Here is a 72,089-nt window from a genome sequence, read left to right on the forward strand (position 1 = left end):
GTCCAAGGACGCGGAGGGTGGGTAAAACCTTTCCAGTTAGGAGACTCAATCTGCGCTTCGGGTTCTGTAGAATGAAGGCTTTCACGACCGGGTGACATGGCTGTTGATATATTTTCCGGGATGTGAGGTCGCGGTCCAAGAACTTTTCTGCTCCTTACGTTTCGTCCAGAACTGCGCTGGACTTCCTCAGAGGCGCTGCTCCGCTGAGTCTTGTGCCTCTGAGGAAGTCTCTTGTACGCAAGTTGGAAAAAGAGAAACGAGTTTTCTTTGTGTGCTGGTGAATAAATTTGAAAAATATATTACTTTTAGAGAATGTTCTGAATAAACGGAGTAAAAGTTATTTCTGATAGTACAATTGTAGCACACTCGAAAATGTGTGGCGTTTCTAAATGGTTCTAAGCATTATTGGACTTAACATCTGACGGCATCAGTCCCCTAGACTTAGAACTACTTAAACCTAACTAACCTATGGGCATCACACGCATCCATGCCCGAGCCAGGATTCGAACCTGCGGCCGTAGCAGTAGCACGAATCCGGACTGAAGCGCCTAGAACCGCTCGGCCACAGCCACCGGCCTGGCGTTTCTAGTATCGTACTGAATGAATTACTTTCATTGGTAGAATTTCATTCATCATTTCACGAACGTGTCGTAAAAATATTTTAAAGGTTCTTTTTTCTAATACAAAAATCCCCTGACATAGTCAACGTTCCAGCACAGTACTCCTGACTGTGGCTCTAAATTTAGTATCTGACTGCATCTGAAGAGCAGCTCACTCCTCCAATCAAGTTCTACCGCTCTGGGAGTATTACAGATCCAAGTAGTACACTGCGACAAAACTGAGAGTAAGCTGATACCGCATCTTCACTCACTGAAAAAGAAAGCTGTTTACCACCCATTGGATGTAAGACAAATGCATTTTCTCGTATAATCACTTGGTGAAGAAACAAATGTCTGCAGAAAACAACGTGAAGGATATTCATGTCCAAAAGCACTTGCTGCGCGCCTTGTATTATTTAACTCCTGACTTTTAAGAAGATGAGATATACTAGGAAAAAGTTGGTGCTATGATAATTCGGTCAGTTCAGGAAAACACAAACCAACGAGTGCAGGAATATAATTGTTTATTTTTAACCTGTCTTCTTTAGAAAACTGCGGCCCCGTTTTCCTTACCCGTTTTTCTGGGTCTCCGCTGGACTACACTGGACGTTCTGGTACACTAGTTCCCTAGTTGTGTCGCTGCGTATGTTCTTGCTGCCATAGATTTTCACAAAATGGCCAGTAAAAAGATTTCTCCCCCTTGCCTCTCTTCTCCCATCGCTACTAAAACGTTTTCAACACAATATTCTAGTTTTTCGTTTTGAATTAATACTTCACCGGGGAATAAAAATACGAATGTAGCCGAATCGTTAAAAAAAGTATTATACAGCTGTAATTAAATGTAAACGGAACACAACGGAAAACATTAATATTAAAACTGATGGGAGACCTGGAGATCGACAGACATCTGATACTCACAAACAGCACGCATTTATTGCGAAATCCGCTGGTGGTCCATAACTTTGGAACTTGATCAACGAGAAGAACAACAAAATGTGAAACTGTAAGTGGAAAAATTTGTTTTAATTTCTTTTCCCTGCCTTGACAACGTAACATAGTCGATCCATTCCCGCTTTCCGGGAGTTCGAAGTTTATCAATCAACAAAAGAAGACAGTGGGTAGGGATCACAACACACAAAGAAAAATGTTATGATTAAAATACTCATATATTACTATACGGAATTTTCAAATAACTGGCATTACACTTCAGAATTACAGCTGCAGCCAAGCATTCACTGCAGACAACCGTAAGCCAAACACACACTTAAAACGAAACAGTAAGTGTTAGTAAATAAATAAATAAATAAATAGTTGGTTGATCGTTGGAAAAATGTTCAGGGAAATTCAGTAATACAGAAATGCAAGTCACATAGGAACGAAATAAACAGGAAGTTCAGGGAAACTAAAGCGAAACGGCTGCATCGAAAATTTGAAGAAATCGAAAAACGAAATGATTGTCGGAAGGACTGACTAAGGATATAGAAAAATCAAAACAACCTTCGGTGAAATTAAAAGAAAGGGAAGTGACATTAAGAGTGCAATGGGAATTCCAGCGTTAAATGAAAAGGAGAGAGCGGATAGGTGGAAAGAATACTCTGAAGGCCTCTTTGAGGGGGAAGACTTGTCTGATAACGTGACAGAAGAAGAAACTCTAGTCGACAGCGAAGAGATAGGTGATTCAGTATTTGAATCAAAATTTAAAATAACTTTGGAAGACTTAAGATCGAATAAGGCAGAAGGGAATGGTGACATTCCATCAAAACTTGTAAAATTATTGGGGAAAATGGCAAGAAAGTGATTATTCACACTGGTGTGCAAAATGTATGAGTCTGGCGATATACTATCAAACTATCGGAAAACCATCATCCACACAATTCTCAAGCACGCAAGGACCGACATGTGCGAGAATTATCACACAGTTATCATAACTGCTCAGGCATACAAGTTGCTGACAAGAATAATATGCAGAAGAATGAAAAGAAAATTTAGGATGTGTTAGATGACCATAAGTTTAAGACACCAGAGAGGCAATTCTGATATTGTGACTGATAATGGAAGCAAGACTGAAAAAAAATTGAGACACATTCATAGGATTTGTCGACTTGCACCAGCGTTCAACAACGTCAACTGGTGCAAGATGTTCGAAGTTCTGAGAAAAATAGGGGCAAGCTATTGGAAAAGACGGGTAATATGCAATATTCATCAAAACCAAGAGTGAACAATAAGAGAGGAAGATCAAGAAGAAAGTTCTCTGATTAAGAAGGGTGCATCACAGGGATGTAGTCTTTCGTCCTTGCTCTTCAGTCTACACAATGAAGAAGCTATGACGGAAATAAAGGAAAAGTTCAAAAATGGTTCAAATGGCTCTGAGCACTATAGGCTTAACATCTGAGGTCATCAGTCCCCTAGAACTTAGAACTACTTAAACCTAACTAACCTAAGGACATCACACACATCCATGCCCGAGACAGGATTCGAACCTGCGACCATAGCGGTCGCGCGGTTCCAGACTGAAGCGCCTAGAACCGCTCGGTCACTGCGGCCCGAAAAAGTTCAAGATACCAATTAAAGTTCAATGTGAAAGGATGACAATTATAAGATTCTCTGCTTGCATTGCTCAGTGAAAGTGAAGAAGAATCATAGGATCTGCTGACTGGAATGAACAGTGTAATGAGTGCAGAATATGGACTGAGAGCAAATCGAAGAAGGGAGACAGTAATGAGAAGTAGAAGAAATGAGAACAGCGAGAAACTTAACATCAGGGTTCATGGTCACGAAGTAGATGAAGCTAAGGAATTCTATTACCTAGACCGTAAAATAACCTATGACGGAAGGAGCAAGGAGGACATAAAAACCAGACTGGCACTGGCAGAAAGGGTATTCCTGGCCAATAGAAGTAGTATTAAACAGAGGCCTAAAAATTGAGGAGGTAATTTCCGAGAATGTATATTTGGAGCACAGGATTGTATGGTAGTGAAACATGGACTGTGGGAAAACTGGAATAGAAGAGAAAAGAATCACTTGAAATGTGGTGCTATTGAAGAATTTAAAAAATTATATGGACTGACTAGGTAAGGAATTGAGAGATTCTCCGACGAATCTGCGAGGAAAGGAATGCATGGAAAAAAATGACGAGAAGAAGGAACAGGATGTTAGTACATCTGTTAAGATAACAGGAAATAGCGTCCTTGGTTAGCAAATAATTGAGGACGTAGGTTGGAAGCGAAGACGTGAGGTGAAGAGGTTGGCACAGGAGAGGGACTTTTTTGGGGGCCGCGTCAAACGAGTCAGATGACTGATGACTCACAAATAAAGTGCTTACAGAATGGCGATCAACGTTCTGCTGCTCCTCTGGGATAGTTTACGATATAGATGGGAGAGAAATCAGGAAGATCATTGCATTCATGAATGTTCGGTTGATGTGGGAAAGTAATGTTGTTGCAACGTATTCTTACCATACGGCGATGTCAAAGATGCCTCGCAGCATCCAGAAAACAGTTGTTCCCGTTGCGTTAAGGCGGCGGTGCTCTATCGCGAGCGTCATTACGAGTCTCTACAAAGTAGTAAAAATTATAACTCTGTTACTACGCGACGCGTACAGTGCTTGAAGCGATAACCATTGGCGTCTTCCAAACGTGCCACCTAACTGCAGTCGCTAACTCCTCAAGAAGAGGAACGGGGTGAGACATTTGCCTTCCTGAGCTTTATATTATCGGAGTGAGCGGTCCTGAGGAAGCCTCCGACGCCAAAACATAGGTCTCCTTACAACTACTGAGAAAAGTAGTGGTCAAGTCCTATGTGTTGTGACAACAGATAATGCCTTCTTTCCTCAGAGATTTCCTATTCTGCCTAGGTGCCCACCAGTGTAAGAGAGAACGTTTCCTGTGTCACGACGCCCCTTTCAAGAAGAAGGAGTCGTGTAAATTTTCAGCGGATTCTAGCATCTGTCGCCTTTCTGATGAAATTCTCAAGATTTTTCATGCTGATCGTGTAATAGGTCAGATTATGGTAAACTGTTGATTGCCGGCCGAAGTGGCCGCGCGGTTCTGGCGCTGCCGTCTGGAACCGCGAGACCGCTACGGTCGCAGGTTCGAATCCTGCCTCGGGCATGGATGTGTGTGATGTCCTTAGGTTAGGTAGGTTTAACTAGTTCTAAGTTCTAGGAGACTAATGACCTCAGCAGTTGAGTCCCATAGTGCTCAGAGCCATTTGAACCATTTTTTTTAAACTGTTGATTCAGCTGTCGTTATCGATGTTGTACCTGGGCTTCAGAAACCACGCACGAGATTTTCATATTCTCTCCCTCGCTACGCGGAAACTATTGGTCCTACAGAAAATATGTACAGAAACCTTCGTAGGAAATTTAATGTAATTGAATTATGCTCTGGGATAATTTTTTGCTGAAGGCCATTGTTTTCGTGTTATTTAATAAAGTCATACAAAATTGACCTTCAAACGCAACTCCACCCCTAACCAGTCAGGATTTATAGTATTTTGTCCCTGGCACTCCTTCCTACCACTGTACAAAAATTTCCCATTACACGGGCTATTGCCGATATTCGACATTTTTTGTCTCTGTTGACTGGGCTATTAACCACAACAATCGCCTATTTCGTTAAATTAATAATTTAAATGTGCCAATGAATGTAACGAAAGAAAAACGATTTTTGTGAACGTTATGCTAACGCTAATTACGCTGACAATTCGATCCGAACTTACCCCGTTACAAGCACATTAGTTTCGTATTCAGATGCCTGACGAATACCAATTTGCTAAAATCGATCCTGATCGCATACTGACGTTTCATCGCTATTGGCCAGTAATGACGCCATGCTAGAGTCAGGGGGCGGGACTTCCACTTTTAACCCCGAGCAACTAAGCCTCATTCAGTAGTCGATTACATCTCTCTAGAGCAGCCTGTTCAGCCAGCCTAGCTCCTGTCACCATTTATAGTAATTAAATTTCGTAACTATTTCGTTTTATTGTTATGATGATTTTGCTATCTCTAAGCTGGTTTACTACTCTCTTAGTAGAGTACAAAGTCTGAAGATGATCCAAGTACAATAGGTCGAAACCGGTCATAAAAAAGCGATCAAGACTTTTTTAATAAATTTTATTGATACATCTGAGATCGCTGTTTTCGTAGAACAATGTTCCAGAAAATATTTACACAAACGTCAATTTCACACCTTGTAAGCGCTCGCGTAAGTCAGACAATGAAGACCAGAAAAGGTAGCATGTAGGAAATAAATCGCGCAGTAACAAATTTTTGTTCAGTGGGTGGAAGGAGTGCGATGAAGAACATACCAGAATTCTTGATCGATGAGTACTGAGTGTGAGAATGGACGTACGTTTGAAAGTGACTTTTGTACTTTTTTTTTAATATCTTGAAAAGATATCCCAGTACAAAATTTAACTACTATGAATTTTCTGTAGGACTAATAGTTTCGTCGGCCATTGTGGCCGAGCGGTTCTAGGCACTTCAGTCTGGAACCGCGCGACCGCTACGGTCGCAGGTTCGAATCCTGCCTCGGACATGGATGTGTGTGATGTCTTTAGGTTAGTTAGGTTTAAGTAGTTCTAAGTTCTAGGGGACTGATGACCATAGATGTTACGTCCCATAGTGCTCAGAGCCATTTGAATCATTTGACTAATAGTTTCCTCTTAGCAAGCGAGAGAATATGAGAACTTGCGCGTGGTTTTTGAAGGCTAGATGTAACATCGCGTCTGCATAAAACAACACTGTACCTTTACTCTCCAGTTTTCATTTGAAGGGCAACTCTGCATGTGAATTTATACACGCACCGAAATAAATAAAAATAATGAAATACACCAAACAGCATAATATCGGAAAATATTTATACTTATTTTTGACTACAAAGTATTCACAGCCCGCCTCTTTATCACCGTTCACAGTAGCCCGCAAGTACTGATGTAAAATTTTCGTTACACACAGCAGCCAGACGCTATGTAGACTAGCCGAACTTGATACTATACAAACATCATCTCATACATCAGTAACCCAGTCTAACGACGGTGTAAACAGAAAGGTTCGATAAAAGTAGTTATTACTAGGGATAGCAATGTCTCCGCTGAAGATTCTTACCGAAATAAGCAAATTCTTTAGATTCCCATGCACCATATCTGAGAAAGTGAATCAAATGGTCACTATTAAAAGAAGTAGCACGAGCTTTATTCTCGTGCATTTTACGCAAGGGCAGTCGTATGGTAGTATCTAGGAGGCTTAGATGGGGAAAAGGGGGGGGGGGGGTGTTTTTAATATTTTGAAAGACGAATGGTGATTTATAAATAGCCATAAAATATTTTCAGAACTTACCATGATAAAAATCTGTGTAATACTGACTTTCACATCGCTTTCTTGGAAGAAAAACACCTGAATACATTATATTTTTCCTTTCTCTGAGAGGCAACCGGGGGAGGGGGAGGGGACTGCCCCTTCCCCTTGCCCCTTGCCCATAGGTATATGGGTATGGGCGCCCTTGATCTTATGGTGTTCCAGTACTACAGCTTGCCACAGAGCTGTTCACTGTAAATGGAATGCAAAACATCCACTGTTCATTCACCTTATGCCTTCATTAGTGGGAAGTCATCACATAACCGTGATGTAAGAAGCGAGTATTATGAGCTTTTGACAACGTTGATTGGAATACTCTCTTTCAAATTCTGAAGGTGGCAGGAGTAAAATACAGGGAGCGAAAGGCTATTTACAATTTGTACAGAAACCAGATGGCAGTTATAAGAGTCCAGGGGTATGAAAGGGAAGCAGTGGTTGGGAAGGGAGTGAGACTGGGTTGTAGACTATCCCCGATGTTATTCAATCTGTATATTGAGCAAGCAGTAAAGGAAAAAAAAGAAAAGTTCGGAGTAGGTATTAAAATCCATGGAGAAGAAATTAAAACTTTGAGGTTCGCCGATGACATTGTAATTCTGTCAGAGACAGCAAAGGACTTGGAAGAGCAGTTGAACGGAATGGACAGTGTCTTGAAAGGAGGGTATAAGATGAACGTCAACAAAAGCAAAACGAGGATAATGGAATGTAGTCGAATTAAGTCGGGTGATGCTGAGGGAATTACGTTAGGAAATGAGACAATGTAGTAAAGGAGTTTTGCTATTTGGGGAGCAAAATAACTGATGATGGTCGAAGTAGAGAGGATACAAAATGTAGACTGGCAATGGCAAGGAAATCGTTTCTGAAGAAGAAAAATTTGTTAACATCGAGTATAGATTTAAATGTCAGGAAGTCGTTTGTGAAAGTATTTGTATGGAGTGTAGCCATGTATGGAAGTGAAACGTGGACGATAAATAGTTTAGACAAAAAGAGAATAGAAGCATTTGAAATGTGGTGCTTCAGAAGAATGCTGAAGATTAGATGGATAGATCACATAACTAATGAGGAGGTATTGAATAGAATTGGGGAGAAGAGGAGCTTGTGGCACAACTTGACTAGAAGAAGGGATCAGTTAGTAGGAGATGTTCTGAGACATCGAGGGATCACCAATTTAGTATTGGAGGGCAGCGTGGAGGGTAAAAATCGTAGAGGGAGACCAAGAGATGAATACACTAAGCAGATTCAGAAGGATGTAGGTTGCAGTAGGTATTGGGAGATGAAGAAGCTTGCACAGGATAGAGTAGCATGGAGAGCTGCATCAAACCAGTCTCAGGACTGAAGACCACAACAACAACATTATGAGACATGCTATGTGGGAAAAAGCTTGAGAATTTATGGTGGTTAGAGAGGCGTGAGCAATACTTTACCATCCCTAGTTATCAGCTGCAGGGCGATCCATATAAACCTCAACTTCTTCAGTGGGTCATAATTTCCCTCCTAAAACTCGTAGAAACGGGGAAGTAGCTCTCGGAGACTCAGAAATACCATCGGTTGTTGGCAAGCTGATTGTTGTTTCTGCGCATGGGGTCCTTTGTCCGGTTTAATACCGCGCTTCCTCGGTTCGTGTTAGCTCGTTTGTTGCATCGTCGGTTCTGGTTTGTGCAGTCTACGACTGTGTTGAGCCGTAGTTGTGTCCGGATCTTCGAAAAACGCGCCAGGCGGAGTGCTTTCGCTTCGCGTCTAGTGTTTGCGGTGGCGCTTTAGGTTTGGCGCGCTGTTTGGATCGCTACCGCCCTCTGGTGGGAGATGGAGGAAGTGTACGGTCGCGTGTCGATCGAGGAGTACGTACTGGGCGGTGACCGAGAGAGGTGGTGGCCCGAGCGGGGCCCTGCTGTTGGGGCTCTTCAACTGCTCGCCACGTGCTTCGGCCGACCACTTGGCTGTCAGGGGCTGCCTTGCCCGCATATACGTGGCTTATGAATCTTAGAAGCCGTGGTGCAGGAGACCAGCGCGTGGGACAGCATGTGTTATTATCGGCCGTTGAAATCACTGGCAGCGGTGGGCTCTGACGAGCATAAGGAAGTGCAACGTGTTCCCGGCGCTGTCGTGGAGTGTGAGAAGTTGAGTACTGTTTTTATGTAAATAAATAAAGGATTCCTCAAGTTCTAGTGAAGTGTATGAGTTTCTTCACCAGTGGTTTTGTTGGACTCTTCCCACCACAGTTTCCGTTTGTCTGTCCGCGGGAATGTGGTAATTGCTTCTTGATCGGGCCGTTTCATTCATACCTTTATTGGGTGATTTAGGGTCGGTGTTGCGTGTCTCTGTGGTTCGGATTCTGTGCAGGCACCGCCCTTGCTACATCTTCTGGTTTTGGGTAACTCGGAGACGTGGTGACTTGTAATGGAAGTTTTGGGGCTGATCTGCTGTGGCCCTGTAGACCACCAATAACTATTCCGCCTATTGTGATTTGGGCCCCTTTACACGTCTCACTCCCTCATTGAGCTAAGGAAAATTTTTTTGGGAGCTGCCTTTAATGTGAAGGTTTGTGTGCTGGCTTATTATCTTGTAACAACTGACAGGGGTAATGTAAGTTATTTAACTGGCGAGAGACAACTATTTTAGCTTTAGTACAAACTAACTACTTAAAGGTGTTTTTTTAAATTGTTCTCTTACAGATATAACAAGTTTAAAATCATACCATTGGGAAGTTGTTAACGTCATACCTGGCAATCTCCTTTCATAAAGAAAATTTGTCGGCTATTCGAAACTGTTTTTGAAATTTTTTTTAAATGCCAGACTTAAAAATTTATTATTGAGAAAGCCTTTCAAAATAAAAAGATAACCTTAGCAGTGTGTGTTATTTCACCAGCACCTCCTGGCCCCTACTTCCACGATAACGTTTTTGGAATCACATGTGTACTTGAGTTGTTGTTTGTGAACCGCCCTAATTGACGGTGGAAATAACGAGCAAATTTGTGATTCGATAGCCTTGTTTTGCAGGCGGAAACATGCACTACATACGTCGAGACTGTGTTTTTATTGAGAAAACATATTGGAAGACAGACTCATTGCTTGCGCCATAATGGACATTCGGGAAAGAATTTAATGTGCGTGACGTTCCAACAAAGGCAACAGTTTCGTCGATTGCAAGGGACGTGAAGACGTCTAGTGTACTAAACAGTGACAGTGGTAGACACAGACATTCGTTAAGTGCAGAGGTTACTGCTGATGTTCAAAGATGCTTGAGAACTCCAAAGAAGATGTAGCGTCAATTGAGCCAGGAGATAGGCATTACACACGTCAGAGATCAAATGGGTCGAAGCACTATGGGAGACTTAACATCTGAGGTCATGAGGCCCCTAGACTTAGAACTACTTAAACCTAACCAACCCAAGGACATCAGACACATCGACGCCGAGGCAGGATTCGAACCTGCTAACGTAGCAGCAGCGCGGTTCCGGACTGAAGCGCCTAGAGCCGCTCGGCCACAGCGGCCGGCACACGTCAGAGAGCTGCGAAGAAATCGGCATTGCGACCACACAGAGCGCACATGATGCAAGCATTGCAAGAAACAGATCGCGAGGAAAAAGTGCGTTACCGATGACTGTTTCAGGGATTTCTTATTCAGTGTCCAGACATTCAGATGAGGCATGGTTCCATCTGTGAGGTTACACCGACACACATAACAGCAGATCCTGGGCTAGAGTAAACCTCCACATCCTTCACGGTTGGAGTGTGTGGTGCACCGTGTCAGCTTTCAGGCTTGTTGTCCCCATTTTCTTTAATACGACCGAAGACTCTACAGTTTATACGGGCATCTTCAGTATATTTGTGACCACCTGGATGGCGTCGAACTTACAGAAGGTTATTTCCAGCGAGACGTATCAACGTGTCACACGTCTAACGCTTCCCTGTAATCTCGAAGAATTTGTGGTGTTCGCCCGTCTTGCTCCCCTCCGCGTTGACCTGACATAGTACCCCGGATTTATTGTTGTGTCGGCGTCTTAATAGCAGAGTGTACAAGATCAGATCACGGACTGCCCCCATCTCGTGGTCGTGCGGTAGCGTTCTCGCTTCCCACGCCCGGGTTCCCGGGTTCGATTCCCGGCGGGGTCAGGGGTTTTCTCTGCCTCGTGATGGCTGGGTGTTGTGTGCTGTCCTTAGTTTAGTTAGGTTTAAGTAGTTCTAAGTCTAGGGGACTGATGACCACAGATGTTAAGTCCCATAGTGCTCAGAGCCATTTGGACCACGGACTACTGCAGGACTCCGTGGGGCCATAGCACTCGAAATAAGCAACATTGACCAGGCTATACTACACGGAATGTCGTGAAATATGATGAAACGAGTACAGATATGCATCGATACTGATGGAAGGCACCTCTTTCATTTGCTGTGAGGTCTTTTTATGTATGGTATGTATACAGGGTGTTACAAAATGGTACGGCCAAACTTTCAGGAAACATTCCTCACACACAAATAAAGAAAACATGTAATGTGGACATGTGTCCGGAAACGCTGAATTTCCATGTTAGAGCTCATTTTAGTTTCGTCAGTCTGTACTGTACTTCCTCGATTCACCGCCAGTTGGCCCAATTGAAGGAAGGTAATGTTGACTTCGGTGCTAGTGTTGACATGCGACTCATTGGTCTACAGTACTAGCATCAAGCACATCAGTACGTAGCATCAACAGGTTAGTGTTCATCACGAACGTGGTTTTGCAGTCAGTGCAATGTTTACAAATGCGGATTGGCAGATGCCCATTTTATGTATGGATTAGCACGGGGCAATAGCCGTGGCGCGGTACGTTTGTATCGAGACAAATTTCCAGAACGAAGGTGTCCCGACAGGAAGACGTTCGAAGCAATTGATCGGCGTCTTAGGGAGCACGGAACATTCCAGCCTATGAATCGCGACTGGAGAAGACCTAGGACGACGAGGACACCTGCAATGGACGAGGCAATTTTTCGTGCAGTTGACGATAACCCTAATGTCAGCGTCAGAGAAGTTGCTGCTGCACAAGGTAACGTTGACCACGTCACTGTATGGAGAGTGCTACGGGAGAACCAGTTGTTTCCGTACCATGTACAGCGTGTGCAGGCACTATCAGCAGCTGATTGGCCTCCACTTCTGCGAATGGTTCATCCAAAAATGTGTCAATCCTCATTGCAGTGCAAATGTTCTCTTTAAGGATGAGGCTTCATTCCAACGTGATCAAATTGTAAATTTTCACAATCAACATGTGTGGGCTGACGAGAATCCGCTCGCAATTGTGCAATCACGTCATCAACACAGATTTTCTGTGAACGTTTGGGCAGGCATTGTTGGTGATGACTTGATTGGGCCCCATGTTATTCCACCTACGCTCAATGGAGCACGTTATCATGATTTCATACGGGATACTCTACCTGTGCTGCTAGAACACGTGCCTTTACAAGTACGACACAACATCTGGTTCATGCTCGATGGAGCTCCTGCACATTTCAGTCGAAGTGTTCGTACGCTTCTCAACAACAGATTCGGTAACCGATGGATTGGTAGAGGCAGACCAATTCCATGGCCTCCACGCTCTCCTGACCTCAACCCTCTTCACTTTCATTTATGGGGGCATTTGAAAGCTCTTGTCTACGCAACCCCGGTACCAAATGTAGAGACTCTTCGTGCTCGTATTGTGGACGGCTGTGATACAGCACGCCATTCTCCAGGGCTGCATCAGCGCATCAGGGATTCCATGCGACGGAGGGTGGATGCATGTATCCTCGCTAACGGAGGATATTTTGAACATTTCCTGTAACAAAGTATTTGAATTCACGCTGGTACGTTCTCTTGCTGTGTGTTTCCATTCCATGATTAATGTGATTTGAAGAGAAGTAATAAAATGCCCTGTAACATGGAAAGTAAGCGTTTCCGGACACATGTCCACTTGACATATTTTCTTTCTTTGTGTGTGAGGAATGTTTCCTGAAAGTTTGGCCGTACCTTTTTGTAACACCCTGTATATGTATGCATCCATGTAAACTCATAATTGTGTATTATCAATTCCCGAAATTGCAAATATGTGCCGTTATTGGTTAAAATGTTATGACACGTTTAAGTAGTTCAGATTGATATGGATCGCACTGTACATACACAGCAGTCAACACAACAGAATAAACAGCTACTGCATCTAGCGAAATCGTAATAAACGCTTTAAAAAATGCAGAACCAGGGAAACGACCATTTGAACGATGCTCTATGCATTCAGATGGTCAGAACAGCTAAACCATGCACCAGAATACCGCGTATTACTGTGTTAAGTATGAGGGAAATATGTCTGCCTAGTCTGAGGAGAAATCTGAGGAGATGACAGAATGCTGTGAGTACAGCAGAGCGAAAACAGAGTCACTTATTACTCGCTTCTCGAAATATTTGAAGGTAATAAAGGGATACCCTTGAAAGTGGCTACGTGAGAGTTGCAGTTTCTATCATTTGACGACTAAAGGACGTGATAGCTATTTACGCAACACGTGAAGAAGCTTTTTTGGCTCTTTTCCTCGCCAAATTGGGGCCACTGTCTACCTGTAAGTGACAATTTTTTTTTCTTTTGCCCGGCGTGCTTATTAGTGAAAACCGTAGCTGTGGGCGTAAGGCCGTAAAAAGGTAATAATGTGAAAAACGTTCATTACGAGAGGCAGGTGCGTAGGCGGTGTGGGACGATGAGAGGAAGCAAATTTTCCGGAAGCAGGCGTCGGGCGCGCCGCGCTATTGGCGGAAATCCGACCGGGAGGGCTTAACGCGTGCGGCCAGCCGGAAGGGAACGGGCCACGCATGACGTCACACGGCGGCCTGATTGATGCGGGGGAGGCAGCCAGTCATAGCGGAGAGGCTGCCGAATGAATTAGCCCCGCTTTCATCCCGCCCTGTGCCCAATCACACGTCCGTGCTCAGACGGACCGCAGCACTCTGCAGAGAGACGACTGCAACGTGTTGCGCGCGCTGGCTGAGGGCCGCGTCACTACCGGGGGCGGACAGAAACGGCAGAAATAATTTTTAAAATATCGCCGCAAATTCATCTCTTTAAAACTTTCCCTCGCGTCCTTTTCGTTGTGGCTGCTGCCGCGCGGAGAGACGAACACAATTTCTGTTTCGCTAACACTGCGACATCCTGCGCGCGCGCTACTCTGTAGGCGGCCGTCTTGTTCGCCCATGCGCACTGGATGGATAAAGCGGTGTCCTTCAACGAGTCCTTACTTGTTTTACTTGCTATAAAGAGTGTGCGGAAGTTTCTTGGAAATGTACTTCCACTGAAGAATCTTCCTGCACGCTCTCTGCAGCGATCTGTGGAGTATACAGTATGACTCACATAAAACGTATACGTATTTTATTTCTTTTACAGTTCAAGAGACCAAAAAGTAAAGTACGCGGTAAGTGATAAAGGGCAGGTGAGCACGCAGTTTTTTGGTAGAAATATTACTCTTAACTGTTAGATCAACCAAAGTGCACAAGCAAATATGGTCGTTTTAAATGTAACGCCGTACATTTTTAAAGTATTTGAAAGTTCTAAAACGATGAGTACAGTAATATAATGTTCGTTAGCGTTCTGAATGGTGAAAATGCCTGTAGCCATTTTCTCTGTCTGCTATTACTACACCAAACACAGTAAAAAGGTGAGACACACAATAAACATCATTACTCTTTGCGTCTCCATCGTGTTCTGTCTTTCCACCATTGCCCCTCTTCCACCTTCGTCCAGTTCTCTCCTCTTCTCGTCACACATTCCTTCACTCCCTTCACCCATCTATCTCTTGGTCTTCCTCTGGGCCTCTTCCCCTCCAGTTGCAGATCAAACATCCTCTTTGGAATTCTTCCCTCATCCATTCTCTTCATGTGTCCATACCACTGCAGTCTTGATTTTTCTATCCTGTCCTGTACTGGTTCCTCCTTTAGTCTTTCCCTCACATACGCATTTCGCAATCTGTCTCGTCTTGTTACACTCAACCTGCTCCTCTGGAACCTCATTTCACTAGCCTGTATTCTACTTTTGTCGCTTTTGTGCATTACCCATGTCTCAATTCCGTATGCCAATATGGGGACAAAGTAGGTTCGGTATATAATTCCCTTGGATTTCTGTGGCACCTCCTTGCTCCAAATAAGCCCCTTAATGCATTTGTAGAACTGCCCTGCTTTTCTGCACCTTTCATTTATTTCCATTGCGTTTCCCCCCTTACTTTCAATCATGCTTCCCAGGTACTTGAAGTTCTTTACCACTTGTAGTTTTTCCCCTCCACAAGTTATATCCACATTTGGCCTATTCTTCTTCCTTGTTGTGACAATTATTTCACTTTTCTTTGCAGAGAAATGCATTCCATATTGTGCTGCCGATGGAGAGGCTTGTGTTCCCGACAGACCCAGCCAGTGGCTGGAAACTGTCCAAGATGATGATGACTCTTTGCGTATCACAGTTGTTGTTGTTATAAGAATTAGCATTACATTGGCGATGCATGTGTCATATTCAAAACCTATTTCGTGCTACGTAAGAAAATACACACACACACACACACACACACACACACACACACACACACACACACACACACACACACACACACACAGTGCCCAATGAAAGATACTCCTAACAGCTAGCTTCCTGGTACTTGTCAAATGTATTGAACGGTACAACGTGTCCTTTTGCTTCCTCACACATTTTGCTTCTATTCGTCAGTGATTCGTTTATACTTTGTTTTATATATTATCGTATTTTAATAATTTGTAGGTTGAGTTTAGAAGGTGGCCATTGAGAACCAGACCGGTGTTTGTCTAAATGACCTTAACTAGCGTGCCAAACCATCTAGAACTCACACTGAGGTTGACCAGTGATCCAGACCAAAGATCTTTAAAATGGAGCGCTGACTCCATTGGTGTGCGGCTGACTTACCTCTCTCATAAGCCAACACACTGCGCGTTACGTCATATCGAACAGGTGAATAAATGTTCTAACATAAATAGAAGCACAGTTGAAGAAAAGATGGCTATCCTCCTCACCCCACAGTTACGTAGAAAAACTGCGTACCCTGGACGCGACAAATCCTCGAGTCCAGAACAAGACTAAACGGAATTGCCAATGACGTATCACCTCCTATAAAGCCAGTAGTAAGACGTCTCATACTTCACACGGTTTGATGTTACAAACAATCAACATATTGTTACTCAGAAAATTGGGCCTCCATTCAGAGGCTGGTAATTGATGAAGAAGATTTTGTACTTCACTCATTATTTGGACCCTTCCTTACTAACAAGATTATGGCACATACTAGTCTGGTTGTCACGTCAATGAGATTAGAAAGTACGAGAGACGAAAAACTTTACCATGCAGAGAAGCTCCAGGTTTTCTGAGGCGCTTGCGCACTTGCTGCAGGGAAACGATTACTCGATCAAACTTTTCCTTCAACGGCCCGTCTCAAAAATGGCTGTTCCACTCCCGGAAGTCTCAGTCTATTGCTACACTATTGCTACTCCCTATTTGTGACTATTCAGTCATAGACATTGCTAGCGTTCAAATACGCAAGTAATCAAGGAAATCAAGGAAGGAGAAAGATTTAGTAGCGCCTGCGTCAGTCATAAATAGTATTCACTACTTTCGAAAAGTTGAGTTCGCTCAAGAATGCCAGTATATGGCCTGGATACGTTGACCGAAAGCTTTCAGAACAAGATGAAATACTCATAGTGGACTCATCCAAGAGCTCATTTGTGAAATGAATACTGAATGCCGTGATTACGCTGACCCGTCTGTACCGCTGGTGCCCGAATATAGTTTCGGGGACGAACTCAGACTGTGCAGCTACTCACATTGATATACTGGTGTGCAAAACTTGAGCACGAAAATAACTTTCGCAAGATGTGTCACTGCCAAGTAACATAGCTCGGTGGAACTTGAACCGTACACAGAAAAAGCCGGTAAGTACAGTACAGATGGTAGCTGAAAGAAATACGCAATGAGACGAACAGAAATGACACTTCTGTTCAAAGATAATAATTAGACTGCAATCACCGAAATTTATGTTGGTGCCTTGGACATTACGAAAGACGGAAAATGTTTCTTAGTAACGTATGTGGTCACCAGGGACGGCGATCCTGCTCCGCTGTGAACTCCCTCTCTGGCCACAAGGTTGGTAAAGAGTATTCGTGGGGAGGCGTTCCATTCTTCAAATCAAATGTGTGTGAATTCCTAAGGGACCGAACTGCAAAGGTCATCGGTCCCTACTTACACACTACTGAAACTAACTTACGTTAAGAACAACACACACACCTGTGCCCGAGGGAGGAGTCTAACCTCGGGAGGGAGGGGCCGCACGATCCGTGACATGGCGCCCCAAACTGCGCGGCCACTCCGCACGGCGTTCCATTCTTCCACCAGCACTGTTGACAACTGATAGGTGGTTCAAAATGTTCAAATGTGTGTGAAATCTTATGGGACCTAATTGCTAAGGTCATCAGTCCCTAAGCTTACACACTACTTAACCTAAATTATCCTAAGGACAAACACACACACACCCATGTCCGAGGGAGGACTCGAACCTCCGCCGGGTGATGGCTGGTGGTTGGTGCATATGGATGTGCTGCAATACGTTTCCGCAACGCATCCAACACATGTTCAGTGGGAAAAGTTGAGGAAACGGCAAGCCAATCCATTGTCCATTCACCGAATACCCTCCGGTTCCAACAGTTCCTCCTGCCGTATGCTGTCATTTTCTCGTGTGGTGAGAGAGGGGAACACGTAATGCACTCGAAATCGTTGTCGAACATGATCGGTTTGGTGGTCCACCTGTTATGGTGTTACGAGGTATAATGTTAGATGGACGTACTGACCTCCAAATCTTTGCATACTGTACACTCACTGGCCAATGTTATTATGACATTCTATTCCTTTCCAAAGTGCGGAAGGGCGATATAATTTTTTTAAGTGCTACGTTACTTTATCAGAGTGAACTCGAAAGTGAGGTTTTCACAGAATGGAGCCGTCTGCGGTGGCCGAGTGGTTCTAGGTGCTTCAGTCCGGAACCGCACGATTGCTACGGTCCCAGGTTCGAATCCTGCCTCGGGCATGGATGTGTGTGATGTCCTTAGGTTAGTTAAGTTTAAGTAGTTCTAAGTTCTAGGGGACTGATGACCCCAGATGTTAAGTCCCACAGTGCTCAGAGCCATTTGAACCATTTTGAACCACAGAATGGATCGATAATCGGGGGCTTGTGCTGTTATCCAGTAAACAGATAGTAGTATTTGGAGAACGTACTACTTGTGCAAACATAAATTATTTTAATTGGAACAACGTCTATTGACACTAAAAAACTGCTAATAGTGTAAATTAGAATGCTTGTGGTGTTTGTTACGTGATTACAGTGCGAGTCGTTTACGAGATATCACGTTTTGAAAAGTTTCCACACCGACACTTGTTTGTGCCATTCAACCTAAGTAGCTGCTAAGAACAATGCTGTTATGTTTGCTTACAGTGTATTTGTATGTTCCTTGAGTGCACTGCGACATGTTTGTCTGTTAGTGCGACACCCCAAACAGTTGCCCGTGAGAGGACGATGGGATTTGCAAATGCAGAAAAGACCGACATCTTCATGGTGTAACGAGAGCGTAGGAAGAATGCAGTTCGTTCTTGTACGGTGTATGCGGCAAGTATTCCAAAGACGTCGACCATCTCGCCAATTATTTATCAACCTCTTCAACCAGTTATGTGAAAGTGGTAGTGTAACACATAGACACCGTAGCAGCAGGAAACAAGTGACGACAGAAGAGGGCGAAATTAATGTTCTTGCTGCTCTTGATCCGCGCGTTAGCTCCTGCGTAATCGCACGAGGAAGTGACGTGAGTCAGGCAAATGTCCCACGCATTCTGCACAGACATAGGTGCCGTCCCTATGACATCTCCCTCCATCAGGAGCTTCATGGAAACAGTTGTGAGAATCGTGTAAACTTCTGTAAGCAGGCATTAGGACAGGACACTCCAGATGTATCCTGTATATTGTTCTGTGACGAAGCCATGTTTCCCAATCAAGGCCAGATAAATAGCCGAAACATGTGCTGTTGGTCTGTTGACAATATCCGTTGGCTTTGTCAGGTGGAACATCAGCGTACATGGAAAGCAAAGGTCTGGTGAGGGATAGTGAACCATCACCTCATAGGCTCGTTTTTCATAGATGAAACACTGAACGCGCACAAGTATCGTTGCCTCCTAACATCTTCCACGGATGCTAGAAGACTTTCATCTGCAGAATAGCCCATAGTCAGAGGACCTATATCTTGGCTGGCTGGCCCTGTAGACATTTTCTTTGGGCCAAGGTGAAATACGCTGTCTACAAGGACACCTCTGACTGGATCCATCCGCTTTTAGTGGGCCCTCTCTCTTACGCAAGTAACTTTGGAATCTCGGGTCTGAGACCTCGCCGTATAGTCCCATAACCCCCCTCAGTTAGTCAATCAATCTACAAGGACGTACCAGCTACACACGATGATATGCAACGACGTATTACTGCAGGCTACTCGGACATCTCCGTTGAAATAATAGATGTGCTGCAGTCGTTCCGTGCCTGACTCTAAGTGTGTGTTGCTGCTGTCATTTTGAACACAGCTGTTGATAGTAAATTATCTCATTACCGGTCATATTCTGGGGTAATTCATAGCTGAGTAGAAAAGTATTCATTGCTCAAAAACGTGTAATCAGAGTAGTTGCTGGAGCCCACCCACGGTCATCCTGCAGACATCTATTTAAGCATCTAGGAATCCTCACAGTAACCTCACAGTATATATATTCACTTAGGAAAATTGTTGTTAATAATCCAACCCAGTTCAAAAGTAATAGCAGTGTGCATAGCTATAACACCAGGAGAAAGGATGATCTTCACTATGCAGGGTTAACTCTGACTTTGACACAGAAAGGGGTAAATTATGCTGCCACAAAAGTCTTTGGTCAGCTACCAAACAGCATCAAAAGCCTGACAGATAACCAACTAACATTTAAAAATAAATTAAAATAATTTCTAGGTGACAAGTCCTTCTACTCATTGGCTGAATTTTTAGATATAAATTAAGGGAAAGAAATAAAAAAAAACAACTTAAACATTAGTGTCATGCAATATTTTGTGTAATGTAATATCTTGTACAGACATCTTTTATTAACCTGACACGTTCCACATCATTACGAAGTGTCGTATTCATGATCTATGAAACAAGTATTAATCTAATCTAATCTAATCTAGAATACACATAACTAGTGGTTTATGCACTTGTGTTGTCCTTTACTGTGTAGTACCACAGGTATTGCACAAGTGTAGGTGTGGGAAGTTTTCAAAACACGATATTTCCAAACGACTTGCACTAGAATCCTGCAACAAACACGATCGACATTCTGATTTACTCTACTTTTAGTTTGTTAGTGTAAATAGTGTATTTTTGCACAAAAATGCTCTTTCTAAGTATTATTATTCTTGACTACCAGTCCATTCTGCGAAAACCGCACTCAATAGCACTTTTCATTTCCGCAACATTTGCGGCATGAATTTTAAGTGATTCTCCCTGTATTAATAACAAAGACACCTGTCTGATTATTAGTGTGGAGTAAGCAAACATGTAATGCGGGGTTTAACGGCCAGCATTTGCGTTATTAGTGAATTTTGTTTTGTGGCCATTAGGCTGTGGTCCAAGACGTATTTCTGCGTCTAACGTTGCGTCTTTCAACAATAAAGGTGTGTGAATATGTGAACACTACAAAGGACCTACTGCAGCTGCTTGCTACAGCAGCAGTATATGAAATCTTTTGGACGTGCAGTTAAGTGTACGTAGAAGCTACGAAAAGGAGCATCCCCATCTGCCTTAAGGAACACAAAAGCAATTGCCTTCTAGAAACACCGACAAATCGGCAGTAGCAGATCATGTACTGGGATCTGGGAAACGCCAAATGCGTTTCTGAGATACTATAGTCAAGATTTAATCATTACAATCTGATGATGTATAGAGAGATCATAGAAATTCAAAAGCATAAAAACAGATTCAACAACAAAGGAGGAGGATTGAACCTGTGGGTCTTAGTATTAAATAAAACAAACAGCGCCACGTCTTCCCCACTGAAAGCTCCATAAAACATCTCGGTGCGACCACAACATCTTACGCAGCGATTTGCAGACGTCACAAATCGACCCTTGCTTGGATATTTACAAATAAATCGTCTTGATGAGCTGCTATAGATTGTAACTGCCTTCAGAGACGTTATACCCCCTGATGATAACTCCAGCATTGGAAGACGAAACGTTAGGGAGAGAGAAATACCTTGGATATTAGCATAATCCCCATTAAACAAAATTCACCAGTGTGTAAACGCGGTTGACAGAACAATAGTGTACCCTTGAAGGATTACGCATTGATACACTTTTTTACTGAGCTTTTACTTGAGAATGTCATAATTGACCGAAACCGTGATCGTCACAGTGCAAGGGAACAGGCTGCAGTTTCTTTAATTATTGTGCTCAACTTGTAGGAATACTGGGAGGGAGGGAGGGGGGGGGTGGTATTACTACGCTCCCTTCCCTGTATTTATCTCGCTGGTAAATACGACGGTGCTCCCGTCTCTGCTAGGTCTCCAGTCGGCTTTGCCGAGTGATACCATGAACCATGGACCTTGCCGTTGGTGGGGAGGCTTGCGTGCCTCAGCGATACAGATAGCCGTACTGTAGGTGCAACCACAAAAGAGGGGTATCTGTTGAGAGGCCAGACAAACGTGTGGTTCCTGGAGAGAGGCAGCAGCCTTTTCAGTAGTTGCATTGGCAACAGTCTGGATGATTGACTGATCTGGCCTAGTAACACTAACCAAAACGGCCTTGCTGTGCTGGTACTGCGAACGGCTGCAAGCAAGGGGAAACTACAGCCGTAATTTTTCCCGAGGGCATGCAGCTTTACTGTATGGTTAAATGATGATAGCGTCCTCTTGGGTAAAATATTCCGGAGGTGAAATAGTCCCCCATTCGGATCTCCGGGCGGAGACTACTCAGGAGGACGTCGTTATCAGGAGAATGAAAACTGGCGTTCTACGGATCGGAGCGTGGAATGTCAGATCCCTTAATCGGGCAGGTAGGTTAGAAAATTTAAAAAGGGAAATGGATAGGTTAAAGTTAGATATAGTGGGAATTAGTGAAGTTCGGTGGCAGGAGGAACAAGACTTTTGGTCAGGCGAATACAGGGTTATAAATACAAAATAAAAACGGGGGAATGCAGGAGTAGGTTTAATAATGAATAAAAAAATAGGAGTGCGGATTAGCTACTACAAACTATAGTGAACGCATTATTGTGGCCAACATAGACACGAAGCCCACGCCTACCACAGTAATAAAAGTTTATATGCCAACTAGCTCTGCAGATGACGAAGAAATTGAAGAAATGTATGATGAAATAAAAGAAATTATTCAGATAGTGAAGGGAGACGAAAATTTAATAGTCATGGGTGACTGGAATTCGGTAGTAGGAAAAGGAAGAGAAGGAAACGTAGTAGGTGAATATGGATTGGGGGGAAGAAATGAAAGAGGAAGCCGTCTGGTAGAATTTTACACAGGGCACAACTTAATAACACTTGGTTCAAGAATCATAAAAGAAGGTTGTATACATGGAAGAAGCCTGGAGATACTGATCGGTTTCAGATAGATTATATAATGGTAAGACAGAGATTTAGGAACCAGGTTTTAAATTGTAAGAAGTTTCCAGGGGCAGATGTGGACTCTGACCACAATCTATTGGTTATGAACTGTAGATTAAAACTGAAGAAACTGCCAAAAGGTGGGAATTAAAGGAGATGCGACCTGGATAAACTGAAAGAACCAGAGGTTGTACAGAGTTTCAATGAGAGCATAAGGGAACAATTAATAGGAATGGGGGAAAGAAATACAGTAGAAGACGAATGGGTAGCTCTGAGGGATGAAGGAGTGAAGGCAGCAGGCAGTAGGTAAAAAGACGAGGGCTAGTAGAAATCCTTGGGTAACAGAAGAAATATTGAATTTAACTGATGAAAGGAGAAAATATAAAAATTCAGTAAATGAAGTAGGCAGAAAGGAATACAAACGTATCAAAAATGAGATCGACAGGAAATGCAAAATGGCTAAGCAGAGATGGCTAGAGGACAAATGTAAGGATGTAGAGGCTTGTCTCACCAGGGGTAAGATAGATATTGCCTACAGGAAAATTAAAGAGACCTTTGGAGAAAAGAGAACCACTTATATGAATATCAAGAGCTCAGATGGAAACCCAGTTGTAAGCAAAGAAGGGAAAGCAGAAAGGTGGAAGGAGTATATAGAGGGTCTATACAAGGGCGATGTACTTGAGGACAATATTATGGAAATGGAAGAGGATGTAGATGAAGATGAAATGGGAGACATGATACTGCGTGAAGAGTTTGACAGAGCACTGAGAGACCTGAGTCGAAACAAGGCCCCGGGAGTAGACAACATTCCATTAGAACTACTGACAGCCTTGGGAGAGCCAGTCCTGACCAAACCCTGCCATCTGGTGAGCAAGATGTATGAGACAGGCGATATACCCTCAGACTTCAAGAGGAATATAATAATTCCAATCCCAAAGAAAGCAGGTGTTGACACATGTGAAAATTACCGAACTATCAGTTTAATAAGTCACGGCTGCAAAATACTAACACGAATTCTTTACAGACGAATGGAAAAACTAGTAGAAGCCGACCTCGGGGAAGATCGGTTTGGATTCCGTAGAAATATAGGAACACGTGAGGCAATATTGACCCTACGACTTACCTTAGAAGCTAGATTAAGGAAAGGCAAACCTACGTTTCTAGCATTTGTAGACTCAGAGAAAGCTTTTGACAATGTTGATTGGAATACTCTCTTTCAAATTCTGAAGGTGGCAGGGGTAAAATACAGGGAGCGATAGGCCATTTACAACTTGTACAGAAACCAGATGGGAGTTATAAGAGTCGAGGGACATGAAAGGGAAGCAGTGATTGGGAAGGGAGTGAGACAGGGTTGTAGCCTATCCCCGATGTTATTCAATCTGTATATTGAGGAAGCAGTGAAGGAAACAAAAGAAAAATTCGGAGTAGGTATTAAAATCCATGGAGAAGAAATAAAAACTTTGAGGTTTGCCGATGACATTGTAATTCTGTCTGAGACAGCAAAGGACTTGGAAGAGCAGTTGAACGGAGTGGATAGTGTCTTGAAAGGAGGATATAAGATGAACATCAACATACGTAAAACGAGGATAATGGAATGTAGTCGAATCAAGTCGGGTGATGCTGAGGGAATTAGATTAGGAAATGAGACACTTAAAGTGGTAAAGGAGTTTTGCTATTTGTGGAGCAAAATAACTGATGATGGTCGAAGTAGAGAGGACTGGCAATGGCAAGGAAAGCGTTTCTGAAAAAGAGAAATTTGTTAACATCGAGTATAGATTTAAGCGTCAGGAAGTCATTTTTGAAAGTACACTCCTGGAAATTGAAATAAGAACACCGTGAATTCATTGTCCCAGGAAGGGGAAACTTTATTGACACATTCCTGGGGTCAGATACATCACATGATCACACTGACAGAACCACAGGCACATAGACACAGGCAACAGAGCATGCACAATGTCGGCACTAGTACAGTGTATATCCACCTTTCGCAGCAATGCAGGCTGCTATTCTCCCATGGAGACGATCGTAGAGATGCTGGATGTAGTCCTGTGGAACGGCTTGCCATGCCATTTCCACCTGGCGCCTCAGTTGGACCAGCGTTCGTGCTGGACGTGCAGACCGCGTGAGACGACGCTTCATCCAGTCCCAAACATGCTCAATGGGGGACAGATCCGGAGATCTTGCTGGCCAGGGTAGTTGACTTACACCTTCTAGAGCACGTTGGGTGGCACGGGATACATGCGGACGTGCATTGTCCCTTTGGAACAGCAAGTTCCCTTGCCGGTCTAGGAATGGTAGAACGATGGGTTCGATGACGGTTTGGATGTACCGTGCACTATTCAGTGTCCCCTCGGCGATCACCAGTGGTGTACGGCCAGTGTAGGAGATCGCTCCCCACACCATGATGCCGGGTGTTGGCCCTGTGTGCCTCGGTCGTATGCAGTCCTGATTGTGGCGCTCACCTGCACGGCGCCATACACGCATACGACCATCATTGGCACCAAGGCAGAAGCGACTCTCATCGCTAAGACGACACGTCTCCATTCGTCCCTCCATTCACGCCTGTCGCGACACCACTGGAGGCGGGCTGCACGATGTTGGGGCGTGAGCGGAAGACGGCCTAACGGTGTGCGGGACCGTAGCCCAGCTTCATGGAGACGGTTGCGAATGGTCCTCGCCGATACCCCAGGAGCAACAGTGTCCCTAATTTTCTGGGAAGTGGCGGTGCGGTCCCCTACGGCACTGCGTAGGATCCTACGGTCTTGGCGTGCATCCGTGCGTCGCTGCGGTCCGGTCCCAGGTCGACGGGCACGTGCACCTTCCGCCGACCACTGGCGACAACATCGATGTACTGTGGAGACCTCACGCCCCACGTGTTGAGCAATTCGGCGGTACGTCCACCCGGCCTCCCGCATGCCCACTATACGCCCTCGCTCAAAGTCCGTCAACTGCACATACGGTTCACGTCCACGCTGTCGCGGCATGCTACCAGTGTTAAAGACTGCGATGGAGCTCCGTATGCCACGGCAAACTGGCTGACACTGACGGCGGCGGTGCACAAATGCTGCGCAGCTAGCGCCATTCGACGGCCAACACCGCGGTTCCTGGTGTGTCCGCTGTGCCGTGCGTGTGATCATTGCTTGTACAGCCCTCTCGCAGTGTCCGGAGCAAGTATGGTTGGTCTGACACACCGGTGTCAATGTGTTCTTTTTTCCATTTCCAGGAGTGTATTTGTATGGAGTGTAGCCATGTATGGAAGTGAAACATGGACGATAAATAGTTTGGACAAGAAGAGAATAGAAGCTTTTGAAATGTGGTGCTACAGAAGAATGCTGAAGATTAGATGGGTAGATCACATAACTAATGAGGAGGTACTGAATAGGTTTGGGGAGAAGAGGAATTTGTGGCACAACTTGACTAGTAGAAGGGATCGGTTGGTAGGACATGTTCTGAGGCATCAAGGGATCACCAATTTAGTATTGGAGGGCAGCGTGGAGGGTAAAAATCGTAGAGGGAGACCAAGAGATGAATACACTAAGCAGATTCAGAAGGATGTAGGTTGCAGTAGTTACTGGGAGATGAAGCAGCTTGCACAGGATAGAGTAGCATGGAGAACTGCATCAAACCAGTCTCAGGACTGAGGACCACAACAACAACAACAACACAGAGTGTGGTTCAAATACTTGGGCACAGACTGAAGGAACTGACAGAGGAGTAGAAATACAATTACTTTGGAATAGGAATTTGTAGCATAGGAAGTAATCGTAACCAAATAAAAGTTTATAGTGTCAGTAACAACAAGGACATCAATGCACATGCGCCTTCAGCTCAGAAAAGATAACACGGGATGGAGGAAAACTGTGTCACGTAATTTTAACCCTGGATAGCTGATGCCAGTAGGGATCAAAATTACTAGTTTTGTGTAGGTCGACAATGCACCATTTTTAAAATACAGAAATTTGGCGTCACGCGTTCCGATTGTCCATGGGATTGCTCTGTTGCCGGTCGTCGGTTGACGGGCAGCGCTATGGCTGTCGGTTCACACATACAAACGTCCCTCGCCCGGTCACTGCCCCAACGTGATACGCACACGTGTCGAATAGGTCTTGCCGTTTGCTTCCGCCTCACGTCAGGGGCATTCACACGTAAGCTGCGATTTAGTCATAAAGTAAGCATGGCGGCACAGTATTCGTTTGAAGAACAACAAGATGTGGTTTTTGTTTATGAACTAGCCGACGGTAATGCGCATGAAGCTCGGCGGTTGTTGAGGAACGGTACCCAACAAGACGCCATCCTTTGCCGCAAACGTTTACAGCAATTCACCGGTGACTTGGCGAAACAGGAGCGTTGGAGAGATATCATGGTGATTCTGGAAGACCTCGAGCACTACGGGATGCTGCATTTGAAGAGACTGTTCTCGAGCGCTTCGAGAAAGCACCCAAGACAAGCGCTCGAGCGGTTGGACACGACACGGGGGTTACTCATCGGTTAATCTGAGATGTTTCGAGGATGATGGCCAGCATCCATTTGGTTTCCACCCTATCCAAGACCTAAATCTTGTGACGGACTATGAACCCAGGCTAGGGTTTTGGCAGTGGTTTCTGCGACGTGCTGCACGAGATCCCGACTTTCCCGCCATTGTGTTGTTTACCGACGAGTGCACCTTCCACCGGGATGGCCTTTACAACACTCGAACGTTCATTACTGGGCCAGGGGAAATCCTCACCTCACGTGCGTCCGCGGACGCCACGAACGATTTTCGCTGAACATTTGGGCAGGCATTGTGGGTGACCATCTGACTGTCGTAGTCCACCTACCTCCTCGACTTACGAGGGGAAATTACCTTCACTTTTTGCAAGAAACTCTACCCGGCCTTCTGGAAGATGTTCCCCTGGACACACGGCTACGCACGTGGTTGCAGCATGATGGGGCGCCTGCACATAGCAGTCGTGCTGTGCGCGGATATTTAAATGAACTCTTCGGCAGCAGGGTAATTGACAGAGGTGCTCGTAGGACATGGCCCCTGTGATCACCAGATTTCACTCCACCGGACTTTTTCCTGTGGTAATACTTCAAGATTCTAGTTCCCCCACTTGGACGCGAACCACCTAGAAACGAAGAGGAATTAATGGATCGCATTCAACATGCCGCCAATCAAATCAGGGCAATGCCAGGGATCATTGAAAGAGTTCGGCAAAACACCATTCGACGTTACCAAGCTCGTGTCAGAGGGTAGCCAGTTCGAGCACCAGCTTTAAGTAAACAGTGTCCTAGTTACAAAAAAGGCCCTTTTCAGGGCCAACACAATTTGTAAAATACTTCCTGCACGCGAACTAACAGCAGTTGACAGGTTTGTTCCCGGTACATCTTATTATTAAACTTCAAATGGATGTGTGGTGACCCCGGCGGATTCCCCCCCAGAGTGGAAGGCTGGCGCGCTACCACCGAGCGTGAGAGCCTCCTTGGATACATCGCGATCTCTGGCAGTCAAAGCAGTCGCGGTCATGCGTTGTCCAGAACATCCAGCAACAGGGCAATCCTGCAGCCAATCGGAGCACGTGGCGCCAAATTTCCGTAGTTTACAAAAAAATGGCTCTGAGCACTCTGGGTCTTAACATCTTAGGTCATCAGTCCCCTAGAACTTAGAACTACTTAAACCTAACTAACCTAAGGACATCACACAACACCCAGCCATCACGAGGCAGAGAAAATCCCTGACCCCGCCGGGAATCGAACCCGGGAACCCGGGCGCGGGAAGCGAGAACGCTACCGCACGACCACGAGATGCGGGCGTAGTTAAAAAATTGTGTGTTGTCGACCTACACAACGTTAGTAAATTTGGTTCCTACTGGCATCAGCCATTCAGGGTAAAATTTTTCTCCACCCTGTATACTGTTCACAAAGCAATTTTGTACATTATAGAAGGCCTTAAAACTGCGCGATCACAAGACTGAGTACGGGTATAGCGTCTCTGCTGCATTCTGCCAAGTACGTCAGGCGGCGCTCAAACCTCATTAGGCGCTGCAAGTACTCTGACGTGAAGCGTTTCTTCGTGGGAAACTAATGATATGCAAAAGAGGCTTTTCATATGTGCCCACAAAAAAGTAAGAAAGATCAAGAGGCGTAGCATCAAGGGAGCGAGCTTGCCTTGCTGTTGGACACTCCTTCCAATCCAAAGCCTACGATATTTGGCATTACGTCACGTACTTGCCTAGAAAAGAGTGCAGGTACTCCATCTAATTCCATCTACATCTGACGACGCGTGTTTTATAATACGTCCTGTAAAGGATGAGCCAGACAGTAGGAGATTTTACTTTATTATATGAGCCTCCAACCAGTAACTTCATTTTTCCATTGCGGCCAAGCCACGGCCGACAGTGTTAGCTGTCTGTAAATTCTTTCGTCCCACGCTCTAGTAACAGGAAGTCAGCACCGAGGAAGGGCACCTTGTTCACGTGCCTCTCTCGTGTGCTTACGAGGTAACGCCGCCCCAGGCGTCGCTTAGCAGGCAACGCTGTGGAAAGTTCCATGCCGCCCGCACGGTTTGCTCGGTCCTGACCAATCAGGGCGGAGGAAGCCGAGTGGTGCGTCGAATATACCCGGCCGCCCGTCGCCGGGCTCGCTCTCTTGTATTCTTGCTCACCCGCGAGTCGGATGCGCGCCCTGTAGCTTTGAACATCTCCCGCTTCTCCCGGTGCTGCGGCACTGTGGACTTAGTTTTGGCAGACAACCACTTTCGGTAGCTTCGCGAACAATGTTCGCCAAATTGTAACCTCTGGCTCACCCTCACCTCCCTAGGCCCATGTAGCCCCTTTTCATCATGCTTTAGCCAATAAATGGCCTTTCTCTAAAAATTACCTTACTATTCCACAACGCCCACCGCCTGCCCATATCCGCCATCCTGTACAATCCTTAAACAGTTCTAGAGAAACATGTTCGTCAAGACCTAGAATCCCATTCCAGTCAAATTTGCTGGCAGCAAATATAATCCAATCATATGATCGCAGATAATACTAGTCCATACATTCCCTGTAAACCGCAGTCGTAGGTGGTGTTCGAATGGGACGTCAAGATGTGTTGCGCCCAGGTGTAGCTGTTATGGCAATAAAAATAAATAAATAAATAAATAAAGCCATTTCTGGTGAATTGTACCTCATCTGTGAACAACTAGTTGCTTACAAAGTTGGGCCTATTCTCACAACGGGGAAAGATCCAATCATAAAATCGAATTCTTAGTCGGAAATCATCCGCACATAAACCCTGAACTCGCTGGTGGTGATAGGTTTTGGTTCTCATACAGGACACGCCGGACACTATTTTGAGATATAGCGAAAGCGATGGCACGCTTGCTTGTTTACGGCTGATCATCCACACGTACAAGAACCTCCTCTTCTAAGCCGACAGTTCGATTAGTTAAAAGAAATCGTTCAAATGGCTCTGAGCACTATGGAATTTAACATCTGAGGCCATCAATCCCCTAGTACTTAGATCTACTTAAACCTAACTAACCTAAGGACACCACACACATCCATGCCCGAGGCAGGATTCGAACCTGCGACCGTAGCGGTCGCGCTGTTCCAGACTGAAGCGCCTAGAACCGCTCGGAAACACAGACCGGCCGTCGAGTAGTTCGTGCATGGCCCACATGATGCAATGGATGTAAGGCACCTGTCTCTCCGAGTCGGCAATGAACGGTCTGAAACGTTCGAGGCTGTGCTTGACGTCTGTTCGGATATCGACCGCGGTACAAGAATTCAGCTTTGTGTGCGTTTCCAGTGACGCTGCCCTTCGTGAAATGGACGTCTCGCAATTCTGCGAATGTGCGCCATTCTATTTCGCAGATTACTGTTCGTGTCACAAACACCTGCTGTAATGTCTCGGTGTGAACTAGCAACCACTGCAATATTGCAATGCAAACAATTCACTTGATTCAGAGTGGAAAAGCAGATGTACTACGCAGAAAGGCGGACTGGTTAGCTGGTCATGGTGGCAGGGAAGGGAGAGTAACTCCGTACGCTGCGGTATTCTTCGGAGTGGAGCCCCAACACGCGTTACGTGTATGTGTGCTTCACCGAATCTGGTATCCATTTACAACGAGACGTGCAAAACAAATCCTCTTTCTCTCCCTTCGCTGGCATTATTAGTAAAACTATCTTCCCTGGTGAGCTATATTACACAGCTGTGTCTCCTGTTTCGTCGTGTGCTGTTTCAGTCGTGGATAATAATGCCGACTCTTTGTTCGAAGCTGTGAGTCGTTATGTTATCTGTCGCCCAGTAGTCACCATACATCTTTTGGCTTGATTCACGGCCTTTGCCGCGTGGGATTAGCCGTGCGGTCCCAGGCGCTGCAGCCATGGACTGTGCGGCTTATCCTGGTGGAGGTTCGAGCCCTTCCTTGGGCATGAGTGTGTGTGTTTGTCCTTAGGATAATTTACGTTAAGTAGTGTGTAAGCTTAGAGACTGATGACCTTAGCAGTTAAGTGCCATAAGATTTCACACACATTTGAACATTTTTTTTTTTTTCACGGCCTTTCTCGTTTTCTAATGTCAGAATAGTGGTCTAGTGCTTAACGATTATGGTTAGTAAGGCTGATGTTCCATTTATGATTCCCGGTGACCACCTTACACATTTCTCTGATGGAAATGTCTGAAAGAAGATTGTAATTATCCAAGACTGTTTGTCTCTTTCCAAAATTGAATAGATCGATGCCTCTCTCTACTTATAAATCGTCCGATACCATTTTTGTCATATTTACGCAGTTCACGGTTTTTCAATGGGGCTTGGCTTTTCATTGCAGTTATCTTTCGTTTCTCTTTTCTTCACCCTTCTTGATATTTGTGAGAACATTTGGTACGCTGCTTGTACAAGAATATTTCCACTCCATAAAGCTGATCATCCTGCCATGTCGTTATATTCAATTTAAATAAATAAATTAATAAAGACAAATACATTTTGAAATATAATGAAGTCTGCCTGCTTAGCTGGGTGGTAACGTACTCGCCTCCCATGCAAGCGGGCCCGGGTCCGATTCCCGGCCGGGTTGGAGATTTTCTCCGCTCGGGGTCTGGGTGTTGTGCTGCCGTCGTCATTTCATTCTCATCACCGGCGCGCAAGTCACCCAGTGTGTCGTCGGCTAAAATAAGACTTGCACTTGGCGGCCTAACTTCCACGCATGGGGCTTCCCTGCCAACGATGTCATACGATCATTTTCAGTACAATGAAACAAATTATTGCATGAAACCAAATTTTGTCGACCATATGGGAAAACAAAATAAAAATTCAAATATATCTTTAATATAGAATAATCTTTGAACTTTTTCCCGTCATTGTGGTGTGTGTACGTTGAAGTTAGGTATCTGTTGCATAAAGCGTCAGACATGTTGTACTCAGACTGTCAACAGTTCTAACTGTCGGAAAGTTTTTGAGAATGAAGTCTCTGATATTTGTGAATGTCTCGGTAGTGAAACAATGGTTATTTTTACAAGTCTCTGACTGAAAGAAAACGGCATAATTCAAGTTGTTGTTGTGGTCTTCAGTCCTGAGACTGGTTTGATGCAGCTCTCCATGCTACTCTATCCTGTGCAAGCCTCTTCATCTCCCAGTACCTACTGCAGCCTACATCCTTCTGAATATGCTTAGTGTATTCATCTCTCGGTCTCCCTCTACGATTTTTACCCTCCAAGCTGCCCTCCAGTACCAAATTGGTGATCCCTTAATGCCTCAGAACATGTCCTAGAACATGTCCTACCAACCAACCCCTTCTTCTAGTCAAGTTGTGCCACAAACACCTCTTCTCCCAAATTCTATTCAATACCTCCTCATTAGTTATGTGATCTACCCATCTAATCTTTAGCATTCTTCTGTAGCACCACATTTCGAAAGCTTCTATTCTCTTCTTCTCCATGGATTTTAATAACTACTCCGCACTTTTCTTTCGTTTCCTTTACTGCTTGCTCAATACACAGATTGAATAGCATCGGGGAGAGGCTACAACCCTGTCTCACTCCCTTCCCAACCACTGCTTCCCTTTCATATTCCTCGACTCTTATAACTGCCATCTGCTTTCTGTACAAACTGAAAATAGCCTTTCGTACCCTGTATTTTACCCCTGCACCTTCAGAATCTGAAAGAGTATTCCAGTCAACATTGTCAAAAGCTTTCTCTGAGTCTACAAATGCTAGAAACGTAGGTTTGCCTTTCCATGATCTTTCTTCTAAGATAAGTCGTAGGGTCAGTATTGCCTCACGTGTTCAAACATTTCTACGGAATCCAAACTGATCTTTCCCGAGGTCGGCTTCTACCAGTTTTTCCATTCGTCTGTAAAGAATTTGCGTTAGTGTTTTGCAGTTGTGACTTATTAAACAGATAGTTCGGTAATTTTCGCATCTGTCAACACCTGCTTTCTTTGGGATTGGAATTATTATATTCTTCTTGAAGTCTGAGGGTATTTCGCCTGTCTCATACATCTTGCTCACCAGATGGTAGAGTTCTGTCAGGACTGGCTCTCCCAAGGCTATGAGTAGCTCTAATGGAATGTTGTCTACTCCCGGGGCTTGTTTCGACTTAGATCTTTCAGAGCTCTGTCGAATTCTTCACGCAGTATCGTATCTCCCATTTCATCTTCATCTACATCCTCGTCCATTTCCATAATATTGTCCACGAGAACATCGCCCCTGTACAGACCCTCTATATACCCCTTCCCCCTTTCTGCTTTCCCTTCTTTGCTCAGAACTGGGTTTCCATCTGAGCTCTTGATATCCATGCAAGTGGCTCTCTTTTCTCCGAAGGTCTCTCTAATTTTCCTGTAGGCTGTATCTATCTTACTCCTAGTGAGATAAGCCTCCACTTCCTTACATTTGTCCTCTAGCCATGCCTGCTTAGCCATTTTGCACTTTCTGTCGACCTCATTTTTGAAACGTTTGTATTCCTTTTCGCCTGCTTCATTTACCGCATTTTCGTATTTTCTCCTTTCATCAATTAACCCATGGATTTCTACTAGCTATCGTCTTTTTACCTACTTGATCCTCTGCTGCCTTCACTATTTCACCCCTCAAAGCTACCCATTCTTCTTCTACTGTATTTCTTTCCCCCATTCCTGTCAATTGTTCCCTTATGCTCTCCCTGAATCTCTGTACAACCTCTGGTCCTTTCAGTTTATCCAGGTCCCATCTCCTTAAATTCACACCTTTTTGCAGTTTTTTCAGTTTTAATCTACAGTTCATAACCCATAGATTGTGGGCAGAGTCCACACCTGCCCCTTTTCCCACTGTCGAATTCCAGTCACCCATGACTATTAAATTTTCGTCTCCCTTCACTACCTGAATAATTTCTTTTATCTCATCATACATTTCATCAATTACTTCATCATCTGCAGAGCTAATTGGCATATAAACTTGTACTACTGTAGTAGGTGTGGGCTTCGTGTCTATCTTGACCACAATAATTCGTTCACTAAGTATGTTACCTAGGCAAATGCATTCCAGAAATTTCATTACTCTACATTAATTATTTGTTTGGTGTTGCGTTTTTTTTCGTCAGTGTATTATTGCTGCCTCCGAAGCCGTTATAACACAAGTATTTAAATATGTATTGCTACAATAGTTAACCATCGAAAGATTTATACACTCCTGGAAATGGAAAAAAGAACACATTGACACCGGTGTGTCAGACCCACCATACTTGCTTCGGACACTGCAAGAGGGCTGTACAAGCAATGATCACACGCACGGCACAGCGGACACACCAGGAACCGCGGTGTTGGCCGTCGAATGGCGCTAGCTGCGCAGCATTTGTGCACCGCCGCCGTCAGTGTCAGCCAGTTTGCCGTGGCATACGGAGCTCCATCGCAGTCTTTAACACTGGTAGCATGCCGCGACAGCGTGGACGTGAACCGTATGTGCAGTTGACGGACTTTGAGCGAGGGCGTATAGTGGGCATGCGGGAGGCCGGGTGGACGTACTGCCGAATTGCTCAACACGTGGGGCGTGAGGTCTCCACAGTACATCGATGTTGTCGCCAGTGGTCGGCGGAAGGTGCACGTGCCCGTCGACCTGGGACCGGACCGCAGCGACGCACGGATGCACGCCAAGACCGTAGGATCCTACGCAGTGCTGTAGGGGACCGCACCGCCACTTCCCAGCAAATTAGGGACACTGTTGCTCCTGGGGTATCGGCGAGGACCATTCGCAACCGTCTCCATGAAGCTGGGCTACGGTCCCGCACACCGTTAGGCCGTCTTCCGCTCACGCCCCAACATCGTGCAGCCCGCCTCCAGTGGTGTCGCGACAGGCGTGAATGGAGGAACGAATGGAGACGTGTCGTCTTCAGCGATGAGAGTCGCTTCTGCCTTGGTGCCAATGATGGTCGTATGCGTGTTTGGCGCCATGCAGGTGAGCGCCACAATCAGGACTGCATACGACCGAGGCACACAGGGCCAACACCCGGCATCATGGTGTGGGGAGCGATCTCCTACACTGGCCGTACACCACTGGTGATCGTCGAGGGGACACTGACTAGTGCACGGTACATCCAAACCGTCATCGAACCCATCGTTCTACCATTCCTAGACCGGCAAGGGAACTTGCTGTTCCAACAGGACAATGCACGTCCGCATGTATCCCGTGCCACCCAACGTGCTCTAGAAGGTGTAAGTCAACTACCCTGGCCAGCAAGATCTCCGGATCTGTCCCCCATTGAGCATGTTTGGGACTGGATGAAGCGTCGTCTCACGCGGTCTGCACGTCCAGCACGAACGCTGGTCCAACTGAGGCGCCAGGTGGAAATGGCATGGCAAGCCGTTCCACAGGAATACATCCAGCATCTCTACGATCGTCTCCATGGGAGAATAGCAGCCTGCATTGCTGCGAAAGGTGGATATACACTGTACTAGTGCCGAAATTGTGCATGCTCTGTTGCCTGTGTCTATGTGCCTGTGGTTCTGTCAGTGTGATCATGTGATGTATCTGACCCCAGGAATGTGTCAATAAAGTTTCCCCTTCCTGGGACAATGAATTCACGGTGTTCTTATTTCAATTTCCAGGAGTGTAGTATTGATAAAAAAGTGACTTTCACGTGAATTGTAATGCTGACTTTTTATTCAAGCGTATGGTAGCTAGTGGCTTCAGAACGTTCAGTCAGCCTTATGGGGCTAAGTGACAGGCTGCTTGAGTTTAAAAGCATCGATATTGATACGCCGCGATAGAAGTACATCGAAAGGCTTCCAGCAGCAGCAAAACCGTCAGCCGTTAGTTTTAAAGTCAGAGAGCGAGACATATGATGCATTACGATTCCGAATCTCTGCAAGACTGCAGACCAGTACTAAAGGTTTAGGTCTAGATAGTACGGTGACGGTAAGAGGAGACAATTTTTTTTCCAAAACTCTGTCAATGGAATAAAGAGGAGAAGGATGGCGCTCCTTGATTCCAAAAGTTCAGCTTCCCTTGTCCGTAAGTGTTTTCAGTTTTTACTGACTCTTTATGCATGGTAATCTGACGTTTTCCTGGTACAACCACAGAGGAGAACTGAACACAAAACGAAACTGTGCAGTAGCTATAATGAAACGTTGTCTGGCGCTGTTGTTTTACAATTTTGCTGCATTTTCTGTTTCCTCGTCCGTTATGTTATTTGTCCCCTAGTTCTCATCACACATGTTTTGGCTTGATTCACGGCGTTTCTCATTTTCTGATGTCAGAATAGTGGCCTAGTGCTTAGCGATTTGGGTTAGTAGCGCCGCTGCTCCAATTTTGATTCCCGGTGACCACCTTACACTTTTCTCTGATGGAAATGTCTGGCAGAAGATTGTAAGTATCCAAAGTTGTTTGTCTCTTTCAAAAACTGAATAGTTCTATGCCTCTCTCTACTTATAAATCGTCCGATACCATTTTTGCCGTATTTGCGCATTTCGCGGTTTTTCGAGAGGGCTTGGTTTTTCATTGTAGTTGTCTTTCGTTTCTTTTACTTTACCCTTCTTGATATTTGTGAGAACATTTGTACGCTGTTTGTGCAAGAATATTTGCACTCCAAAAAGCTGGTCATCCTGATACGTCGTTATATTAAGTTTAAATAAATATATGCTTTGTGCACACAGTCACTTATTCACACAGTTGTGGACTTCAACTCTGAACTGCAGTGTCTTGTGAAATTAAGCACGCGTTGGTACACAAGTTATTCACAACCGATTTAACGGACGTAGTGCGTTATTAATAGAGTTAAGAGATTGTCTGTTGTTGCCCTCGCTGTATGAAGCAGGGTTTTAATAAACATTTTTATTACTAAACGGTACCCAGCTTGTTTCAAGGACATTTGCTCATTTTACCAACCACTGCAATTAATTAAGTTACAGGAAGTTAACAGAACTATAACAGGGTTATGTGAAAGGAGTGAGAAACGCATACAAAGCCAGCGTGCTTTAGAAACCGGTTAAGCGCGTAGTTAACACCTTTGATACACAGAGACAATGTGAGGAAGGCAATTCGTACGTCACAGCTGGAAAAAAGTAGAATTCAGTTTTCAGTCAACAGCCCATAAAATTCATCTCCGCACAGGCTATTAACAGCCTGATCATGATCTCTATGATTACAGTTGATCACAGTTCAGAATCCGTTAAATGTGATTACAAGACGTTTTCCCTGAGCATTTGATTTCAGTATTCACTATGAGGTATGCGTTTTGCTCTGAAAAACGTATTGATTGTGTATGAGCATGTATTACTTACTGACAGTGTAACATGCACGAATCAACAGTTTATCTAGATAAACAACGGTTCGATTGTGTAGTGATGCTTCTTTCTTTCGTAGGAAGTGTAATGGAGTACGCTCCTTTTGAAAGTATATTCTCGCACCGGACATGATGAAATGTTCGTTTTGTCACCTTTTAAAATCAAATCCCGTAGGTGGATCACATTTTTTGCTAACCTGGTGGTCCAGTTCCACGCGAAAACAGTTTTGAAGTTCCAGAATGAGATTTTCACTCTGCAGCGAAGTGTGCGCTGATATGAAACTTCCCGGCAGATTAAAACTGTGTGCCGGACCGAGACACGAACTCGGGATCTTTGCCTTTCTCGGGCAAGTGCTCTACATCTGAGCTACCCAAGCACGACTCACGCCCCGTACTCACAACATTACTTCTGCCAGTACTTCGTCTCCTACATTCCAAACTTTACAGAAGCTCTCCTGCGAACCTTGCAGAACTAGTACTCCTGAAAGAAAGGATATTGCGGAGACATGGCTTAGCCACAGCCTGGGGGATGTTTCCAGAATGAGAGTTTCATATCAGCGCACATTTCGCTGCAAAGTCGTCATACACTCATTTCTGCGGTTATTTTTTGCAATGTTGCTTGTCTGTTAGCACTGACAACTCCAGGCAAACGTCGCTGATCTCGGACGTTAAGTGAAGTCCGTCGACCACTGCGTTGGCAGTGGTGAGAGGTAATGCCTGAAATCTGGTGTTCTTGGCGCATTCTTGACACTGTGTATCTCGGAATACTGAATTCCCTAACGTTTCCAGAAATCTAATGTCCCATGCTTCTAGCTCCAACTACCGTCTGCCTTCAAAGGCTGTTACTTCCCGGTTCTAGGCGCTCAGTCCGGAACCGTGCGACTGCTACGGTCGCAGGTTCGAATCCTGCCTCGGGCATGGATGTGTGTGTTGTCCTTAGGTTAGTTAGGTTTAAGTAGTTCTAAGTTCTAGGTACTGTTTTTTTTTTTTTTTAGTTCCCGTCGTGCAACCATAATCACGTCGGACACCTTTCCACATGAATCATGTGAGTGCAAATGACAGCTCCACAAATACACAGTCCACTTATACCCTGTGTACGCGATACGGTCGCATCTTTATGAGTGTATATCGTTATCGCATGACATTTGTCATTTTTGTGTCTTAATCACCTTATAGAGGGGCTGGACAAAAATATGGAAAAACTAAAAGCACAACACATTGCCATGCGTGAAACAGTCTAGGGAACCTATTGGCACTAAAAACAGCTTCCAGTCGTCTCAGAAAAGCGAGTGCTGTATGATGTTCAAGAGAATCTTACACCATTCTTCCTGCAAAGTAATGGAATTGCAGGTAACGATGACGGAGGTGTATTGCTATCACTTACACTTTTCTCCAAAGTAGTCCATAAAGCCTCAATAATATTGAGAGCTGGTAACTATGGTGGCCAGAGGACATATGACAACTCATTTTCGAGCTCGCAAAACCAGTTCTAGACGAAGCGAGTAATGTAAACAGGGATCCTCTCGTCTTTGAACACAGCATAGCAACTGGGGTGCAAACATCGGCCCATAAAGTGAATCTCATCAGCTAAAATGGTGACATAATACGTGGCAGTAATGCGATCTAGAAGAGAAACCATCGGGCTCATGGAATTACACGATATGGCTGCTCAGATCATCACCGAACTCCCTCCACGTTTGACTTTTAGCCGTAAACGCGAACAGAAAAGCAAAATGAGAATCAGGACTCATCCTACGAAATGGCTTTCTTTCACTGCACCATAGTTCCGGTTCTTTGGTTCCGGCATCACGTTTTCTTGTTACGAGCATTTGCATCACTGATTAGTCCTTTCGAAATTTCCAGCGCGCCCTGCAGTTCACTGTTTATCCCTTCTTGTTGTTTTGGTTCGCGGGAGCATCATCCAGTTCTGCAACGACTTTTTGCAGCTATGGTCCTCTTATTTTTCGTTACCGTCCTCTTCAATGACTGGCTGTAACGATGAGTCAACACAGACTTTCGTCCGCGCTGTGACTTATGAGGTTTACCCCACTTGCCTTGTAAGCGGTATGTATCTTCGATACGATGCCTTCGGCTTTCTTAATTACGGAAGCGCAGGCCATACGAGCGCTAAGAATGTTCCCACGATCGAATTCATTTACACTACTTTCCATTAAAATTTCTGCACCAAGAAGAAATGCAGATGATAAACGGGTATTCATTGTGCAAATATATTATATTAGAACTGACGTGTGATTACATTTTCACACAATTTGGGTGCATAGATCCTTAGAAATCAGTACCCAGAACAATCACCTCTGTCCGTAATAACGGCCTTGCTACGCCTGGCCACTTAGTCAAACAGAGCTTGGATAGCGTGGACAGGTACAGCTGCCTATGCAGCTTCAACATGATACCACAGTTCATCAAGAGTAGTGACTGGCGTATTGTGACGAGCCAGTTGCTCGGCCACCATTGACCAGACGTTTTCAATTGGTGAGAGATCTGGAGAGTGTGCTGGCCAGGGCAGCAGTCGAACATTTTCTATATCCAGAAAAGCCCGTACAGGACCTGCAACATGCGGTCGTGCATTATCCTGCAGAAATGTAGGGTTTCGCAGGGATCGAATGAAGAGTAGAGCCACGGGTCGTAACACATCTGAAATGTAACGTCCACTGTTCAAAGTGGCGTCAATGCGAACAAGAGGTGACCGAGACGTGTAACCAATGGCACCCCATACCATCACGCCGAGTGATACGCCAGTATGGCGATGACGAATACACGCTTCCAATGTGCGATGTCGCCAAACACGGATGCGACCATCATGATGCTGTAAACAGAACCTGGATTCATCCGAAAAAAATGACGTTTTGCCATTCGTGCACCCAGTTTCGTCGTCGAGTACACCATCGCAGGCGCTCCTGTCTGTGATGCAGCGTCAAGGGTAACCGCAGCCATGGTCTCCGAGCTGATAGTCCATGCTGCTGCAAACGTCGTCGAAATGTTCGTGCAGATGGTTGTTGTCTTGCAAACGTCCCCATCTGCTGACTCAGGGATCGAGACGTGGCTGCACGATCCGTTAGAGCCATGCGGATAAGATGCCTGTCATCTCGACTGCTAGTGATACGAGGCCGTTGGGATCCAGCACGGCGTTCCGTATTACCCTCCTGAACCCACCGATTCCATAGTCTGCTAACAGTCATTGGATCTTGACCAACGCGCGCAGCAATGTCGCGATACGATAAACCGCAACCGCGACAGGCTACAATCCGAGATTTATGAAAGTCGGAAACCTGATGGTACGCATTTCTCCTCCTTACACGAGGCATCACAATGACGTTTCACCAGGCAACGCCGGTCAACTGCTGTTTGTGTATCAGAAATCGGTTGGAAACTTTCCTCATGTCAGCACGTTGTAGGTGTCGCCACCGGCACCAACCTTGCATATCACAGCATCTTCTTCCTGTCGGCTAAATATCGTGTCTGTAGCACGTCATCTTCGTGGTGTAGCAATTTTAATGACCAGTAGTGTAGCTCGGATATGATGCACTCACATCTACACAGATGAGCTTGTGGAGACATGCTGCTTGCCGCCGAAGTATGCAGTCGCCGGATTCGGGTGCGCGGCACGTGCCATCGCGATACCTGGGGCCGGCCACAGAATTGCGGCCTGCGTCGCGTTCGCCACCAATCGATGTATGCGGCCCAGAACGCGTGGGCGAGCGGCCGATCCGGGTCGCGCACGTGCTGTATGCTGTCTGCTGTGTGCTGTATGCACCGCGGCACGGCTACGTGCCTGCCAGCTGCTTCTCGCCTACCTGGACCGCGCACTGTTAGGTTGCAGATTGGTCGCACAAGTCCAACAAGATTCCACCAGCCCCCAGTCTCGACTTCCCGAGACCTAACGTTTCATAAACGCAGAACCTGAACTCAACCTTCTAGAATTCGGACGTGGATCGAGAATCATTTTCCCTCTCTACTGTATCTAACGGACACTTGAGCTCGGCAGGCCCGTTACAGAGAAATAATCTACGAGCATTAATCAAAAAGTATCTGCACAAAAATTTTCTGATTGTTACTTTATCCATGCTGGATCTCGTGGATCTGCACGATTGTTCATGGAGAACACAACCAGCCACAAATACACTGCAAAAAAAGGCTTGATATCAGTGCCATAGCTGGTGTTGTGTTACCACGTTCATCTTCAGATGGATAACTTTTCCTATAGTATTAATAATTTCGTCATCAGTTTCTTTTCCATAACTGCACTGAACAAGAATATTTGAATATTTAGTGTCCCTTCTTATGTTATTTCGATATTACAAAACACGCTGAGCCTCCATTTGATTAGATATAAGGTCAAACAGTTTGTACGGTCACGTACGTTTCAGTGGACGGCGTTCGTCTTGTTTGGCCGTTATGCTTTTTTAGGTCAACTTACAAACTGTTGCAGTGCAAACAACACTTCTTCTAAATGAATCAGTGTGGCGCACAATCACCAAATAATGGTCTTCATGTCAATTTCAGCCTCAGACACGTGATTTACATTGCTGTTTCCGATTACAATAAGCATCCACTAAGCAAAGATATAATTAGTTTCCCTTAAACAGTGACGTAATCTAAGAAATGAATATTTGTGGTAGAAGCAACATGATAATAAGAGAGAAATGTTTTTACTCTAAGAGCGAACTTATTATTTAAGGACTATAGCAAAAGTTGTTTTTAAGAATAACTCTTTTTCTTTTCAGCTGCCAGAGGTAATTTTAACAGAATGTTATACAGGTATCAGATTGCGTACTATAAATAACACATTCGGGACGGGGAGGTGCGGCGGTCCCTGATCGAATCCGCCCGCCGGATAAACGACGACAGTCTGTGTGTCAGCCAGCGTGTATGTCGTTTTTAGGCGGTTTCCCACATCCCATTACGTGCGTAGCTGGCTTGTACCCAATTGTCGCCTCACTTACACGATTTGAATGTAGAAAACGTTCGCTCACTTTGACGCGAATAAGACTACGCCAAAATAGCTCGGGTACACATTTGCCGTCCCAGGGTTGGGGATGGGGGGGGGGGGGGGTAGCGTGGTGGAGAAAGAAAGGGTAACCGGGCTCACTTTAAACTAACCACCCCGAATCCGCTAAAAAATGGTTCAAATGGCTCTAAGCACTATGGGACTTAACATCTGAGGTCATCAGTCCCATAGACACGTGGATTCACATAAGGTGATCTTGCAGACCATACATGTGGCAAACCTCTGGAAATAACACGTTCGTGGAAGGTTGCATGTGATGTTTCCCATCCTGCACGAAAACAGTGGTTTCCACACAGCTGCGCTCTGCCAAAGCAGGAATCACTGCTGTGCAAGGACGGTTCGATAACGTGTAGACGTCACGGTACACATGGCAGGGCCTTTGGGTATATTCTCTTCAAAGAAGAACGGACCGAGAATAAAGGTGCTTGTGAATCCACGTCACACAGTCACACATAGCGAGTGCAATGGCTCTTCATGCACAAGAAGCGGTTTAGCAATACCCCAAACTTGGTAGTGCATTCATTGCAGTCTGTAGTGTAAAACGTGGCTCGTCAATCCATAGAATACCGCCCAGCTGCATGTTATTAACATCCATCCGCCGCAAACCGAAAAGGAAATTCAGAACGTTGCTGCCAATCCTGAGGTTTCGGGTGCTGCACCGCGTGATTCGTGTACGAGTATCAGTGTAAAACAGACCGCGAAACCTTCCGTTCTGTTGACCGAGGGATGAACAAGTCTTGTGAAACTAGGTCTAGCACTATACGTGGTACGTGCCCCGTGATCAGTTACAGCAACGGCAATTTCAACAATAACTGCCACCGGGCGGGAAGGCGTGCCGGTCCCCGGCACGGATCCGGTGTGCCGGCCAGTCTATGGGTGGTTTTTAAGGCGGTTTTCCATGTGCCTCGGTGAATGCGGGCTGGTTCCCCTTATTCCGACTCAGTTACAATATTACTCTACCACGCAAACATTGGGGTTACACTCGTATGGTGTGAGGGGGGAGTGGGCGAAGTTCACTGGGGGCCGAACCGCACAATAACCCTGGGTTCGGTGTGGGGTGGCGGTGGGGTGAGCGGACTGCTGTCGCCTGTTGTGGGGTTGTGAATCACTTAGGGCTACAGCGGGAGCGAAGCCTCTCCATCGTTTCTTGGCCGGCCGGAGTGGCCGTGCGGTTCTAGGCGCTACAGTCTGGAACCGAGCGACCGCCACGGTCGCAGGTTCGAATCCTGCCTCGGGCATGGATGTGTGTGATGTCCTTAGGTTAGTTAGGTTTAATTAGTTCTAAGTTATTGGCGACTGATGACCTCAGAAGTTAAGTCGCCTAGTGCTCAGAGCCATATTTTGAACCATCGTTTCTTCTAGTTCCCCAGTTCCATACAGTACATTACAATACAACTACCACCGGGATAGTACGTCTTCCTTTTCTTAGAGCTACATCGAGATACCCTTGTTTTCGAATTTCCGTATCAACTTCTTTAAACCATTTAATGATACCTTGCCTCTCCTCGAACTTACAGTCGACGAACTCTATCAATGCAGCACCGTAATTGCTTTCGTTTACGTAAAACAGTTTCACTAACAGCGCATGTTCTCTCTTCTGGATAGCCATACTGTTGTCTGACATTATGAATTGTCGTACTGTCATACAGTGTACAGCGCCAGATTTTCACCTGGTGCCCAAAATTGGAACTAGTTTTTTTTCCAGTAATAGTCACTTCCGCATAAACGCATTATCAAATCTACCAAGCTGCACTTTAATTATAGTCACCCAGCAAACACACTGGCTGTCTCCTCCACGAGTCATCAGATTAATTTTCTTCGTTGTTGTTTCTCTGTTGTTTCGGCATATATTTACAGATTCGTTTTGGCGGTACGTTAACGGAGTCAGCCCAAAAGAAGTAGGGCTCATCACGTCTTTCATACGACGCCCAGCACCGCCGGAAAGCGTCGATTTGTTTCCCGTTACAAAGAAAATAATTTGTAGAACGGGATTTTACATTCTGATGTGATAGAGCGGTCCCATATTAGTCTAGTATGATGTTATTTTTATCCGTAAAACTTAACAGGGACACTGAGCCACGGAATATAATCAGTACTCCACCAGCGACAGCAGCAACGCTACCATGTCGCTGCTGGACTACTGATTATTCTTCGTGGTTTAACGTCCACGTTAACACACATGAATAAAGCTAATATCGCACTAGACTGAGTCCAATGAGCACGAAAAAGTCATTTAGTTTGTAACAGGAAACAACGCGACGCTTTACGTCGATGCTAAGCATTGCATGAAAGACGTGATGAGCACTGTCCATCAATACGCTGCAAAAAAGAAATGTGAATCATAGCCTGAACTGTCCTCTGCACAACAGCACCGTTCAGCATAGTCATTGCCCTCTGCAAAACAGTGCTGTTCAACATAGTCACCATGCATTTCTACACACTGGTGCCATCATTGAACCCAGGCGTAATTCCCAGTTTGGAAAAATTTGGGGTTTCGTTTCTTGACCAATGGTATGAAAGTTGTTTTAAGCTCAGCCAAGTCACTGAATCTGTCGCCATATAGGTCATTTTTCATTAGGTTCAAACAGATAGAAGTCAGAAGGGGCCACATAAAGGCTGTAGGGTGGGTGAAGCTTTCTATTTGCCAACTCGCAGGTTGTGAAAAATGCCTCCTTTCTTGAATGCGGTTACACAGGTTTAGCTGCTGATTGTGAACTCTAACGCATCTGTCTTCTCGAGTCACTTGATTGGCATTTGTGATAGATGTTACCGGCCGGCCGCTGCGTCGTTTATCTGCAATCTTCCATTCTCCATTACCAAATGTCTACGTCCAACGCCGCACGTTACTAATATCCATTATAACATCCCCATATAATTTCTTCGTGGAAGAGGTTAAAACGACTTTAAAATCATGGGCTGATAAGTAAACCCTGGATTTTACCAAACTGGTATTATTACCTGGGTCCAACGACGGCCCAAATGTGAATATGTCTGGAGGACAGATCAGGCTATGATCGGTAGTACTAGAGGCGTTCAATAAGTAAGGAAACACAATTTTTTCAAGGCCAATTTCGCTCGAAAAAAGGCGTAACTTTTTTGCAGTACATCGTGGAATATCACCGCTTCAGCCCCTACACTTTCATGAAATCCCGATCGGTGGCGGTGCTACACGTAGCTTTCGAAGTGACGTCTGTAACGGAGGTTGTGGGGCGGCGGGTGGAATTATGTCAATTTTATGTTCTTTATATAAATGTTAGGTTTGTAGAATGTTAAACCAGTTCCTATTATTTAGAATGTTATTTATGCTGTCTTTCGCCGTTCTCAACACTGGCTCTCTAACTACAATATTGGCAACCAGAAAGTGATTAGCAAAACGTGAAGCCTGTAATTAGAATTCCCAGTGCCCACTTCATCTGAGAATACACTTATAGTTACAGCTTATAGCTCTGATGAATTAGGAGATTGTCTGGGATTTATAATCAAAAACGGTCGTGAAAAAACGTTCTGTATTCTGAAAGTCACAGATGAAAACAAAAGAATCCACACAATCTAACTAACAGAGCAGTTTAGAGTCTAATGCGCTGATGCAACTATAAATGTCCAAATTAAATGTTTAAATGAATGCTCGCCATAATTCGATGATAATGTTTCATCAAACGCCACGCTAAATAATGGTAGAATGTTTGTCCCCCGGCGGCACGTGAAAATACGACATACGCAAACTGAAGATATATCATTAAAGTCATCCCAGAATTAACACTTCTCTCGAAAATGATTTCATGGTTACGCGTATTCCGAGTAACTTAATACGGCATCCGAGGCTGTTTGTAGCAATGATACCGAAGCGACGCGACTCCCGACATAGATGGCGTGCTATTCAGCGTCTGGAGAGAACTGGGGCCTTCCTCTCTCGCGCAGCGTTCTTACATATAAACCCGCGGTGCGGACGGCTAAGGGAACGCCTGATCAAATCCGCTCTCCCAACTAGCCGCTGGGCTAGTAATGCACCACTTTAAGTCACTGAATAAATCATAGCTTCTTTTGCTGATGGCCGATGAAGCTCTCAATTTAAATGTGCATTCAGCACACAGGTAAGTAATCATAATAAAAGTTTGACGTGGCTAAGTAAAATATTTTGGGCGAGAGCATTAATTTAATTACACTGCACGCAGTAGACGAGCTCTGAACTTGCCCTTTTGAGATACGCTATCGCTATAGTTTTATAGTTATTCAAATGAAACTTCTCACATCTTTATGGTTATAGCGGATGTCCATTCTACTTAAATCTAAACATCCTAGCCTTATTTATTAGCCTACTTAATCTATCTTGCTTCCTTAAGTTTTAAGACGAAAACCAGAAAATTATGAATTTCAACTAAAATCTTAATTTGTGAGATCCAAAGTACTGTTTCTATTAAATTATTATTGAAAAGGAATCTAAGTATAAATTTTTAAATCTCTAGCTCTTTTCTGTTGCGCCAATGATTTTTACAGAAAAACGTCCAAATTTCGAAAATGGTTAAAGTTGTTGAACTGATATTCAACACATGTTGATTTAGTATTACTCCTGACATGCTAGAAACATTTTAGGTTATTTATTTGATTTTTAAAGTATTGCGCAACCTTTATGACGTCAGAGCTAGTTACCGCGGACTGGTTGGCACACAATGGAAAGACTGCTGTGAATTTACTACGGCGTGAGTAGTCTGCTTCCCTACAAGGTGCCCTCCAAGCAGAGAGCTGTCATGGAATTTCTTTAGGTGCAAAACCAGAGCGTCCCGCATATTCATGAGCTCTTGCAGAATGTCTACAGGGACTTGACAATGAACAAGAGCACAGTGAGTTGCTGGGCGAGGTATTGATCATCATCGCAACATGGTCGCACAAACCTGTTCGACCTTCCGCGTGCTGTCCGGCTGCGAATATCTGTGGCTCGTGCAGTGTTGAAACGTGCGGACACTCTCATTTGGGGCGACTGACAAATCGCAATCAAACACCTTGCTGCTCAACTGGTCCTCTCTACTGGTAGTGTTGACTCATTCGTCCACCAGTTTGGGAATTCAGACGTGTGTGTCCTCGCCTCCTAATAGAATATCATCTGTGCGGAATTGCTAGCATATTACGAGGGTGATCGTGACAGTTTTGTCGAACTTCGGTTCATCACTTCGAACTGGAAACAAAACGACCAATCCATGGAGTGGCGTCACACCACGTCCTCTCCGAAAAACAAAGTTCAAAGCCGATCCCACAGCCGGTATAATGTCACGGCGTTGCTCTTCTGGGACACTGGTGCAACGACCAACTCTGAAGTGTATTCTGGCACCGACAGTACATTGAAGAAACGACTTCAGCGTGTAATACAAACTAATTTCTCCTTCTCCATGACAACGCAAGGCCTGACACATCTGCACATACGAGAGGAGTTCACAAAGCTTCATTGGACTGTACTTCCTCACTACCCTAGAGCCTTGATCTCGCACCTTCCTGCTTCCATCTGTTTTGCCCAATGACAGATGCACTCTGCAAGAAGCAGTGCGAGGATAATGGGGAGATAATTTTTTATTTTGATTATTTATTTACAACATGTTACATTTTATTTATTTACAACATTGTACATGGCAATATTTGTAGTAGTACATGTGTATAGTGTGTGTGTGTGTGTGTGTGTGTGTGTGTGTGTGTGTGTGTGTGTGTGTGTGTGTGTGTGTAGTGTAGCGTAACGTTTGCATTGGATACTGATGATGATGATGATGACGATGACAAAGGTGACAACGACGACCAGAGAAGGGAGAGAGTGAAACCTAGTGCTAGCACATAGCCTATTCCTCGCGGATAGCACCAAGGGGACCGCCATCCAACCGATGAATCATCATCAAAAGTGTCACATGCCGTCACTTCATGAGACACTGAAGAGAGGTTTGGTATTTAAACCACGTTTCCGCAAAATCTGGTGATTAGCAACTATATACCATCACCTTTCCTCCCACTGGAAGTGAAAATTTTTTACACTACAAGGATTGGAACATGCTTACTCAGGGTGCAGCGCCACCTCACTGGCGTGCGTTAGAGACGTTCTTTTTCTTTTTTTAACCAAATGTCAGTCCACCTCTTTCTGGAATCCTCTTCTTGCTTTTCTAAGGTTTTTTATTGCACTTTTCTGCTAACCACTTGTTATGTTTATTGGTGCAGTAAGAGTACCTATCAAAGAAAACAAAAGAAGTCGATGCTAACCTTACAGGGTACCGACAGTTGTGACCCTACCAAACAAAAATTAATGATCCTTCCTCAGGTGTTGCCATACTAGCTACACCTAAACCTCGCACCCCCCCCCTCCCGCCCACACACACACCTAAGGGAACTAAACTCTAAACTAAGAGGAGCAAATGTTCGACTGCTAATCGTTACAGGCGACAGGAATGAGGGACAGGAGGTCTAAATAAGTACGAAACAAGTCTTTTTATGCATTTATTTATTTATTAATTGTTATTTTTATTTTGTTTCCACGTACTATATCCGTTCTTTGGCCATGTTGGTGCACTGTACCATGGAAGGTGATCACAGATGCGTCACAAAATTGGGAGACGGGGTACACCCCAACTGTGGAGGTGGAGGTCAATAAATATGCTGTGGAGGTTCGCCACTAATGGGGAGGCTGGGTAAGTGTACAGTGCATGATCACAATCAAATTCCAGAAACCAAGGACTGTATGTGGACTATTGTGAAAGACATCTTCTAATGCCTATCCTCGAAGCCAGACGAATGTATGGTGTTTTGCAGGAGGGTAGTACGAGACATGGGACAGCAGCAGGAACTCTTGCGATAACTGTCGTTGGCAGTGTATCGAGGTAACAGCCCACGATGCATTGGATGAGGAGCCAAACGTTTCGTTTCAGGGGGTATGTAAGACGATGCTCTTTCATATCGTCGAGTTGGCAGTCACAGCAAGGTGGTGAAGTAGCCAGCCCTGTATGACGAAGCCGACGATTTGTCGAAAATTTACCGCTGACAATGACACACCAGAGGGCAGACATGTTTGATGGTAAAAAGGGTGCATGCACACACCTCCAAACCGTCCACCATTGACATCTAGGTGCTGTACCTCTATAGGGTTGTGAGCTAAGGATGATGTAAACAAAAGATAAAAGTCCTTTACACGGAAATGTAGGTGATCGAAAGTCTGTACCGAACATAGCTAAATTCGATGAACTAAGTTATGATGTAGTGCAATTGTGGTGAGCTATCTGCTATGTCGATCGATGGTTGCAGAGAAGATGAGCAATGGATATCCAAGAGACTGTATGTTAAAGATGGAAGGACTCCTGTCAGTACAACAGCAAAATATGAACAAAGAGCACAGTGGATCTTGCTCGCATGCTGAAGTGTCTGCGACAGCCTTATAGAGAGGGCAGTGTCAGAGTATTGTAGCGGACCTTGAAAAGGGCTCCTCCTGGCGCCAAATATCCAAATGCTGATTGGAGTAGGCGATCAAAGAGTAATGGTACTGGAAGATCTGGGCAACATGTACCTGATTAGGGGCCACATACATCTTGACATAAAATACACGTCATAGTTCGTCCAAGCGACAGTGGAGAAAGCAGCTAACATGGTGCAGTATGGACGGCAGAGGCTGGCTGTAAACCAATGTTGAAATGTGGTTTATAGAAGCCATAAAGTTGAACCCTAAGTAACAAAGTGTGGTACCAATGGGGAAAGGGACCGTTGCCAGAACTTGATGTCCATGCCCGATTTGCATCATCATTGACTTGTGATGTTAAAGTTGCTATCCAAAAGTCATTACCGCTGTAACCAGCGGATAGGGCCATTGAGTTCCTGCGTGGAGTGGGTGACAATTAGAACATATGCACAGGCCCAGCAGCGACAGGTGTGATTACACAAGGTGAGACCCTGTAGGAGAGGTGAAGAGGGACTCCAGTTGGATAGGATACAGTAGCGTGGACATGAGGCATCCTTGATACACAGAGAGCATGTAGGAATTGATCCAACAAGTCTCACATAGACCTGGACCATGGAGACAGTGGGAAGCAATAACTGGTGAGTGGCATCCGCAAAGAGTCACAGTAACCCCATTCATTTAAAGACTGTGAGGAGGAATGTGTGTTGAATGTGACTGAAGGCACTCATAAAGTCAGTGGAGACCAGTGTCATGTAGAGCCGCCAGACTGCAACTATTACAATGATCTGTCTGAAGCGTAGCCTCAGACCTTCTGGTGAAAGGAATGTAGAAAATACCATGTGTATGCATGCTGCTAAGAGACACATGTAGATCTTACAATCTGCATTCATTAATATGAGGGGGCAATATGAAGAGACATTTGTTCCCTGACGGTTTAGAAACTGGTAAATGAATACCAGTGACAATTTCAGCTTTTATCAGGAAGGAAGGACAGTGTACAGAGTTCCTGAAGTATCTCTGTCCAGTGAGGGATTGTTAATGTGGTGAACACCTAGTAGAGCTCCACTGTATGACCATCTGGCTCTCCCCCCCCCCTTTCCCCTGAGGGCTCCCAACTCTTTCCCGACTATGTGCTTGGCTACAATGGAGCCACAGTCTTTGCAGAATTACTTCCTTTCCATGCGGCAGGCTTATACTTCCACTATCCCTTCCCTCTCTGCCTCCACATAAGAGAATTTTTCTTGGTGCAGATCCTATTTGGTTTATGACTGGGATTCGAGTTTCTGCATTGGGTGTTTTCTACAACTTTTTGTTATATAAACATGTGTTCCCCATTGTAGGGTTTGACCCACCATCTCTCCACCCCTCCCTTTAATAACGTAATGTACCAAAAGCCTTGAGTGGTAGCCATTCCATTGTGAAGGGGTTGTCCAGTATCTGCATCATGGTAGTCCCCTGACCACACAGGGCCGAGGAGTATGTGTCCATCGTGACTGGGGCACAGGGAATCTGATCAACAAATTACTGGCCTGGTAACTGTTGCTGAGGCTGGGTGGCACCCATTGGGAGAGCCCCCGTTCGGAGTGTGTGGCGGCATGGTGGATGAGCTACAAATGAGGTGGATGAAGTCATCTCCTGCTGGTGGCCATATGGTCCCAGCAGTCTATGGAGAGAGGGTCCTCTTAATGCTGAGAGTTACAACCCTAAAATGTTCCCTTCCATGGCTATGCCTTAGGAGGAACGTAGGGCTAAGTGTCAAGCAGAAAAATACTCCCCACAATACTTAGTTTGCACAAGTATTGATGGGGATTCCTTCCTGGCCACAAAGCCATTTTTCTTTGTAGAGAACTTAAAGACAAGTTTGGGGAAGTAGCAGCCAACTCTAAAATGAAAAGTGTTTCAATTTTGATCAAAACAGCATCCCCCTGCCCTGTGACGAACGCTGCTCGTTTGTAACACTTGTGACTATCACTCCCCATAACAGTGTAAATATTGTTCCAGGCACCATTTCCCACTGTGACTTGCTCTTGTAGTCTGATGACAAGCTACACGCCAACTTGGAGTGACAGGTGTACACATCGCCCATCGTATACATAGGCGGCCAAATGACAATAGGGTCGCTACCAGTGCCTTCATCTTGGCCTTTGAGAGTGATTTATTGCCTAGAAACGTCAAGGTAATGGTATACTGATGCGATGTGAAACTGAATGTACCCGCATCCCCACCTCCATGCGTTCCTACAAGTGTTTGAAATTTGTGCACATGTCTTTGGGTTGCAACGCTAGCCCCATTTGTAAAGATTGCGGATGCACATTGCATGTGAATACGTGAATGCTCCTTGTGCTCCTCCCTCATCTGTGTCAGCTGTGGAAATCTCCATTCTCCCTGCTCAGCCGATTGCACTCTTTTCCAGAAAGAATAAATTACAAGAATACAAGACTCAGGACAAACTAACTTACAAAGCCGCTAACAACAAATAAGAGCAGTTTCAGCCAGTATATGAAACAATGTCATATGCTACAGCTACAATGACGTCGCCTCCTTTGATGATGGTACTCTCGCCCATTACATCTCTTGCAGTGGGCCCTCAGGGGCGCACAATCATGTCCAGTGACTCCCCTGTTGCTGCTTGCTCCACACTTACTTTGGCAGCGATGGCTTCTCACAAACTGAGGACATTGGTCCCCACGTTCCAGCTAGACAAGTCACCTTCTTCTGGCTTCTCTTGCCAGACACTTCCAATATTTCCAATGGTCTATAACTGGACACCAGCCAGTGACTGATGGAGCCACAGTCTACTGATCACAGGGCTTTGCGATCATCATCCATACCTGAAACTGGTTCAGAAAAGCCCTCCAATCATCGAAATCCTCTGAGATGAAGGACAAGAAAAAGTCCTCGAAGAAGAAGGACATTCAGGTGGACCCCCCATGCAAACAGATCCCGCATGTTCCACTCTTGTGACAGTCCTTGAGGCTCTGCTTTGCACCACACAATGAAACCTGGAACCTATGTATATTGATGTCCCAAGCCCTTATCCACTGGTTGCAGGTGGCCCTAGGGCATAACCTGCCTTCTTTGTCCCTTCATGACCTCACAGTTCATCGATGACATTATTCTCCAGTGGAATCGTTGCACTTTTTCAAATACCTGACACCTACGAAATCTTTTAAGCACTTCCCCTGCCTTCTGCATCGCACGTTTCCAGCTACGTGGACCCAGCCATTCATGGATACAGTGGATATATAAGAACCATACTACCTATAACAGGGTGTCATGAGGTGTTTGCACATATGTTCTGGACACTATATAGAGAACATGAGCCTCTTAATACACCTTTTGAGGCTGTGGCTGTTTGGGTAAGAGCATTTAGGGATATTACCATCTACCAATGTTTGCGTCGCTCTTGATGGTGAAGTGTCTTGGAACGTATAGTTTGCATTAGTTTCTCACTTTCCCCCACCTTTCCATAATACTTCGTGGGATGGAACCACAATCACTGTCCACGGTAAATATCTCGAAAACTTACCGACCTTAGCTTCTAGAATACTGTTGCCTCCACATACTTCAGTGTGGTGCACGGAACTTTCTAAGTCATTGAACTTTCCATCTGCAGCCGTTGTCTTCTCCCATCCATCCACTGGAGTGTCCACGATGATCTTTTTGGTAGTGATCACTTCCCAATCTTTCTGTACCTCCCTTAGAATTGCTGACTGGGGTGCTTTCGCCTCTGCTGTCGTCATTGGCTCTCTGGAGATTGGAGATATCGACAAGGCAGTCGAGAATACAACTAAAGCCATTCTTTCGGTAGCTGATTTGGCGATCCCCTGTTACTCAGGCGAGCCTTGATGGAAAACAGTGCCTTGGCGGTCATGAGAAATCATAGAGGCTATTAGAGATCAACGCCAGAAGCAGCATCCATCGATAGAGCACATCAATCCCTTTAAGTGCTCTGTGCATAGGTCCACCACCTAATAAAACGGCGGAAGCGAGAATGCTGGGAATTGTCTATCTCAATACTGGACCATTTACTTCTCCTTCACAGGTTTGGGCAAAGATCAAATGTCTCTAAGGACACCTGTAGGTGTACCTGGCATTACATTCAGTTGCACTGTGTTCACTAACCCAGACGCCATCGCTGAACATTTTCCTCTGCATTATGCTCCACCGTCTGCATCTGTAATTTATCAACCTCCCTTAAGTGTCCTAAAACAGTGGGTGGAATGAAAGCAGGGATCTTTTACTATACTACATCTGGAGCTACATAATGCTCCATTCAACAAGTGGAAATTCGTCAGTCTCCTAGCGCACTTCCCTGACAAAGTCCCAGGTTAGGACTGCATACACAGCCAAATGATCAGGCACCTATCAATGGACTGGCAATGCCATACATTTGCCATCAGTGACTGTGTCTGGAGCGAGAGCGAGTTCCCATCGCAATGGCAAGAAAGCGTCATCGTTCCAGCATTGAAACAGGTCGCCCCCTAAAGATGGACACTTATCTCCGAAGTAGTCTCACAAAAGTTCTCTATAAGTTGTTTGAACGCATGGTGAGCCAGTGGCTGTGTTGGTTCCTTGAGTCTCAGGGTTTCCTTGCTCTGACCCAGGGCTGTTTCGGCCAAGATCCTTCCGCTACCTATAATCTGGAATCTGCCATATGAACAACTTTTGCCCAATGCCTAATACTTTACAGCAATCTTCTTCGACCTGCAAAAGGCTTACAAACCCACTTGGTGACACCACATCCTTGCTACATTACATGAGTGGGGTCTTTGGGTTTCACTCCTGATTTTTATCCAGAACTTCCTGTCACACCATACGTTCCAGGTTCAAGTTGGTGCTTCCCACAGTATCCCTCACATCCAAGAGGCTGGGCCGTGCAGGGCTCTGCACTGAGTGCCCTCTCTTCGTAGTAGCCATCAATGGCCTGGCAGCAGCTGTGGGGTCATTGGTATATCCCTTCTTGTAGGCTCTAGTATTGCTCCTCTAGTGGGGGTGTCGCTGAAAGTAGACTGCAAGGCGCCGTATAAAAGACGCAGGTAAGGATTGTCACCCATGGCTTCCAGTTTTCAGCTGCCAAGACTCGTGTCATGCACTTCTGTCAAATTCGTACCATTCACCCACAATCACAACCTTACATTAACGACCAACTATTCAATGTAGTGGAGTCTTATTACTTTTTAGGACTGGTCTTCAATTCTTGGTTGATGTAGACTCCTTATCTCCACCAGCTTAAGCGAAAGTGCGGGCTGCGCCTTAGTACAGTTTGCTGCCTGAGTAACAGCGGCTGTGATGCTGATCGCATTGTCCTTCTGAAGCTTTACAAAGCCTTGATACAATCTTGTCTTGATTATGGGTGTCTGGTACACAGTTCGGTATCGCCCACAGAATTGATAATACTGGATCCGGTACACCACTGTGGAGTTCGACTTGTGACAGGGGCCTTTCGAATTAGCCCTGTGAATAGCTTTCTTGTGGAGGCGGACAGCAACAACAGCTTGTCAGTTACGCTATCCACGTTTCTAGCTCACCTGATCAGCTGAACTACCATCACTTCTTTCCCAACATGGATATCCATCTCCCACAACAGCAGTCCAGATCAGGGATTACTACTGCAATCTGTGCCTGGTTCCTCCTCTCTGGCTCCAGTTGTTTTCTCACCCCTCTTCTGATCCCACTCATGTGCACCTCCATGGTGTATCCCTTGGCCACAGCTTCATCTTGACCTACCACAAGGTCTGAAAGACTCGGTCACTCCAGAGGCCCTCTGCCACCAATTTCTCTCCATCCTTCCCACACCTTGGGATTCACAAGTACTTTATATGGATGTCTTGATGGTTGGCAATCAGGTGGGCTTTGGTTATTCTCAAATGGGAATACTGAACTGTGCTCCTCGCTGGATGGCTGGTAGCCATCTCTTGTGCTCCTGAGCATATCCATTCCTGCGCCAATGGGGTCCATCTGCAGCAGCTCCTTGAACAGTTTGCAACCTCTCTACCAGTGTTATCCTCACCATCCCTTGGTCCTTGCTATCCATGTTGCACTCAAACAATGTGGACAGTCAGTAACCTTCACCTAGTCCCCAGGCCGCATTGAGATCTCAGGGATGAACTCACTGATCATCTATCCAAGCTGGCTACCAGTGAACTTATGGAAACAGACCTCCAATACGTGTTGTGCCATCAAGTTTTAGGACCTGCACTGTGGAATGGCTCACTCTAACTACGCCAAACAAACTGCAGGTGTAAAGGAGACAACAGATCTGTGGAGGTCCTCCATTCAAGCCTCTACCATCCTTTGCCCACTGTACATTGGCCATATGTGGCTGACTCATGGTCATCTCCTCCATCTCGAGAACCCATCCCACTGTCTTTGCGGTTTTTGTTTGATGCTGATCCACATATTGACAGACTGCCCCAACCTAGCAACCCTTTGTTGGACTCTTAATCCCCCTGCCTTGCTAGCCCAGGTGTTAGGAGATGATGTCTCACTGGCTGACTTAGTTTTACATTTTACTCATGAAGGAGCCTTTTATCACACTCCTTAAGAGAGGGGCCCTTAATTTTATGGGCCCATTGAGGAGTTGGCAGAACACTCTGTTGTCTGCTCTGCCCAGACGGGTCTGCAACTGTTGGGGCTACCTGCAATGCTTTTGGGGGCTTCACAGCTGCTCCCTAGATGATGCAACTTGTCTAACTTTCTTCATCTGCCTCCCTTTTCTTTTTGTCACTTATCTCAGCTTCATTGACATTTTGTAGACATTGGTGTTTTCTTCACGTGGATTTTGCGCATTAGGATGCCTCTGATCTTCAATCGTGTAGACCTATCTGTTTTGAGGATAAAGGGACTGATGTCCTAGTAGTTTGGTACCTTTAATCATGCAACCAACCAACCACAACACACTTTTTCTTCTCCTCCTTGTCGACTGCGTCCACCACCTCATCCATGGTGATCGCAGACATCATTGGTTCCATTCTGCAGTGATGAGTTTACATTCAGGAGTTGCGTGGAGATCATCATTATTTGGCACCGCTACTGATAGTGGTGAAAGTGGCGGTAGTGGTCAGTGAAAGCAAACACCAGACGTCACACCGAGCAGGTTCAGTGGAACATTATCACAGGTGCGCCCACAGATAGCGTCAGACACAGAAAGGGAGGCAACCGCATCCGATGCAGGCGGGGAAAGGTAGGTGTCCGCAGGTGGACCCTGACTGGAGATGGAGGCAGGGAAGACATCGCGGCGTCATGTGTCAGGGCGTTAGAGGACAGTAGCAGGGTCGTCATCCTGCGCAGACTTCCGACGGACGCAGTCATCAGAGGGGTACGGCGCTGTCTCTTTCGTTTCCGCGGCGACCGTTGCTTCCTAACATGCTGTTCTATGTCGGACGACGGGCGGCTATGGTCCGACTTGTTGCCAGACGGCAGGAAGGCGGAGGTAGGTACAGCTCCATGATCAACAACCATGAGGTCGGGACAGACGTCTTGTTCCTAGTCACAGTCGTCGTTCATTTGTACTGCCTCCGACAGGAGTGTAGGAGAGACAGGCGAAACGTTCATCGCTCCAGAGGAGCCGACAGGGGTACCGACTGATTCAGAGGGGGCGTAGCAAGCAGCACTGCCGCAGATGCGCGAGACAGAGGTAACACAGTCGGCGTCGCAGGAGGAGCGACGTCTCGGAAACAGTCTACGTCGGAGACACTCAGACCGGACATGAACTTCGTGGCCATGAGCTGAACAAGTGCGCGGCCGGCCATCGTACATGACGGCAGCCCTGCAACCGGCAACAAACAAGTAGGAAGGCAAGTGTTTCCGTAGTTCAGACGGCCCCATTGAGGACACGGTACGTTTCGAACGTTTTCCACGTTTCAGCCACGTGATTGACGGAGTTTCCGTAAGGTTTAAAAGCAGGCACCACAGCATCCGACATTATTTCAAGCGGGAGTTTGAAAACCTGCAACGTTCGGAGGCCAAAACTAGCGTGATCGACCACAACACTCCCTATATGTACGTCCGAGTATCGAAACTTGAATCGTCGGCGCAGAGCTCGTCATTCGCCAGCTGTATGTACTATAGACTGAAAAATGTATTCGGAGGACGTCTTGTGGCGGGAGACGCATTTCCTCCCGTATAAAACGTTCAACTTCATACGCTTTCGGTCGGTTGTGATCTAATGCAAAACCTAATTTAATTGTGGCTTGGCAGTAAGAAAACGCCACGATGGTCATTGAAGTCAGACTATGAGGCAAGCCGCTACGCGGGAGTAAACACACGCGCCCTTGCTGGCAAGCAGCACAACAGGCGAGAAGCAAACAAGGCGTGCGCGCCTCACCACAGCCAAAGGACGACTGCAGAGTACTACCAAGCGGGCATACAGACCGGTGGCGTAAGGCCGTCGCATCGAACGGAGGTTATGTTGAAAAATAGGGTCTTCTAGCCAAAAGAATGGAGAATAATATGGTGAAAAATGAGATGTCGTGTAGCTAGGGCCTCCCGTCGGGTAGACCGTTCGCCTGGTGCAGGTCTTTCGATTTGACGCCACTTCGGCGACCTGCACGTCGATGGGGATGAAATGATGATGAGTGGGACAACACAACACCCAGTCCCTGAGCGGAGAAAATCTCCAACCCAGTCGGGAATCGAACCCGGGCCCTTAGGATTGACAGTCTGTCACGCTGACCACTTTTTTTTTTTAGTGGACCGGTGGGGGCTCGGGGGGCAAAGTGGGCAGGGGTCGAAACCTGAGGCCTGGCCACAGTGTCCCCCTCACCACCACCGAGCCTGTGGTGCTTAGGGAAGTGGGAGAAACAGGAATCAACAGTAGTGGAAGGCGTTGTTATTTATTTATTTGCATGTGTTTTTGTAATATTCACTAATAGCATGAAATTATGGGAACACATATGCGAAAGATAAAAGAAATATAAATTCTAGGTAAAGAAAAAGAAAGGAAAAAGGAAAAGCAAAAAGAAATAAAATCCGCGCAATCTGCGACGCGCTCTCCCATCCGCGGAGGTCAGAAGTAGAATAGATCGTAGGCGGTTGAAACTCAGACACCGCCGGGGGAGGAGGGGTGGGTGCCCTCTGTGCCAGGCACCCCCCAACTCAGTGGAGGTCTAACAAGGACCGCTCGAAGATAGTTAGCAAATAATGTTCGGTAACGTGGCGTGTTTTCGAGAGCTGCATGGGCTGTTCGTAAATAGGTCCAGAAGGCGAGGCGGGATTTAGGTCCCTCATGAAAGAGATAAGCTACCGCCCACCCTTTGACCCACGTAATAGCATGACATTTGGCGGCGGGAAAATGTCTGTCCTCCGGGTATAGAAACATTCGAGGCTCGACTGTGTCTGGTGGCACCCGGAGATAGCAGGCAATGATTTGCTGCACGAAGCGCCATACATCTTGCGATGAGGCGCATGTCAGACGGTGTTCATCAGTGTCCAGTAGCTGGCAAAGGAGACAAAGAGGGGATTCTGACAAGCCAATGTTGTGCAGGCGCTGCTTCGTGGCAAATTTCCTGTTGACTATGTGATACCACAGCGCCCGGACGTTCGTAGGGAGGAAGGGCTGGTGGACGGTAGTCCACACTATGGGCCACTGGATGGAGGGGTGTTTGGTCTCCATCAAATTCCGGGGAACACAGCGCAGCAACAGGCTGTAAAAATCCTTAGTCCTAGGTGGGCGTGTATCTGGGAGACTGGTATGTATATAACTGTAGTCGACGAAAAAGGTCGAAAGATGGGACAAATGAGGCACGATATGGCCGACAGACACTGGTGGTGAGGTGGAAGCTGGTAGGAGGACCTCAAGCAAGCTGCGTGTTAGAGATGTACCCTGGCCCATCCACTGTTTTCTCATGGTACTCATGTACAAGGCTGCAGATCGCATACGGACATTGACGAGCCCGACGCCACCATACCGTGTGGGCAGGGTAAGTGTCTCATAACGGACTTTAAACATTGAACCAGCCGTAAGGTAATAGCCAAAAGCCGCCTGAAGGTTGCGCCCAATTGCAGTTGGCAGAGGGAGAGCTTGCGCGATGTGAACCAATTTTGATGCCACATAAAGATTAATAAACGCAACCCTTTGAAGTGTGTCCTGGCGGCGCAAGAGGTTCTGGCGGACGTCGTTGCGGATGACGTGTAACAGGCGACGGAAATTCGTTGCCGCCGTGCGTGTGACCGTGGGGGTAAAGGTAATGCCCAGGTACCGAAAAGTCCGCACAAGCGGCAGTGGTGCCACTTCACCCTCCTGGAGGCCTCGTCCAATGTGCATTGCAGAAGATTTGGCGACATTCATGGCACTGCCAGCGGCAGCCCCATAACGGGTAATCAATTCGAGGACATCCCGAATCTCAGAGCCGGAGCGAATGAGGAGGAGGAGGTCATCAGCATATGCCCGACAGCGAAAAGTGTGTTGGCGTAGGGTGAGGCCAGAAAGCTTGGTCGTCAAGCCCCCAATAAGGGGCTCAAGGGCAATAGCATACAGGAGGGTAGAGAGGGGGCACCCCTGCCGTATCGAACGGCAGATAGGTACCGGCCCTGCTATACGTCCATTGACTTGGACACGTGAACTGGCACTGTCGTAAAGACGCCGGATGACGTCGAGAAACGGAGGGGGGATGCCCATTCGGGCTGCCACCGAAAACAGGAAACGATGACGCACTTTATCGAAGGCGCTGTCGAAGTCTATAGCGACGACCGCTGCCCGGAGCCTGCAGGCCGCCGCTATCGCAATTAAGTCGCGGCATTCCCCTGTGGCAGTCTGTATGTTAATCTGTCCGCCAGGCGTCGTTTGTTCTGGCGAGAGGATATGAGGGAGTGTAGTTCGGAGCCGCATTGCCAGTAAGCGCGCGAAAATCTTGTAATCGGCATTGAGGAGGGTGAGCGGTCTGTAACTCGTGACCATCGAACCACGGGCTGGTTTGTGGACTGGTATAATGATGCCCTCAGCAAAGGCGGGTGGGATTGCTTGGTCAGATGTTATCAGTTCTTGATACATAGTCGTCCACCGTGGGGCCATGAGGTCCCGAAAGGTACGGTAAAACTCAATCGGTAAGCCGTCAATGCCGGGCGATCTGTTGACTGCACCTTTGGCGATTGCGTTGTTGACTTCGTCTAGCGTGACCGCCACTGTCAAAGCATCCGCCTCCGTGTGGGGGAGGGTGCGCGTGACGTAATTCAAAATGGAGTCGTCTGCTGCAGTTTCAGCGTCGTCATCACTATAAGTACGACGGTAGTGCTCGACGAATGCGCGGACGATGTCATTCTGAGTGGTCACCTGCGTTCCATGAGGCGTTGTCAGAGTGCTGATGATCTGCCGACGACGCCTTCGGTTGTCGGACACTATATCATGCATGGATGGAATTTCTAAATCCGCATGATCGTGGCGCCGCGTCCGTATCACGACCCCTTGCAATTTCCGGCGTGCCAGCGCAATTATCTTCGCCTTAGTTCTTTGCCGTTCCAACTGGTTGTCCGGGGTTGGCGGTTGAGCATCCAGATCTCGGAGAATCGCGTAATAGAAGTCAACAGTGGTGCGATGCCAGTCGGCCATGTCCTTCCCGTATCTCATCAGTGTCCTCCGGATCGCCGGCTTGGCGCAGTCCAACCACCATGTCAATGTCGAGCGGTAGCGGGGAAGGCGTCGTTCGCAGGCTGTCCACGTGTCAGTGACTTGTTGGCGACACGCCTGGTCATGCAAGTGTGAGGTATTGAGTTTCCATGGCGCACGGCTGCGCCATACGGATTGCGGCGGAAGGAGGACCGTACAGATGTAAGCGCAATGGTCGGAAAAGGCCAGCGGCCAGCGTTCGGCGCCCCGTATCGCAGATCTAAGAGTTTGTGAGACATATATCCTGTCTAGTCGGCTTGCGGAATGACTTGTAAGAAAGGTATGGCCAGAAAGGTCGCCGTGTTGTACTTCCCAGGTATCGTGAAGCAGGAGGTCTCGCACCACTATACGTAGCTCCTGGCATGTAGTATAGTGGGGAATCTGATCTTTAGGATGCAGAACGCTGTTAAAGTCACCTCCTAGTAGGCAATGGTCATAACGCCCTAAAAACAGGGTAGCGATTTCCTCGGAATAAAACTGGGCTCTTTCATGCCGTCGTTCGGTGCCTGAGGGAGCGTAGACATTAATGATGCGTGTCCCCATGGCAGTGAGTGCCATGCCCCGAGCTGATGGAAGGAAGGCGACATCGGTCACAGAAATCCCGTGGCGGACGTAGACGGCCACCCCGCGGCCCATAGGATCACTCGCGGAGGCGTGGGCGGTATAGCCATTAATATCCGGGAGACTAGCCAAGTGAACTTCCTGCAGAAGGGCGAAATCAATATCCGAAGCCCAGAACATCTCCTGCATAAGGCGGATTTTCACCCTGGAACGGATGTTGTTGGTGTTGATGGTTGCTATCCGGTAGGCCTGGTGTCGGATTGCTGGTGGCTGGTCCACTCCGCCGTCCGCGCAAGGGTGTGGGCGTCGCAGCGGAACGTTATCCCGCTGGGCCGCAGGGGAGTCTGGGGAGAGTATGATTAGTGGTGCGGCCGTGGCGGCGCAGGGTCCCGTAACGGCTCCTGCTCCGTGACCTCCTCCTCGTGCCACGCCGTGGAAGCGGAAACTGGTGTATCGTCCATTTTGTCTTCAGAAGATGTTGTAATTGTGCGTGGTGTCGTGTCGCCTGTGAGACGTTCATGATTTACTTCAGCGTCAGCACGGGGCGCAGGCACACCGATAGATGTCTCCTCGCTTATGACGTCTTCGTCAGCAGTAGCGGGTTCTGAGGCTTCGTGCTGGTCGACGGGTACGTCCTCCTCGACTTGTAACGTCTCCTCTTGGCCGGAAACGGTGCGACGTCTTCGCTTGCGACGTTTCGGGGAACGTTGTTTCCTTGTGCGACCCTCCGTGTCCGACGACGGAAGGGAGTCACGTCGTTCCGGCAGAAAGGCCGCTGTAGGAACGATGAGCGAGTCGATCTCCATCGTGTTTCCGAGATCAGAGTCAGCGTCTGGTTGCGTCGGCATCTTCGGAGCGGCTTCAATGGCCGGTTGAGGCGGCGGGTCGTCCGAGGCGCTCTCCGTCAGTGTCTGGTCGGGCTCGTTGGTGGCGTCGTTTGTGGTGACCGGGCGACGTTGCAAAGTGGTAGGAGAAGCCAGAGCAGCGGCATAGGTCACCGGTAGCACTGTAGGTTGCGACGTGGGTGGTTTTTCGGCAGCTGGAAGTTGCGTAATACGCCGTTGTAGGCATTCGGATCTAAGGTGGCCTTCTTTGCCGCACCCGGAACAGGTCTGAGGCTGGCCATCGTATATAATTATGGCACGGCATCCGCCGATCTGTAAGTAGGACGGTACGTGGCTTCGGAGATCTATGGTGACCTGTCGGACCCCGTTGAGGACAGGATACGTCCGAAACTGTGTCCACTTCTCCGCAGTGTGGCCGTGGACTGTGCCGTATGGGCGTAGTGCCGCGACGACTTCCTCAGCTGGAAGTTCGAATGGCAATTCGAAAATGCGTATCGTTCGCATACCTAAGCCCGCGTGGTCGACGGTTACCTCTCCCACATTGCCATCAGCGTGACAGAAGCGGAGCCCCTGTTTGGTCTCACGTAGTATGCGTTCGCACGCCGCGTCGTTAATGATTTTCACATAGACCGTGCTGCTCACGATGGACAAATGTATGCCTATAATATCGGTCGCCGGGATCTTCACTTCCTCTCGCAGAAAACGCTCCACCTCAAGTGCTTTCGGTCGGGCATAATCGTTGCAGAAAGTAAATCGGAGTGTTGATTTACGGTAACGGTTCGCCATGGATCGTACAAGGTAAGCCGGCACTTAAGGAACGGCCGTCAGAATGTAAACAAAGCGAGCTCGCGCGCCGCACGAAGTCAACACGTACGCGTCCGCTCTGTTGCCCTGCCGAAGGCAGACTGCCACTCAGCTACCGGGGGCGGACATAATATGGTGTCTTGCAATCTTGAATAAAATTAACCGGCTTTCAGAAAAAAAGCTGCGTTACCCATTCAACGCCTTTCGTTTTTGCTCACAAGGGAACCTCCCCATCGCACCCCCCTCAGATTTAGTTATAAGTTGGCACAGTGGATAGGCCTTGAAAAACTGAACACAGATCGATCGAGAAAACAGGAAGAAGTTGTGTGGAACTATGAAAAAATAAGCAAAATATACAAACTGGGTCGTCCATGTGCAATATAGGCAATATTAAGGGCAGTGTGAGACGAGGAGTGCCGTGGTCCCGTGGTTAGCGTGAACAGCTGCGGAACTAGAGGTCTTTGGTTCAAATCTTCCCTCGACCGAAAATTTTAACTTTTTATTTTCAGTTTGTGACAAACCCTTATGTTTTCATCACTTTTTTTGGAGTGATTATTACATCCACAAGAAAACCTAAATCGGGCAAGAAGAATCTTCTTACCCATTCGCCAAGTGTACTAGTTAGGTGGGTCGACAACATATTCCTGTCATGTGACGCACATGCTGTCACCAGTGTCGTATAGAATATATCAGACGTGTTTTCCTGTGGAGGAATCGGTTGACCTATGACCTTGCGATCAAATGTTTTCGGTTCCCATTGGAGAGACACGTCCTTTCGTCAAACTAATCGCACGGTTTTGCGGTGCTGTCGCAAAACACAGACACTAAACTTATTACAGTGAACAGAGACGTCAATGAACGAACGGACAGATCATAACTTTGCGAAAATAAAGAAAGCAAAATTTTCAGCCGAGGGCAGATTCGAACTAAAGACCGCTCGTTCCGCAGCTGTTCACGCTAACCACGGGACCACGGCGCTCCTCGGCTCACATCGCCCTTAATATTGCCTATCTTAGGGATGGACGACCCAGTTTGTATATTTTGCTTATTTTTTCATAGTTCCACACAACTTCTTCCTGTTTTCTCGATTGATCTGTGTTCAGTTTTTCAAGGCCTATCCACTGAGCTAACTTATAACTAAATCTGAGGGGGGTGCGATGGGGATGTTCCCTCGTCAGTACTGGTGTTTCTGATTTACTACAGTAGTTCAAATGATTCAAATGGCTCTGAGCACTATGGAACTTAACATCTGTGGTCATCAGTCCCCTAGAACTTAGAACTGCTTAAACCACACTAACCTAAGGACATCACACACATCCATGCCCGAGGCAGGATTTGAACCTGCGACCGTAGCTATTACAGTAGTGATTGCGAAAGATACAATGGCATCATTTCTGTCATAGTCACTTTAGTTTTCAATGCACTTCTCATGTCGCTGCACAACCTTTCCGATGCTTTCAGAAGAAAAGTTTCACGGATGGGCAAGAAGTCATATATCGTAACGTTACAGTCCTCTCGAGCAGGTGTTAATTAATATACTCTAATGAAGCTAGGCACGAGGACGACATGCGTTGGCTTTTACGTGCTGGGCAAAGAAAGTGCCGCGAACGGTGGCTAAAAGTCGACTTCGAATTCAAAGACACCGCTGCTTCTAGAAAATGACCATCCAGAAGATAAAACTCTGGGAGTTTCCGCGAGGAGCAAGGACACGTAACAGTTCTTTCAGAGGGTGCCTAATAAAGGCTGCGCGCCAAATGCTTTCTCAGCGAATCACCGAACGGAGGTAATTACGCAAGTGCACTAATAATTAATACTAACGTTTAGATGAGAGAAACAGTAGCTTACGGTAGAGACAAATCCGACTGAGAGAAGAAAATAAGAATTTAATACAAAAAGCAGTAGAAGAAGTAGACAGTGCTGTGGCATGGCCGCCCTGTTATTGGTTGACGCTGCTTGAGTGGTGCTGACCTATCGGAACGTGCCATTTGCCCAGAATCCTCTCTCACTTTCCTGAGAGGTGTGGTACAGTCCGCTTGACTCCTCACATAGGCTTCTTGAACTGGATAATGTAGAGTCGTATGCCCTCTTATAGTTGGTAGCCGTGTTGAATCTCGTTTCTTCCCGCCAAGCGTAACATACATTTACGTTCCTGATGCAGTTGTAGCCTTTTTGTGGTTAGAATTAAAATCAAGCGCCGTAACAAATGGGCCTATATCTGAAAAGGCAGCGCGCAGATTTGTGTGAGTCTTGGTGCTCGGTTCCTCTATGAGTTAGGAACATGGAATAGAGCGTTTTTGGTTTGACCCGGACCAGCGGCCTTTTGTGTTGCCACTCGAAAGTCTGTCTTACAGTAGGTCTGTTACAGTATAGCAAGCAAGATTTGGCCAATGAACCGGAGCTTGCGCCGAGGCAATTTGTGCGTATCGATTAATTTATTTTGTAAAAGATTATAATTGGGCTCAAATTAATGTTCATCTAATTGCACCATTTGTATGTGCACGTTCGGCATTTACGTGCAGAAACAGTCACCCATAAATAACTACGGATTGGAGCGAGATTGAAGGTTCAAATTTGGTCCACCGGTGTATCAGACCTTGATCTAAGATAAGTTTTAATCGATTGAAAAAAATAAACTCAAAACACCTTTTTCGGGGGGTTTCTGAAGCGCGCGACTCCCGTATTTTAAATTAGTACGAATCGATTCAAATTTTGCACGAAGCTAGATAAAAGAATGAACTCAAAACGAAACTTCTTTTACCCAGTAATCATTATCCGCTGTCGAGATACGAAAGTCGAGATAAATGTAGAACGTAGTATTCGTTCGAAGTATTCGATCGAATACGTGGAACCACATAAATAAAAAATGCGTTCTTACGATCAAATTGAAAACTCGCTTTCAAAAATCTACCTTCATTCGGATTTTACGTGCAGAAAACACTTTTTAAAATTTTTTTATACACGTCACTTCTATGTTTGTGCGAATCGGATAAAATTTTGGAAGAAAGTAGACAAATGCATCTAAATAATGGCTGTCCTATTGTTCTGAGAAAGCTTTATCCGTTGTCACGATATAAGCTACGTGCATCGAAAGACAATAAAAAAAAAGCTATACTGGATGAGTCGTCGAATTGTCACCGAAATGTACATCAGTGGCCAAGCTACGACGGTCTGTTTCAACGTATGACAGAGTAAAAGTTGGGAACCAGAATGAAAAACCATCCTACCGTAGCACAAAAAAGACGAATATGTCCTGGACAGATTAGGGATGTAAAAGAAGGGAACTAGATTCTCGACTTATCTGGCACCTTAAACGACATTCAAATTAAACTACCACGACATATTCGCTCTTTTTTACGAATTAATCGTACTTCATCAACGCAGTGAGCTCTCTTATACGCACCCCTCGTTACATGTATGGTGAGGGGTGTAAGAAAAAATACACAAATGTATACCCATCTAGAGAGTGGGGTGAATCTACAATAAGAAGTACCTGGGAATGAGGGTGCATGTATAATAGGAAGTATCCCTTAGTGGGGATGCATGTGTCCTGAACTGTACTCGACACTATGCAGTACATTACGCACTAGTGAGTACAAATCCGCAAATATGTCAATATGTTCTGAGTTAAATGTTTTTGAAGCTAGTGTCCTAGTTCCCTTCCCTTACAATCCTAACTCTGCCCGTGACATATTGCCTTGTTTTGTGCTATGATACGAGCATTTTTGTTCCGGTTAATTGTAATACATGTGCTCACCATCTCGGCGATCCGGTAAATGTCGTATCTTCGGCCAGTTTCCTCTACGCCGCTGTGTATAATACGAGGCTTTTCTGTCAGACGCCTCGTTGGTTCATAGCATGCGACGCTGCGTTCGCCTCTTCATCAGAAGCGAATCGACAGCCTGTTGAACCATCTTTAAGGGAAGCAAACAATCGAAAATCCCGTGGCGTGAGGTCACGACTATGCGCAGGATGTCAGAACACCTCGAAATGGATATTCGGAAGAGTTTGACCGCTGTGGGCGGCCAACGTGGATATGTGGTCGCTCGATGTAAAGGCGTTGTTTGACAATAGGTTTCGGGATTTGGTTCGAGTTGCAGGCTTCACTATAACGTTGGTTATTCACTATTGACCCCTTTTCCGAGTGATATTCACAAAAAGAACTATGAGCATCACTTTTCCTGCAGAAGGTTGGAACTTTGACACTTGAGTCTCTTTTTGCTGCAGATCCAGGTTTTTCCATTCTAGATGGAGCTCTGGTTCACATTGTTGACCCAAATTTCATCTACGGTGATGTCCATTTCAAAAATATCTTAGCATAGCAGTCCAGTACCTGCTGAAAGAGTCTCATATGATTGCGCTTGTGCTCTTCGTTCAGCTGTTTTGGAACCCCCATTGCACAGAATTAATGAAAATCGAATCTGTTAGGGATGTTGCAATGTGGGGAACCATGGCTGACATGCATTTGGCTTGCCACTTCATCGGCGGTTATGCAGAATCAGGTCACCCATTCCTTAAATGCCGTAAGCAAAGAAACAGACTCATTATGAAAATTCACAAACGTTAAATTAATTTCCTTTGTCTATCAACGGTGCCAAAAAGTTTTTTTTCGGGCACCCGGCATTCCACCTCCATTCATTTGGGGCGAAGGCAGCTGCCGGCACGACTACTTCAAAAGCAGTGCAAATAACATCATTCTGTCGACAGTGTTGACATTGGCGCCTGATACTATGCAACATGCAGAGTGAAATAAGAAGTCTTTGAGACCAACGTCATCTCAGCTCCAGGAGCAGAATTTTCAGCATGTTCTCGCTCATCACTTAGAATAGCGGCGTAATCCAGTATCAGAGAAAGAGAGGTGCGGCGTTAATGAAGTCTGTGTGCTCGGAAACTGCCGCCGTCTGTTTAATTACGGCGGGCCGTCTCAGCGGCCCTGCGTTCAATTTCAGCCCCCCCTCCCTTCCCCCTCCCACTCCTTGTGAGGAGAGTCTTCACTCTCAGATGCGGGTGGTGAAAGCGACTATGTCAGCAACGAACGGAGTCTGCTCCATACCAGCTTCTGGGCGTTGGCGGCCGAGTTACGTGTGTCTCGTCTGATATATTGACACTGATCCCACGTATGAGGCACACTCCACAGCCAACGTTTCTGCTAAAGCACTGACATAGTATATGGCCTCATCTGGACGCACTACATGCTGTCGCAGTATCTAAGTGTACATCTACACATACAGTCTGATCAAAAGTACCCAGATACCAGTATGCATAAACAATGGGCTCCCACAGGGATCAGTGTTGGCTCCACTTTTCTTCAACTTATACACGAGTGACATGTGAGCAACTAAATGGCAAAAATTCTGCTATGCAGATGACATTGCAATAGCCACTCGGAGCAAAGACATTCGAAGAGGGAGAAGCTACTGTGTCAACGGACCTCCAACTTCTCAACCTGTTAAGTGGGTAGTTTGCGCGCACACGTCTCTTCCACAGTGCGTAATATACGCCAGCGCGCCCGTTCGCGGTGGTGCTGCACACTGTTCTCACGTTTTCCTTCGCGTTTTCATTGTTGAATTTAAATTGATATCGGGTGTAAATGAATAAAATATATTGCAGAAGTTAACAAAACTGTATTTTCACAGTATTACACATCGTTTTCAGTGTGAAACATTTTAAAACAAGGTGCTGCACACAAGGAAACTTCGCATTCTGCGCACCAGTATGAAGTCTCTTTGCGAAGGCCTTTTGTCATACACACCACACACCTCCTTGTTCGTCTTTTCTTCGTTGTGGGTGGCAGAAGGTCTGGAAAATGCATGGCTGTAAGGTGTGTTGCTTTTAGTGTTCGCGGTGGGCGTCCTACTGATGTCCCTTGATGTGGTGAAGATATGGTCAACTGTTCACCAAGACTAATCAGGAAGCTCATTCTACTTTGTTCGCCACCATGCTTCCTGTACAGAATGTATGCATTGTAGCATGCAATGTCCAGCAAGTGGCGGAAAAGCTTCTGATACTATTTTTTCAGCCTGCTTCTGGCCATCTGGTAGCTTCGTAACTGAGAATCGCACCTATCCACGCTCCCCACATTCTTATTGTAGTCAACGACAACTTGTGGATTTTGAACGATCCCCTTCTTCGAGTTTACATTCACAAATGTATCGTCATGGAAGGTGCTGACCATAAGAACGTCTCTTTTGTCTTTCCATTTCATTACCATCTGCTTGCCTTTGTACCTTGCTATGTACTCCCCTTTCTTCAGTTTTTCCGTTTTCATGAAGTCAGGGAACCCCTTCCTGTCTTGCCGCATTGTGCCGACAACATCAGTGTTATTGCTGGGTAGTTTGTCCACCAAATCTGTACTGGTGTACCAGTTGTCAAGATAAATACAGTGGCCTTTCCCGGGTAGATCGTGTGCAAGCTCCAAAACAATTCGAGAGGTTATTTTTTCGTCTGGATAGTGGCTACCATAATTAGTGTCCTTTCCAGTGTAAACAATAAAGTCCCGCACATACCCAGAACTGCTTTCACAGAGATCGTACAATTTGGTGCCAAATCTGCTACGCTTTGATGGAATATATCGCTTCCATCCAAGCCGTCCTTTCCAGAGCAACAACGAATCGTCAACGGTGATGTTCCTTTCTGGCATGTACATTGATCTGAATTTACCCCGCAAATGCTCCTTAATGGGGTGAATTTTGAATAGTTTTCTGCTGATAGTGCCTAGTGGATCATATGAGGTATGTCAGCAAAGTGGAGGAATTTCAATAGAAGATGAAACCGCTTTTCACTCATCACTTTCCTGAAGAAAGGTGTGTCAACTGATTCCCTCTTTGGAAAGTACATTTCGTGGTCTGGTTTATGAAGAATTTCTTGAAGTACAAGCATTCCAATAAGTGTTTTTACTTCGTCGCGTGTAGTATTCTGCCAACTGTGAACCCTGGAGCGTGCTGATAAATTGGGATGAGACGCTATGAACTGTTCTGCATATAGGTTCGTCTGTTCAGCTATCATTGTGAACAAAGCATCATCCACAAAACACATAAAACAACTCATCACATCGTTTTGTTTTAGAGGCACAACTGTACCACTATTACCACTGAACAAATATTGAATATGAACTGAAATAGCACGCACAAATTCACTAGGTACCGTCTGCTGCAGTAGTGTCTCGTCGTCAGATGTTTCTGAATCGAAGTCACTTTCACTAGCCTCAACATCTGTATCTTGAAAACTTTCAGAACTGTCACTGAAATTATCGTTACTTCCTAAAAGCAGCTTCTCAATCTCCGAATCTGATAAACGACTTCTTTTCACCATTGCAAAAAGATCACTCACTAACGCTGTGGCAAACACAGACGACAAAGGCGCACTTTTGCGGCTGCTTCACAGGACGCATTCTCTCGACGCGCGCTCGTGTGGACAATGTTATAACTAGCCTAGAAAACGCTGTGTTGCATGGCAAGAGCTGCCATCTAGTGGACGATGCTCAACTAATACCACAGTGTCAACGGCAGGCCGATAACTCGTCATTTCCACTAGCTACTAGCCACAGAAGGCAGTGGACGGATATATCCGTCGAACCCACTGTGCAATAGCAGAGCACGGACGGATATATCCGCCATGCCCACTTAAAAGGTTAACCAGTATTATACGAAATGAAGGCTCTGCCCAAATCCAAATAAAACTGAGGTGAGCGTATTCCACCTGCACAATCATCAGGCAAGACGAGAGTTACAAGTAACATTCTGCAATGAGCGATTGACGCACAACAGCCATCCAAAATATCTAGGAATAACTCTTGACTGCTCACTAACCTATAAAAAACACCTAGAAATAACCAGTCAAAAGATAAAAAATCGAAATAACATATTAAGAAAGCTGACTAAAACCTCCTGGGGAGCTCAAGCTACACCCTTCGCACCGCAGGACAATCTTTTGTTTACTCGGTGGCAGAATACTGCACCCCTGTCTGGTACAAGAGCACACACACGAAGAAAATATATGCCCAGCTTAATACCTCCATGAGGATCGTCTCAGGAACTCTGCAATTAACTCCACTTCCCTGGCTTCATGCCCTTTGCAACGTAGCTCCTCCCTCCCTCAGAAGGCAACAAGCAGCTATCCGAGAATGGAAGAAAATTAATCAACCCTCTGCCTCTGAAGATATACCTGTCAGTAAAATATTGGACCATCTACCAACTACCAACCTAAAATCCAGGAAACCTCTATGGGAAGACGAAGCCCTCAAATTCCCAGAAAGGTACGACATAGTAAGGGAATGGCAATACTGGTCGCTGAATAATCACCATCCTCTCATCACTGATTTTGGTCCTTCGATACCGGTGGAAGGAATGCAACGCCCAGAGGAACTTGGTGCAGACTTAATCGTGTGAGGACTAACCACGGCAGGTGTAAGGCCATGCTCTACAAATGGAAACTCACTGATGACCCATGATGCGACTGTGGTGCAGAAGAACAAACAATCCCTCACCGGATCTTCGAATGTTCTGCGAGGA

Source organism: Schistocerca piceifrons, chromosome 8 (assembly GCF_021461385.2).
Source record: "Schistocerca piceifrons isolate TAMUIC-IGC-003096 chromosome 8, iqSchPice1.1, whole genome shotgun sequence".
Classification (NCBI taxonomy): domain Eukaryota; kingdom Metazoa; phylum Arthropoda; class Insecta; order Orthoptera; family Acrididae; genus Schistocerca; species Schistocerca piceifrons.